A 72,089-nucleotide genomic window follows, 5' to 3' on the forward strand; every position below is an offset into this window, starting at 1 on the left:
TTATTTACAGTATTTATATTCCGCCCTTCTCACCCCGAAGGGGACTCAGGGCGGATTACAATGAACACATATATGGCAAACATTCAATGCCAACAGACAAACAACATTCAGTTTTAGACAGACACAGAGACATTTTAACATCTTTCCAGCTTCACGATTTCCGGCCACAGGGGGAGCTGTTGCTTCACCGTCCATTGGTGGCTGTTCTTCCTCATTCTTTTCCTCGTGAACAGTTTTATGGTGTTGTAGATTAGTTAAATTAGCCTCCCGCATAAAGCATACCTAATTTTTCCCTACTTGACAGATGCAACTGTCTTTCGGGGCTGCTAGGTCAACAGCAAGCCGGAGCTATTTTTTTTTTTAATGGTCGAAGGCTTAACCCGACCCGGGCTTCGAACTCATGACTTCTCGGTCAGTAGTGATTTATAGCAGCTGGTTACTAGCCAGCTGCGCCACAGCCCGGCCCCGACATGGCAGCTAAAAAAGCCAACAGGACTCTAATATCCAGACAGAGGGAAGTCTGGGTCCCATTCTCTTCTACTTTGGTCAGAACTTTTCACCTGGAAGGATAGCCTTGTGTTCAGCTCTTGTTAAGTCAAGCATCTGTGGACAATCTGGAAGGGCAACTGAAATAGCGAAATGCCAGAAAATAATGAATCCCTCTGAGGATTCATGGAGCGGGACAAGAGAAGGTGAAGAGAGGTAAAGGCAAAGGTTTGCCCCTGACACTAAGTCTAGTCGTGTCCTGCTCTGGGGGTTGGTGCTCATCTCCATTTCTAAGCCAAAGAGCTGGCATTGTCCGTAGACACCTCCAAGGTCATGTGGCCATAGGCATGACTGCATGGAGCACTGTTACCTTCCCGCCAATAGAAGCGGTATCCGTTGATCTACTCGCATTGGCATGTTTTTAAATTGCTAGGTTGGCAGAAGCTGGGGCTAACAGCAAGAGCTCACCCCACTCCCTGGATTCAAACCGCCAAACTTTCAGGTCAGCGAGTTCAGCAGCTCAGAGGTTTAACCTACTGCACCATGGGACATCAAAGGGTGTCCCATTAGGAAGATAGGAGCAGGTTTGTTTTCTGCGGCTGTGCACACACAATGGAGCCATGGGTTCCAAAGAGAATCCGCCTAAACATGAGGAAGGACTTTCTGATGGTCAGAGACATTCAACAGTGGAATCAGATGCTGCCTGGGAGTCTCCTTTCTTGGAAATTTCTCAACCAAAGCCAAACATCCATTGGTTGGAAGGCTAGGGTGGTGTCTTCCTGCCTGGGAGAATGGGGTTGGACTTGATGACCTTTGGGGTCCCCTCCAACTCTGTGATTCTGTACAGTTTTGGTCCTCCACTTGAAGATGACCCATAGGAACAGATCTGGCAACCCTAATCCTCAGTCTTGGATCCTTGATCTGCAAAGTATACAGATGTGTTGCTGCAAGATCACAAGTCTTTGGGTGGCTCAAGGGGCCACAATGACAGCCCAAAACTAATATGTTCTCCACTGAACCCCAGGTTTAGGTCTCAAAGAGTCTGAATTGTACCCCAATTTCCTTTTTTTTTCAAAATGCCCTCCCAATGCTTTGCCACAAGCCCCCAAAATGCCTGTCAATGCATGCATAGAAGCAATGTGTATGTATTGCACTTGTATTGCATGAAGCCCTTCTCCCAGAGTCGGGCCCTCTCCAAATCCCCTGAGAAGCCCCATTCATCCTGAAATGAACCCCAATTGAAATGTGGTGAATTTGGGGTGAAAACATTTCTCCCAAAGGCTCAAACCAACACTCAAAATGCATGCAAATGTATGCAAATAAGCCCTTTCCAAATCCCCTTAGAAACCTTCCTTTTCTCCTTGACTCTCCTCCAAATGGTAACAGACAGCAATCTGAAGTTGCCGTTTTTGGAGGGCAAATGGAAAAGAATGAATATATTTTGGGGCCTTTGGGTGAAAAATCACCCCTCTGTTTCAGAGCGGTGACCCACCCTCCTTAGGAATATGCATCTCTGTCAGTACAAATCCCCAATGACTTTGGTCCAAGTTCCTCCCAGAGAGTTATGGACAGGACTTTACTGGTGGAAGTGGGCAAATATTCTGCAAGTTGGAAGGAATGCGAAAGATGACCCGCGTCCCCCTCCCTGTTTTGCCCCCAATGACAGCAGAGCGCTAGTGAGCCAGAAGGAAAGCTTAATGAACTGCAAAGCGAGTCAAACAAAAATAATGTCCGTGTTTTAGGCAACCCTGGGGACTTGTTGAATGGAGCGGTAACACAATTTCCTCCAGAAATTTTGGCTCCAGGGCTCGAAATGCCCCGCCGTGACCTCCACGCTTAGTTAAGACGTCCAGAACAGTGCAAAACCCGCCAGACTTTAAGGGAGAGGCATTTGCCAAAAGTAGACATGGAGCATGGGCCTCGTATAGTGCAAATCTCCACTTCCAGGGGTATTATGGTGTTATGGGGACCCTTGTGCTGAACAACAATATTATGCAACAGAAATACACATCTTAATGCACCACTGAATGCACATGCATGTGTGCACATTTATTTATTTATTTATGTACAGCATTTATATTCCGCCCTTCTCACCCCGAAGGGGACTCAGGGCAGATCACATTGTACACATATAAGGCAAACGTTCAATGCCATATAACATAGAACAGAGACAGAGACAGACGCAGAGGCAATTTAAACCTTCTCCATTTCCCAGCTTCCTGAGGGTATGCTTGATTCCAGCCACAGGGGAAGCAGCTGCTTCATCATCCACTGCAACAGCAACTTCCTCATTCCAACAGCGGCTGGGTGATTTTTATGGTGTCGTAAATTAGCCTCCCCACATATAGGTGGTACCTAAATTTCCTACTTGATAGATGCACTTATCTTTCGGGTTGCTTAGGTCAGCAACAAACAGGGGCTATATTTTATTTTTTAATTGTCGGGTGCTCACCCCGACACGGGCTGGCCTCGAACTCATGACCTCTTGGTCAGAGTGATTTATTGCAGCTGGCTGCTAACCAGCCTGCGCCACAGCCCGGCCCCAATTGCACCATATGTGCAATGCCATTTCTGCAGACTTTAAGTGGTCATTCTGCAGCACTGGACCATGCGGCCTAGGAGTCGAGTGGAGTCTTCTTTTCTGGAGGTTTGGAACAGAGGCTGGGTGGGCATCTGTCAGGAGGGCTTGGATGGTGTCTTCTGGCAGAAGGGGATTGGACTGAATGGCCCTTGGCATCTCTTCCAACTCTATGATTGTATGCTCAGAAAAGAAGACCCCACAACATATCTGGGCAATTGGTTCCATTGCCCAACTTCTTCCCTGTCAAGAAGTACCATCTGTGGTTCAGATGAAATTGACCCTCCTGCCATTTCAGACAGTTAAACTTGATACGTCTTTACGAATACTAGAATCCTATGGTTGGAACTAGAATCCTATAGTCCAGCCTTGTTCTGCTCGGTGTGAGATTTCCAGGTGAAGCAACTGCAGACGCAGGGAACTGTCCAGCCTCATTTTGGAAACCTACAAAGAAGGAAAAGGAGAAGGAGGAGGAGAAGAAGGAGGAGAAGAAAGAGAGGAAGAGGAGGGAGGAGGAGGAGAAATGGAAAGAGGAGGAGGAGAAGGAGAAAGAGAAAGAGATACATTGCTAAGCCATCATCACAGTCAAGATGTTCCTGCTAATGTTTCATCTAAACCAGTGGTTCCCAACCTCTTTTTGACCAGGGACTACTTTGACCAGGGGCCACTCTCCAACATTAGTACCAAAAGGGTTACAAATCAGTTTTTGGTCAACTTTAGATTCGGTTTGGTTATTCAGGGTGCTGATTCAGAAAATTGCATTGGATAGACCATATCAGCTGTAGTTTCTGATACAGAACATATGCCATTCAGTAGTTGACATCTGCTTGGTTAGTTCTGCAGAAAGGAGAGGAAATAAAATAAATAAATGAAATAAAGAGGAAGGAGGTTTGTGGACCGGATTTTCATTCTCGTGGTCCACTGCTGTGATGCAGCCCACAAGTTGGGAACCACTGATCTAAACCCACCCTCCTGTAACTTCCAATCCTTACACCTCTACAATAGGATTGCCTTAGGGTTGTTGTAAGTCAGAAGGAACTTAAAGGTTTACAATAACAGCAAGACCAAAAACAAAAGTGTGTACCCATCCAGAATGCCTGCAGGATCATCTAACTGTGTTCTGTCATCTCTGTTGTAACTTACACTGTAGAATAAACGCAGTTTGATTCCACTTGAACTGCCCTGGTTCAATCAGATGGAAGCCTGGGAGTTGTAGTTTTGCAGGATATTGAATCTTCTCACCAAGCAGTGCTAGGGCATCACCAAATTACAAATTCAGTGATTCCATAGCATTGAGCCACACCAGTGGCAGTGAAGTCAAACTGCATTCATTCAGCAGTGCAGGTGCACCTGTTGGTATTATCTAGACTGTTTTGGAGCCAAATCAGTTTATTCTCAAAGAGCTATGGGAAAGTGTCACAGAGAGAACATATTTGGGATGACAATGGAATCAGGGAGTTTGAAAGGACCATCCTTCACATCAATCCTCCAAATAAAAGGAGCCCACCATCCCCCAGAGTTGTCCATCTCATGGTTGAACAGCTCTTGCAATCACAAAGTTCTGCCTAATATTTTGGTGGAATCTCTTGCTCTCGATGCTGACATATTCCAAAAGAACGAGAGGCAATGTGCCATGATTTTGCTCCTCCTGAATTTTTCAGCAGATTTTGATGCCATTGATCCTGTTATATTACTGTTCTATGGGATGGTAGCTGCAGAGGGATTGGCTGGGGACTTCTGGAAGAGCAATTTGGTTTTCTCAATGTTCAATGAGAAGCCGAACTTCTTGTATGCTTCTGTAAAGGTGTTGAGAGTGTGATGATGATTATCTGTTAGGAGGGCTTTGATTGTGTGGCTTCTGGAAGAAGGAGATTCAACGGCATGACCCTTGCCAACTCTATGAGTCCATGGTTCTATGGTTCTCCTGAAGGCACCTCTGGCAACAAGGAGGATCTTTGTATTCCTCATCATTTGAGATGTAGAGGCATCCTGTGGTCAGACTAGAGACAGAGAAAGAGAGAGAGAAGGCCTTCCTTTCATCCTCCCTGGGATGGTTTGCCCAGGAAGAAAGAGAAATCCAGAGGAGAGAAGAAAGGCATCTTGCCATTGGCGAGTGCGGAGTCCCATTTCTGCCGGGCGGCTTCTCTGGGGAGGAGATCAGAGGCAAGGCTGGCGGAGGAGGACGGGGAAGCCCACCACGGCTCATCTTCAGCAGATTCACAACACCCGCGGCCTCCTTCCTTCTCCTTGCAGTTCTGTCCGGGGAAATCTTGCCCTTGGAGAGGTTTCGCAAAGGGACGGGCTGTCTCTGCAAAGCAAGAGGGTCGGTCAGGGGAGGAGGCTCATCTGCAAAAGCAAAGGGCCTTTTTGGAGGCAAGGGCCAGACTGAGGCTTCCAAAGGATGCAGACAGCCCAGACAGTGTTTCTACTCATATTTGCAATAACAAGGCAATTGAATTGTTCATAGAATCATAGAATCATAGAATAGTAGAGTTGGAAGAGACCTCATGGGCCATCCAGTCCAACCCCCTGCTAAGAAGCAGGAAATCGCATTCAAAGCACCCCCGACAGATGGCCATCCAGCCTCTGTTTAAAAGCCTCCAAAGAAGGAGCCTCCACCACAGCCCGGGAGAGAGAGTTCCACTGCCGAAGGAGCCTCCACCACAGCTCTCACAGTGAGGAAGTTCTTCCTGATGTTCAGGTGGAATCTCCTTTCCTGTAGTTTGAAGCCATTGTTCCCTTGTGTCCTAGTCTGCAGGGCAGCAGAAAACAAGCTCCCTCCCTCCTCGCTATGACTTCCCTTCACGTATTTGTACATGGCGATCATGTCTCCTCTCAGCCTTCTCTTCTGCAGGCTAAACATGCCCAGCTCTTTAAGCCGCTCCTCATAGGGCTTGTTCTCCAGACCCTTGATCATTTTAGTTGCCCTCCTCTGGACACTTTCCAGCTTGTCAACATCTCCCTTCAACTGTGGTGCCCAAAATTGGACACAGTGTGATTCCAGGTGTGGTCTGACCAAGGCAGAATAGAATAAGGGGGAGCAGGACTTCCCTGGATCTAGACGCTATTCCCCTATTGATGCAGGACAGAATCCCGTTGGCTTTTTTAGCTGCTGCATCACATTGTTGGCTCATGTTTAACTTGTTGTCCACAAGGACTCCAAGGTCTTTTTCGCACACACTGCTGTTGTATATCATTTGATTAATATTACTACTTATTTTATATTATTGTTAATTATATGATTATAATATTTATATCCCACCGTTTTCTCAAGTCAGCTTATGAGTTTCCATATTGTTGATGGGAAGCTTCCCACTAGAGTGGAATTCATTTATCAGACAGGTGGCAAACTATTTAACCTCAGCAGACTGAAATCCCAAACCGAGGTCACAACAACATCTATTATAGAACTCCAATATGCCGATGATAACATAGTCTGTGCACATGCAGAAGAAGATCTACAAGCCACTCTAAACACCTTTGCAGAAGCATGTGAGAAGCTTGGCCTCTCATTGAACATGGAGAAAGCCAAAATGCATTTCCAGAAGTCGCCAGCCAAACCCTCTGCAAGGCCAGGAATACAGCTTAATGGTGTAATGTTAGAAAATGCTGACCATTTCCACTCCCTTGGCAGCCCCCTCTCCACAGATGTCCATGGCATTTCTGCTATGTCCAGGTGGCTGTTTCACTTGCATCACTGTCTGAGGGAGAAAAGGAAAGGCCCTGAGTAGGAGAAGCTCCCACTGTTAGCCCCAGCTTCTGCCAACTTAGCTGTTCGAAAACATGCAAATGTAAGTAGATCAATAGGTACTGCTCCAGCGGGAAGGTAACGGTGCTCCATGCAGTCATGCCTATGGCCACATGACCTAGGAGACAATGGATACAGATAATGCCAGCTCTTTGGCTTAGAAATGGAGATGAGCACCAGCCCAGAGTTGTACACGACTAGACTTAACTTCAGGGGAAAACCTTTATCTTTACCTTTATTTGTGTATTTATTTATTTGTGGCATTTGTGGCACTTATTTATTATCTCTTGACCCAGCTTCCTAGGAGTTTTGCTCTGTCTCTTGGCCTCAGGCTTTGAACAGAACAGAAGCCCCTCTTGTAATGGGTTTAAATAGATATATGGGATCAATTGGGTTTCCATTTCCCATAATTTTTGCCAAAAGAACTCATTCCACGTTCTTTGCACCCCAAGATGGAGGCCATTGTGAATCTGGGCAAACTCCCCTCCCAAGGAGCTGAAGGGGACGGCGCTCCCATCGCTCCCCATCCCAATGAGCTGTAACAAAGGCCTTTCCATCTCAACCAGAATAAGGAATGGAAGAACACAGTCAGAACGAGGGCGAGATTGGGCCCCGGCCACTCTCTAATGCCAAAAAGAAATATTTCATCAAAACGGGGAATCCGGTTTCCCGGCATCTGTGCTGCGGAGCCGCGGGATCATCTGGGATTTGTTTTTAATATCGCTTCTTGATTGCAGTTCTATCCTTCAAACATGTCTTGAAAAATTGAAAGCCTAACATTAAACATTTCCTGATGAATATATTAATTATTGTTCCCCCGAGGAAAGGCGTTCCTTCGTGGAGGAGGCGAGAGTGTCAACGTCGCACTTGCATTGGAGTCTTTGGCAACTTGGGGGGCATCCGCACTGGGGAACGAATGCGGTTTGGCACCCCTTTGACTGCCGTGGCTCAGAGCCATGGAGTGCTGGGAGTTGTAGTTCCTCGATGGCTTCATCCCGGCCTTCTCTGCCATAAACGGCTGGTGCCTTTCTAGGCTCCACTCCCTGTCGAGCTGCCAATGTCTCTCGATGTGATGGACATGTTTTCCTTCCATCTTCGCCTCCTGGATTTCCTGCAACAGACAATGACAAACGGAATGTGATTTCAGGGTTGTTGTATGTCTTTCGGGCTGTGTGGCCATGTTCCAGAAGCATTCTCTCCTGACGTTTCGCCCACATCTATGGCAGGCATCCTCAGAGGTTGTGAGGTATGGATAAACTAAGTCAGGAAAGGAAAGAATAAATATCTGTGTAGAGTCCAAGGTGTGGCAAGAGTTCTTTGTCACTGGGAGCCAGCATTAATGTTTCAGTTAATCACCCTAATTGGCACTGGAAATGTTTTGTCCCTTGCCTGGGGGCATCCTTTGTTCAGTCAAGTCCTCATTGTGTTGGTTCCCATCTACTGTTTTGATTTTGGAGTTTTGTAATACTGGTAGCCAGATTTTGTTCATTTTCATGGTTTCTTCCTTTCTGTTGAAGTTGTCCACATGCTTGTGGATTTCAATGGCTTCTCTGTGTAGTCTGACATGATAGTTGTTAGAATGGTCCAGCATTTTTGTGTTCTCAAATAGTATTCTGTGTCCAGGCTGGTTCATCAAATGCTCTGCTATGGCTGATTTCTCTGGTTGAATTAGTCTGCAGTGCCTTTCATGTTCTTTGACTCTTGTTTGGGCGCTGCGTTTGGTGGTCCCTATGTAGACTTGTCCACAGCTGCATGGTATCCGGTAGACTCCTGCAGAAGAGAGAGGATCCCTCTTGTCCTTCGCTGACCGTAGCATTTGTTGGATTTTCTTCGTGGGTCTGTAGATAGTTTGTAGGTTGTGCTTCTTCATCAGCTTCCCTATGCGGTCAGTAGTTCCCTTGATGTATGGTAAGAACACCTTTCCTCTGGGTGGATCTTTGTCTTGACTCTCATGGCTTGTTCTTGGCCTTGCAGCTCTTCTGATGTCTGTATGTGTAGGTTTTCTGTAAACTGTGTGGCCCAATTGTTGATTGGGTTTGCGGATGACCAGAACATCTACAATTGGGCCACACAGTTTACAGAAAACCTACACATACAGATAGATACCTTCATAAAAACTCCAACCATCACCCAAGTCAAAAAAGGAGCACAATCAAAGCCCAGACAGACCGTGCACAAAGAATCTGCGAACCTCACCTCCTCCAAGGTGAACTCAACCACCTAAACTGGGCTCTACAGGCCAATGGATACTCCACCACAGACATCAGAAGAGCTGCAAGGCCAAGAACAAGCCATGAGAGTCAAGACAAAGATCCACCCAGAGGAAAGGTGTTCTTACCATACATCAAGGGAACTACTGACCGCATAGGGAAGCTGATGAAGAAGCACAACCTACAAACTATCTACAGACCCACGAAGAAAATCCAACAAATGCTACGGTCAGCGAAGGACAAGAGGGATCCTCTCTCTTCTGCAGGAGTCTACCGGATACCATGCAGCTGTGGACAAGTCTACATAGGGACCACCAAACGCAGCGCCCAAACAAGAGTCAAAGAACATGAAAGGCACTGCAGACTAATTCAACCAGAGAAATCAGCCATAGCAGAGCATTTGATGAACCAGCCTGGACACAGAATACTATTTGAGAACACAAAAATGCTGGACCATTCTAACAACTATCATGTCAGACTACACAGAGAAGCCATTGAAATCCACAAGCATGTGGACAACTTCAACAGAAAGGAAGAAACCATGAAAATGAACAAAATCTGGCTACCAGTATTACAAAACTCCAAAATCAAAACAGTAGATGGGAACCAACACAATGAGGACTTGACTGAACAAAGGATGCCCCCAGGCAAGGGACAAAACATTTCCAGTGCCAATTAGGGTGATTAACTGAAACATTAATGCTGGCTCCCAGTGACAAAGAACTCTTGCCACACCTTGGACTCTACACAGATATTTATTCTTTCCTTTCCTGACTTAGTTTATCCATACCTCACAACCTCTGAGGATGCCTGCCATAGATGTGGGCGAAACGTCAGGAGAGAATGCTTCTGGAACATGGCCACACAGCCCGAAAGACATACAACAACCCTGTGATTCTGGCCATGAAAGCCTTCGACAACACATGGAATGTGATTTCTTCCGACCAAGAATATTAATTCCACATTTATTATTGTGCTGCCTGGAAGCCTCCCAACGCTCTGGAGATGATCCAGGAGGCACGTCAATGGGCCTGCACATCGACCGGCTTGCCTATGTCTTTTTTATTAATGTTGTAATATAAGTATCCTTGTACTATTTGTAAAGGCAGGGATTTTCCAAGACATGACTTATGTCACATATACATCCATTAAAACCCATTCCTCCTTCCCCTCTAAAAATCAATAATCATTAAAAAAATAGACTTCTCATTGTGTTGCTGTGAGTTTTCCGCTCTGTAGGACCATGTTCCAGGAGCATCCTCTCCTGACTCATAGCACGATTTTGTTTGTTTTCTTTTTCAAATGCAGCATTGACCAGACATGAATCAAGGAACACGAAAGGCACTGCAGACTCACTCAACCAGACAAGTCAGCCAGAGCAGAGCACCTGATGGACCAACCTGGACTCTGCAGATTATTTGAGGACACAGAAATGCTGGACCACGCTCACAACCACCATGTCAGGCTACACAGAACAGTCATGGAAACCCACATGAAGGACATGGGCAATTTCAACAGAAAGAAGGAAACCATGAAAATCTGGCTCCCAGTATTTAAAAAAACTCTAAAATCAGGACAGTAAATAAAGAGCAACACTCTGAAAACAGGGGAATTCCAGACATGAATCAATCAGGGCCAACTAACACCTCCCAACAAAGGATTCCCCCAGGCAGTAAACCGCCTGACCTTAAAGCTGAAAGGTTATTCAATGCTAATCAAGGTGGCCAATGGCAACATTCATATTTGCCTCCAACATACAAGAGTTCTTTCTTTCTCCCACCCTGGACATTATTCCACAGAGATATCAGTCCCACTTGCCAAGTTTCCAACAGACCTCACAACCTCTGAGGATGCCTGCCATACATTTGGGCAAATATCAGGAGAGAATGCTTCTGGAACATGGCCAGGCAGCCTGGAAAATTCACAGTGACCCAGTGATTCCGGCAATGAAAGCCTTCAACAACACATTGGACTTCTCATTGCCCACCTTAAAGGCAAAGGATGGAAATATCATTGCGATCCCGCTAACTTCTTACCTGAGACTTCTTTATTCCACCCTTTTGTCTCAGTATTTAATCTTCAAAAACCCAGGAGTATCTTTACATTTTACTTTTGTTTTTATAAACAAAACAATTGGTTCCCATTATTTTAATGCATTGCCAGTTGACTTTTCCTTTATCAGACTTGACAACTTCTCTATTCCCTCCAGTTCTACAACTTTCACAATCTGTTTTGCTTTTGAGGGGAGGTCTTTATTTTTCCTTCCAAAACCATGTGGTTTTCAGAGGCCGTTTGCAACGCGGGACTCACTCTGCACAAATCAATGGGAATGCCTGTTTATCTCTTGACTCACCCTTTTACCCTTCATTCAATGGGCCTGCTCCTGTGGGGACCCAAGGCTTGGCTGTGTCCCAAGTAAAGCAAATCAATACTTGGGCATTATATTCACATTACACAAGTAGGGCAAGATCATCAGTATTTCTAGATAGCAAAACCATTGTAGAGAACTCGGAGCCATTTCTATGTTCCTCACCTAGAAAGACATGATTATAACCAAAGGTGCATCTACACTTAGAATGAATGCAGTTTGGTACCACTTTAACTGCCTTGGCTCAATGCTATGCAATCCTGGGAGCGGTAGCTTGACCATGCCTTCCATCTGCATTCATTCTACAGTGCAGAGCCAATTATAAGTGATCAATTTTAGAAGCAAAACTATGGATTTGCAGGGTCTCTGGAGGAACCACCAGCAGCAGCAGAAAAAGAAGGGAAATCCTCTCCTTCTCAAGAAGATTAGGTTTTGGATTGCGCTTCATCTCTCCAGATGGAAACAGTTCCAAGCATCGCAATGCGATTTGCATGAATCCTCTCACGAGGGATGCCAAGTATCAGTGAGGCTCATAGGAAGTGAGCACCATAAAACTCCTTTTCATGTTGCTTTCAGGATCAGTTGGTGTTTGCGCACATCATCAGCCTGTCTTGACAACCCTGACGGATGCAGACAGAGGCTTAAAACAATCTAGAGAGTCCCAGAAAATGTGTAATTCCCCATTGGTTATTTGGAAGGGATGCTACCGTATGCCGACCGACATCCAGGCCGATCCTGTCTTCTCAAGGCAGAGCGACCTGGAGGGAAATCTCACCCCAGAGCCTGAGAGTTGCATTCGTCTTGCCCACAAAGAGAAGCTAATCCCTGCAAATGGGTTCCTTGCTCTGCTGTGTGTTTGGCCCAGTGGCAACACTTTGGTAGATCTTCATTCACATGCTTGCATTTTGACTGGAGGGATGCAGCTTCGTGTCCCTGGGTGATTTATTAGTGGTCAATGCACTCCTTGATTCCTTGGAATAGCAGGCAATACTGGATAATGAGAGAGACTGTTGAAACCCCACAATTGTTTTAAGTTGGGTAGTGAAGGGTCTGTGGTCGAAGCTTGGTCTAGATCAGTGGTTCCCAACTTTTATTTGACCAGAGACCACTTTGACCAGGGACCACTCTCCAACATGAGTACCAAAAGGGTTACGAATCAGTTTTGGGTCAACTTTAGATTTGGTTTGGTTATTTGGGGTGCTGATTCAGAAAATGGCATTGGATAGACCACATCAGAACATATGCCACCCAGTAGTCACCATCTGCTCGGCCACAGAAAACCATATATCATAATCTAGAGCTGATGTGGTCTATCCAATGCCATTTTCTGAATCAGCACCCCAAATAACCCCAGGAACAGGCCGAAAAGCAAAGACACCAAGATAAAAAAAATTGGTTGGGCTGTGTTATTATTTATAGTAGTAACGGTGTGGCTGTGGACCATATTTTAGTTCTTGTGGACCACCGATGGTCCACAGACCACAGGTTGGGAACCATTGGTCTAGATCCATTAAGCCACATAGAAGTCTTTGTGGAGCAACACTTACACACACACACATTACAAACATACTTTGATTATTATATAGATAGATTTGCATATTTAACAGAAAGAACAGAATCAGTTATGCATATATGTCCATGAACATATACATTCTTGAACAATGTTTCCGTACATTTTTATTGTGTGAGGACCCATCCTGTTGTAATGAGTTCCTGTCCTTTGAGTTGAAGGCAATCATATTCATTTAACCTTCCTTCCCAGGGAAATATTTTCCCATGCTTCCTTCTAGCGTAGCAGTTATGATGAAAAAGTTCCATGCAAAGCTTGTGGCACATAAAGATTACATTGCGAAGCCTTCTCTGAAACCTTTCATTTGGCAAAGCTGGGGAAATGAAAGGCTGGGGATAGTTGAGAAAGAGGCCCTCCCCGTCTCTCCAGCCTTTCATCCATGTCTCAGCTGGGATTGCTGGATCTTCTCCAGGCTTTTGCCTGATGTTTCCTGAAGGTACAGGTCCCCATCCTAAAGAGCTTCAGCACATTGGGCCGCTCCACTAAAGTTCAGACTAAATTCCAGAGCAGAGCCACCATATCCACTCTAGAGTAATGAATGCAGCTTGACATCGCTTTGACCGCCATTACTCAGTGTTATAGAATAATGGGAGTTGTAGTTTTGTGAAGCAAGAAGGACAAAGATGTTGGGAAAGTACAATTCCCAGAATTTCATAGCATTGAGCCATGGCACCAGGAGTGGTCAAGCTGTGTTGTTTCCACATTGGAGATGCTTCCAAGACACTGGTGATCTTCTCTCTAATCTCAGGAAATGCTCTCCTTGCCGTGGCTTCCTTGCTCTCCCTTTGTCCTCCTTCTGGTCCCTGGACCACTTCATGGCCCTTTTGAATTGATCTCCTGGACTCTCAGGTCGGCCTCAGTTGTCCTGCCCTGACCTTCATCTTCTTCTCCTTGACTTCTACTCTCTGGAGCCGGAAAGAAGGCCTTGAATCCAGATGAGGGAGTCCGTTCATCATCCTCATTGCTCTCGCCTGGCATTTGTCCCCTTGTTAATCAATATTTCACTGCAGAGAATAGTTAGCAGAGGTGCATTTCCAAGGAGAGGCCCATAAATCCATCAGAGCTGCCCGTCTTTAGGAAAAAAGAGTATTTCAAGGTCTGGCTGACATTTTGTGCTGTCTCCATGCCACGCGGGATGAATAACAGATGCTGCCAGCCACCAGTTCCAGAGACCGAGGAGTTCAAGTGTGTCACCTTCTCCTATCCTGGCATCTCCCTTGGCTTCCTTTTGGGGAGGAACTCATGACCGCCCCACCTGCAAAGACTTGAGCAAATAATAATAGAATCCTAGGGTTGGAAGAGATCCCCAAGGGATCTCCAGTACAACCCAAACCTGCAGGGAAACACCATCCAATCCTTCCTGACAATGGCCATCCAGCCTATGTTTAGAAACCTCAAGAGAAGGAGACTCCACCACAATTCTTGGCAGCATAGTCCACTGTTCAGCAGTTCCCACCATTGGGAAGTTCCTCATAATGTTAACATGGATTTTTTTTCTTGCAATTTGAATCCATGTCTCTGTTGTGTCCTAGTTTCCAGAGCAACAGAAAACAAGCTGAATCTCCTCTCAATGTGACCCCCTTTCCAATATTTAAACATGGGTTATCAAAACACAACTACTAGTGTTTGGTCTTTTATGCTTTAACTTTTATTATGCATGTTTTTATCCACTGTAAACTGCCTTGGGCCCTTAAGTGGGGAAAGGTGGGATATAAATTTCTTAAATAAATAAACAAACAAAATTAGACCCCCCCCCCCCAAAAAAAAATTAATTATGAGAGGTGGGTCTATTACATACTGTATGCTTGCATTAACTTTTCTATTTTGCCCTATAGTAACCTCCCATGAATTTTGATATAATGAATGAAGTCTCCCCATGCCTTGGACTTCAGGAAATGATTCCCAAATTACCATAATCCTCTCACAATGAACTGGGAGGCTTGGGGAGACACACAATGGACTTGTGTCAGAGCCCCTGGACCCTTTTCCTGTTGTCTGGTGTGATCTGGGCTATCTATGGGAATGTTTCCTCTGCTATGCCCCCCAAACCAGACATACCCGGATGGCACCCATTGAGACAGTAATCACCTGAAGCACCCATTTATCTGGACCAACACCATTGTAACAGACAAAGCTGAAATATAAACCTATTATCGTTTGCCCCACCACATTACTTCCTGATTGTGTCCCTCTCATGGATGGAGAAGGCACAATCTTCAAAATAATTCAATAACAGTTTATTAAACTTTTCCACCACAATGCAAACCAACCAACAATGATCTCAGACAGCACTGTGGACCAAGCAGTCAACAGATCCTAGTTGTACACCTTCTGAACCAATCAGGAGCTGACGTGAAAGTCTCAATAGCTGTCAAATACATTAAATGTGCTCTGTTCTTACAACTGCAGTATTTCAGTTGTTTGGAGCTCTGGCTCCACTGACATGCTCTCTAGCCATTGAGAATAAACCTTTTGATTTTGCTTTCAGTCCCTCTGTGATTCAGTTGTCTTCCTGAAATGCTAGATACTCCGGGCTCCAAACCCATGGTTCTTTGGAAGCTGAAATTCACATAACACAAGGCTCTCACGTCCCCGTCTCTCAGCCTTCTTTTCTCCAAGCTAAACATTCCCACCTCTCTAACCTGCTCTTGAGAGAGATTCCTGATTTCCAGACTTTGGACCATCTGGCTATCTTTTCTCTGGACCCCTTCCAGCTGATCAATATCCTTATCCATATATTGAGCGTGGCCCAGGCTTGTTATTCCAGGTGACCAAAGTATCCCAGGGCTACCAAGGCGAACGCCTGTATCGGAGGCCTCTTGCTTTATGATCCATTTTGTGGATGGCAAGGGAAGGATGTTGCCTGTCACCAATCCCTCTCTGGACCATCATTCATCCAGCCTCATAAACGGAAAGACATCGGAGCCCGAACGCCTGGGAGATGCTGATTACAACCCGGTTAAAAGCCGACGGATGCCTGGCATGCCAATGAGGCTGTTTGCAAATTCAGGAAGGATGGTCTGGACCTGTTTGTTCAAACACAAATGACCTCCTATATATACAATTGAAAATGAATCAGTTCAGTCAATAATATATCTGGCAAATTAATATACTGTTTAAATTCACAGTAATATCAAACACCATCAAATGGATTGTCCCATATACATAGAAATGCAGTCGGCGTTAAATTCACAGTAATAACAAGCAGCCTCAAATGGATAGACCAATATACATTGAAGTGCAATCGGCGTTGTATATTCTATTGCCGAGAAGAGTAAGTTCGCCACGACCGGTTTCGGCCCTGCATCAGGCCTTCCTCTGGTGGTCTGAAAATAGTTACGTACACTAACATAAGTAACAAAATATATCCATAAAACATCATCCATTGCCTAATACTAACATGGTTCCAAACTTAACACTTGTTCTCTTTAGAGATACATGTCATTTACATTATGAAATGTATATCAAAGACACCAATAGTTACATACACAAAATATAAGTAACTACCTATCCATTGAATAATAACTATAAACAACATTACAATATACTTACATAGTTCCAAATTTAACACTTGTTCTCCTTAGAGATACCTGTTTTTTACAGTGGAATCTAGGTCAAAGGAACAAGGAGTGGCCATAAGCATTAAAGAGTTACAAACATCCAAAAATTTGTTTTTAAACAAATTGTATATTTCTAAAACAGTATATACTCACGGGATACTCTGCTGTGTGTTAGGTTCTAATTGCGAGTATGAAAAGCATCAAGGGGTTGCCTCAATTTAAAGGGGAAGATGTTAAAGAAACAGAAAGGTTTATATGAAGATATAGAAGAAATACCACCAGATGGTGCTATGAGTACCCTTATTGTATTGGGTGTATTCAATTAGGGATTTATAGTATGCTAAGGTTCTATATATAACAACTGTATGAATTTTGTTCATTTAAGCCCTGTGGATGTTCTGTCCGTAATCTGAAAATCCAATATGTTTCCCTTTGCAAAAGTTTATTATTGAAGTCCATATGTTTGGATTGTGATACTACTTCTAGTATGTGGTATTTGAATGATTCAGGACTATGCTGTAGATCACAGAAATGTTTGTACAGTATGGATTCTCTGACATGATTTCGTATTTTGCTCCTGTGCTCTATAATTCTGCTCTTAACTTCTCGACGAGTCTGCCCCACATATGATAAATTACAATCACAAATTATCATGTAAATAACCCCTTTGGTTGTACAGGTGGCAAAATGGGGAAATTTAAATTCGAATGATAGATGTTGGTGTGTCAAGATTTTGGTCTCTATCAATTGGCTGCATACTGAACAATGATGGCAGCGATAGTTGCCCACCAGATTAGATTTTACAGTCCGGGGCCTATTGGTTATGTTTGAATGTACCAATATATCCCCAATATTCCTTGTTCTTTTATATGCTACCAAAGGGGGTCTATCACATCCAGGGATGTCTCTTATTAAGTTCCAGTACTTTTTAACAGTTTTGATGGCTAGATTGGACAAACTTGTAAGTGTGAGTGGCCATATCAATCTGTCTACTCCTGGTCTAATTTTGTCCTCTAGGAGTTTAGATCTAGGAATACTGGCAACCTTCGAGTAGGCTGATTGTATTATGGACTCTGGGTAACCTCGATTTCTGAACCTGCTTTTTGTCTCTTCCATTTCCTGATTGAAGTCCTGTAGGGTAGAGGAGTTGCGTTTAATCCTGAGCATCTGTGTAAAGGGTAAATTATTTTTTAATGCCCAATGATGGTAACTGTTGTAATGTAACAAGGAGTTTCTATCAGTGGTTTTTCGGTGGTTACTCACTTTCAATCGATCATTTTCCTTTGTAACCACGACATCTAGAAAAATCAAGGATGTAGAACTGATGTTTCCTGTAAATTTAATTTTGAGGTGAATTGTATTGATCCAGGATAATAACGTTACTGCCTCCTGATGTGAATTAACAATGATAAAGATATCATCAATAAATCTACAATATTTGATAATGCCGTCCGCTACAGGGTTCTTTGTGTGATTCAAGATAGTTTCATTCTCCAAATTATCCATGAATAAATTGGCTATCGCTGGCGCGACAGGACTGCCCATGGCTACACCTTGTATTTGGAAATAGTATTTTTCATCAAATTTGAAGTAATTTTTTTCAAGAATAATATCAAGAAGATCCAACAAAAAAAAGGTGGGAGGGTGGTGATTAGGCCTCCTGTTCAAGGTTGATTCACATATATATCGTGCCTCCTCTAACGGAATATTGGTATACAGTGATATTACATCTACAGACATCAGGACTGCATCTGTTGGGATCACCAAGGATTCAATAATGTTAATAAAATGTTTTGTATCTCTAACATAGGAAGAAGTCTGTTTCACAAAAGGTTGTAAATAGTGGTCCACAAATTTAGCTAGTGGTTCTAAGACTGAGCCCGATCCGGATACAATAGGACGGCCAGGTACCGGTCTGATGTTTTTATGTATTTTGGGTAGAGTATATAGTACAGGGATTCTGGGCCATGGTGTATGTAGAAATTTATATACATCCTCTGATATATATCCAAGTGCCAGCCCTTCCAATGTCACCGTTCTTATAATTGACTGGATATGGTGTGTAGGGTCCCGTTCTATATTGAGATAATGTTCTCTTACAGATAATTGTCTATGGATCTCATCCATATAATCAGTGCGGTTCATTAATACTATGGCTCCACCTTTATCAGCTGGCTTCCAAACCAGATCTTTGTCATTAGCTAAATTGTGAAGGATGTGCCATTCCTTACTGGAAAAATTTGTACTGTATGATCTTTTGTGCTTTATAATTGTACAACATAATTCTTCAGATACTGTCTTCTCAAAAACTCTGAGGCCAATATGGTCAGTCGTAGGAAAAAAATTACTCCGTGGTTTGAAAGTGGAGGTAATAGGGTTTATTTTGGTTCCAAAATGATGTCTTAATCTAATGGTGCGAAATAACCTAGCTAATTCTATTCGCATCCTAAATGGATTATACTTAGGTTTAGGGACAAATGATAGACCTTTGTTGACAACCTCCCTCTCTTGAGGGGTTAGAACTCTTCTAGATAAATTCACGACTAGGTCTTCCGTTTGGCATTTGGAGCCTCTTGAAAAAAACGATTGGGTCTATTCCTAGTACGCCCCGTACGTCTGGGTACCCGAATGTTATCACTCCTAGTAGAGGCCATGCTACGTCCTGAACTGTCTGACATGGATTCTGTGTCTTCTCCAGAAGTATATTCACTAAACCTTACTTGTTTTTTAGAATATTGGCGTTTAGAGTATAGCCACTGGTAAACTCTGTTATTGTTGTAATCATTTTCATCCCGCTCAAACTTTTTAAGTTTGAAAGATCTAAGTTGTTGGGAAAATTCTTTAAGTTTACATGTGAGGGTGTCCAAATCAGTTTTAAACTGGTCCTCAGAGTTGAGTCTCTCCAATATAACCTGAGTTTGGGTTCTTACATTGGCAATTTCATCATTGGAGCGTGCAATAAGTAAGAGCATCAAATCCTGCGAGCACTTATTGAGAATTGCCACCCATTTTTGATTAAAGGATTCATCATCATGAAACATTCCTGGGGGTTCCTGGACCTGTTTGTGCCAGGATGAAGTGGACAAATGTGCTCCATCCTGCACTCCACCCTCCAACATCTTTGCTAATTGGTTTATTTCCCTGCTTTATGGTTGGGTTTCTTTGTCGTATTTTTATGTATTTATTAGAATCTTTGATCTAGCAGGGCATTGTGGTTTGCACACCGAACAATGACTTTGGCAACTAGGATTCAAATCCTTGCTTGGTTATAGAAACGCAATGGGTGAGTTATGGCAAGTCACACTCTCTCAGACTCAGAAGAAGGGAACAAGTTATTCTTTCTAAGAAGCCCCTGTGATTGATTCACCTTGGGATCCCCAGCTCAGGCTTTGTTGCATGGCTCACTGCAGAGAGGCTACTACAACTTGGCCCCCAAAGCCTCTGCCCTCCTGCATTGTCCTTCCATTGCTCATGATTGCTGGACAGAAGAAATGAAGGAGAAGAGGAGAATGGGTGGGCATGAAGAGCCCTTGTAAAGAGTTTCTTCATCAGAGCTGAAGAATGAGTGCCGTTTGGCATCTCTTCCAATGGTATGGCTCAATGCCATGGATTCTTGGAAGCTGCAGTTTGATAAGGAACTAGTGCCTTGCCAAACTACAACTCCATAACCCCATAGCATTGAGCCATGGCAGTGCAAGTGGGGTCAAACTGCATTCACTCCACAGTAGAGAAGTATCCAGGTCCTTTCGGGTAGCTGTCATTCAGAGCAGATGATTCCAGAGAACCAGGAAGTCATTTCAGAACCGGTCGGCCTGAAATGACTTCCTAACTGAAGGGAATGTTCTCCGTGAGAAACTGACATCCCAACAAATTAATTATTGCTTGGATACAATAATCAAGAGACTCAGCAGCAGGCTGCTCCAAAAGCAGGCTAAGGAGTTTGCTGTGACAGAAGAAAGGATGCATTTGAGAGGGAACTAATTAACCTGCGCAGAGAGAAAGGAACCCAGCCAGGAGGATAAAGAGAGGAGCGCAAGGGAGGTGTTCGGTGACATGTTTCCCCAACAAGGGGAACAAACCCCACGGAGGAAGGAAGGCAAAGACTCTCACCGGCAGCATTAAATCCGCTTAGCTCCCTGCCTAGTGTGTGATGCAGCAGCATAAAAGGACAACACAATTCAATCAATCAACAGGCCCACCAAGACAAGCCCCAAGCCTATATGTGATGAGACACTTAACTGAATTTGACATGAACCCTGGAGACCAGATTATATCCTGTACATTGGAGTAATGTTGTTATGTGATTTTAGTTCTGCTAAAATCGTGGGTTCGGAGCCCGGAGTGCCTAACTTCCCAGAAGGTTGAATGAGACACAGACGGGTAGAAGGCAAAAGCAGAGGTTTATTTTCAATGGCCATAAAGGATGTCAGTGGAGAAAGTACCCCAAAGAACTGACATACTGCAACAGCAGATACAGAGCATTTCTATTTCATTTGACAGCTATTCAAGAAACCCGCAATGGCTCCTCACTAGTTTAGAAACTACTAGCTGTGCCCGGCCACGCGTTGCTGTGGCAAAGTGGTGGTGGTATTGGTTAAAAATTGTTGTGTAATTTTTATTTGACGTTATTTGTATTTTTTAATTAATTTTATTCTAAGTTATCTTTTTATTTATTATATTTTATTATTTTTTGTATAATTTTTAGTTATTTTTTAGTGTTTTTTATTATTTGTATTGGGTTGCTAGGAGACCAAGTTGGAGGAGCTTAGCCTTCTAACTGGCAGCAATTGGATAAAAGCAATTATTCCTCTCTCTCTAATTAGGACTTTATTTTTCTTTTCTTTTTGTTGTATCAACCTAGAGCCGTGGATGATGGGTTGTGTCGTCAAGTTTCGAGGTTGGGGGGGGGGCTGTAGTTTTGTTGTTTTGTGGGTCGCCATGATGCCATCACTCTTTTATGTCAGAACCCTGCTACTAGAGCCTGGATGTGGCTCTGAGTTTCAGGGTCACTGACATTGATAAGACACCTGCGGCTCAGGACTCGGAGAAGAAACGGCTGCTGGACTTGGCGGGGAATTTGCGCGGGGTTTTGCTGAGCGGGAAGAGACTTTTCAAATGAGGGGGAGGGTATATAAAGGATGGTTGGCCGGAGCCTCCCATTCTTGGCTTTTTTGATGTTCATGTTTCCTACAGTAAAAGTTTCTGGTGATATCACAGAGAGTCTCGCGTGTTCATTCAGGAGCGGCTGTGGTGAGCTGACACTAAGCCAAGAATATAGACACCATCCCGCTGTAGCGGTGAGGTGTAACATGCAAGTGGAGGATGAAGAGCTCTTGGGCGCAGGAGGAGGAAGGTCGGAAAGGGCCACTCCCGAGCCGGACGCTGAGTTCCACCAGCTGGCGGCCCTGGCGTCATCCACCGCTTATGCCCAGCCAAATGGGGTAACCCAGAGGCGTGGAGTGGTGCGGGGAGACAGCACCGGAGGAGAGGAAGGTTCACCTTCCCCAGGCCCACAAAGGATGGTGTTTCTGGAGGAGAGGATGTCGGCGATGGAGACCACCCTGGCAGTGATGTCGAGGGCGATGGAGCGCCTGGCGTTTTTGGCGGAGCCAGAGAGAGGAAGGGAACTTCGGGCTGGCTCAATGTGGGACGTGAGCGTGGGAAGCAGCCAGGGCTTTGCAGACCTCCCAGCACCGAAGGGAAGGGAAATGCGAAAGGAGCCCGGCGCCCGGCCCAAGACCCAAACAAGCCTGACGCGGGTGGAGGAGAGTGACGACGAAGGGGAAAAACCTCCGAGAATCCCAGCTACGCTCCCAGCTGAGACCCTGGTGCCCCTGGCGAATGCCGGGCGTGGCACAGGGCCAAGAGAAGCAGCAGCGGGGCCCACTGGTCCGCAAGGGGGCTTGCGACGGGCGGAGAATTGGGGATTGCCACCACAGGGACCCCTACCGAGACGAGAGGAACTAAGGATCGAGTTTGGGGGAGAGTCCTCTGAACTGGATTTTTTCCTGACCACGGTGAGGGGCTATATGGAGGACAATGCTCACACTTTTAGAACGGAATCCAGCCGGATACGGGCCATTGGTGCAGTGTTGAAGAGGGGAGCGGCCAGCTGGTACGTTCAGCTGCACGCGCGGCGCGACCCATGTCTGGGGTCACTCCGACGCTTTATGGGGGCCCTGGAGACCCGTTTCCGAGATCCACTGGAGCAGATCCGGGCGAGGGAGAAGTTGAAGACCGTCTCCCAGGGGCAGAGGTCGGTATCTGAGTATGCGGAGGAGTTCCAATGCCTCGCCGAAAAGGTGCCGGAATGGTCTGCAGTAACAAAGATAGAACTCTTCAAAGAGGGTCTCAGGCGGGAGATCCTCTCCTGGGCGGTGCATCGTGATGAGCCTGACACACTGCGCGGATGGATTCAGCTGGCGGGGCGCGTCGAGACATCGCTGGCCCAGGCGAGGAGGCACCGAGGAGGGCTACAGCAGCGGCCGCAGATGAAAGAGGGGAGCCGGAAGGAGGGATCAACCCCAGCCGGGAGGAGAACGGAGCCGACAGGGAACGTGAGCGCCAGCAGGAGTGGCTGCTTCGTGTGCGGCCGGTTGGGCCACAGGGCTGCCGAGTGCTGGCAGAGAAAAGGGGAAGGCGGAGGCCAGCCCAAACCAAGAGCCGTGGCAGGAAAACGCGCCGAGGAAGAACCACCGATGAGGCATCACTCGGGGGGGTTGGTAAGTCAGGACAAAGCTATGATAGTGGTCCCCATTCAGCTTGAAAATGGCAGCAAACAAGCAACCTGCAAAGCATTTGTGGATTGTGGATGTTCCAGGAACATCATCTCCCCTGAATTAGCCGAGGGATTGGGATGCGAAAGAACGAACCTAGAATCCCCAATAGCTTTTTCGCAGTTGGACGGATCCACAGCATCGGGATCGTTAGCTAAGTACAGTGCCGAAGATGTAAAGTGTAAGATAGGGAGTTGGGAAGGAAAGGTGTCATTTGTGATATCACAAATAGCCAGCTATAATGTTATACTAGGCATGCCGTGGCTGGGGCAGGCCAACCCGCAAATCAACTGGGAGGATAAGAGCATGATCTTCAGGATGAATTTGGAAGAAGGGAGCCAGGAAGTTGAGAGGGAGCCAGGGAAAAGGGGGGAGGAAGACTCTATCAGAATAGCAGAACTGGCAGATAAATTACCCCCAGAGTATCGGGATTTTGTGGACGTGTTTGATGAGAAGGAAGCAGACAATTTCCCACCGAAGCGGAGAGTTGAAGTGAAAATAGAGCTAGTCCCAGGAGCAGAGCTTCCCAAGGCAAAAATATACCCGATGTCAGCTAGGGAAAAGGAGGAACTGAGAAAATACATTGATAAAAACCTAGCAAGGGGTTTCATAGAGCCTTCAAATTCCCCTCTAGGGGCGCCTGTGTTGTTCAGGCGGAAAAAGGACCAAACGCTGAGGCTCTGCATTGACTACAGGGGCCTAAATGCAATCAGTACTGTAAATAAATACCCCCTACCCTTAGTGAAGGACTTGATCGCCCAGTTATCGGAAGGACAGATATTCACTAAATTGGACTTAATTGAGGCCTACCATAAATTGCAGATCAAACCAGAGGACAGGTGGAAGACGGCCTTCTCCTGCGCATTCGGATTATTCAATTATCGTGTGCTCCCCTTCGGTTTGTGCGGGGGAGGGGCCGCGTTCATGCAATTAATCAACGAAGTATTGCATCCATTGTTGTACAAGGGAGTCTTTATTTTTTTAGATGACATATTGATAATGTCTCGAACTAAGGAGCAACACGTAGAACTAGTCAGGGAAGTCCTACAAAAGTTGAGGGAAGCGAAACTGTATGCGAAGCTTGCCAAGTGCGAGTTCAATAAAGACCAGATAGACTTTCTGGGGTATAGGATTTCCTCCCAGGGAGTGGCGATGGACCCTGCGAAGGTGGAAGACGTGAGGGGGTGGGAAGCCCCCAAAACACGGAAGCAGCTGCAATCCTTCCTAGGGTTCGCAAACTTCTATAGAACATTTATCAAGGACTTTGCGCGCCTCACTTTGCCATTAACGGATTTGTTAAAAACTAAAGGCAGGGGAGAAACAGCCAAAGTGAAGGCCCCAGGGGCCAAACTGACATGGACAATAGAATGCCAGGAAGCTTTCGAAGCCCTTAAAAAGCGTTTTACTGAGGAACCTGTCCTACAGCACCCTGATATGTCTAAGGCCTTTGTACTACATTGCGATGCGTCAGACCGGGCATATGGGGCAGTTCTGCTGCAGAAAGACGAGGGGGGGAACCTGAAGCCATGTGGCTATCTGTCAAAAAAGTTTAGCGATACAGAAAAAAACTGGCCGATTTGGGAGAGAGAAGCCTTAGCGATTCTAAAAGCACTAGAGTGCTGGAGACACTTTCTGGAAGGAAGTGGAACACCGTTTGAGGTGTGGACTGATCATAGAAATTTACAGTATCTAAGATCCCCTCGTAAACTATCAGCGAAGCAAATTAGATGGGCCCAATATTTCAGCCGTTTTGATTTCAGACTCAGATTCTTCCAGGGGAAACATAACATACTCGCTGACGCTCTCTCTCGGATGCCTCAGCATGGGGGAGGAATTCAGGAATCTGAAGGGAGCCTGTTCCTAGATAAGCAGTGGGGCCTGGCAGTACTAACTCGAGCACAAGCGGCCAAAGAAAACAAACGTACTGCCATTTCCACGGGGGGAGGAGAAATATGGGAGGAAGAGTTGAAGCGAGCGTATGGAATGGACAAATGGTTACAAACTAACAAAGAAAAGGGAGAATTGTGTGGGGATTTGGTGTTTGTAAATAAGAAATTGTATATTCCTGAATGTTTAAGACGAGAAATGTTAAGGAAGTGCCACGATAACAAGGGTGCGGGTCATCTAGGCCCCACCAGGACTATTAAACTGTTGGCCAAACAATGCTGGTGGCCCGGAATGAGGAAAGACGCCAGGGGGTACGTCACGCAGTGTGAATTATGTGCAGAGGGAAAAACACCACCGGGGAAGCCCCAGGGGCTATTGCAGAAGGTGGTGGAGCCCATGAGGCCATGGGAATGCGTGGCCATGGATTTTGTAGGCGAACTACCCCCCAGCAGAGGCCACAGATACATTTGGACAATATTGGACCTATTCTCAAAACTTTGTGGCCCTGCCAAAACTCCCCTCAGCTGAAAAACTTGCTGATTTGTATGTGAAGCATGTATATCGCCTACATGGGTGTCCCGACAAAATAATTAGCGACCGGGGAGTCCAATTTACTGCAAAATTTTGGGGAAAATTCTTACAGCTGTTAGGAGCAGAAAGGAACCTGAGCTCGGCTTTTCATCCCGCAACCAACGGGGGAGTCGAACGCACCCAACAAACACTGTGCCAATTCTTGAGGATGTACACCAATTATAGACAGGATGATTGGGCGGACCTTCTTCCGTTTGCTGAGATGGCTTTTAACGGGGCCGTACATTCGGCCACAGGTCGTGCCCCATTCGAAATAGTATACGGACAGGAGGTGGCACCTTTCCCCAGGCTACCCGAGTGGAAGGAAGGAGAGGGCCAGACCGACAAGGAATGGCCGGCCAAAATTAAGCAAGGGTGGCAGACCGTGGTGGAGGCATTGCGGGAAACACAAAAGAAGTACAAGCTCTTTGCAGATCGTAGGCGCCGAGAGGGGGACAAATTGGGCGAAGGGGATCTGGTTTGGCTGAGCACAAAAAACCTGAAATTGGGGTTCCCATCTAAAAAATTGGCTCCACGCTATATAGGGCCGTTCAGGGTAGCAAAAAGAATAAACGAAGTGACCTATGAGCTGAGGCTACCCAAGGACCTAGGAAAGGTACACCCGGTATTCCATTGCAGCCTGTTAAAAAAGTATAAAGGAACTCTGGACAGCGGAGAACAATAGTTGTGTGTAATCTTTTCCTTCCAGGACGAAGGGGAGGAGGACGCCATGTCAGAACCCTGCTACTAGAGCCTGGATGTGGCTCTGAGTTTCAGGGTCACTGACATTGATAAGACACCTGCGGCTCAGGACTCGGAGAAGAAACGGCTGCTGGACTTGGCGGGGAATTTGCGCGGGGTTTTGCTGAGCGGGAAGAGACTTTTCAAATGAGGGGGAGGGTATATAAAGGATGGTTGGCCGGAGCCTCCCATTCTTGGCTTTTTTGATGTTCATGTTTCCTACAGTAAAAGTTTCTGGTGATATCACAGAGAGTCTCGCGTGTTCATTCAGGAGCGGCTGTGGTGAGCTGACACTTTTATATATATAGATTCAGCTAGGATCCACTCTCTGAGTGGCTCCGGACTCTGTCCAACATCATCAATAGATGGCTCTTTGTGTGTCAATAAACTGTCATTGGAGCATTTGAAACATCAGTCCATTTATTGATCCTCAAAAGAGAGGGGCAGAATTGAGAAGGAATGAGGTGTGTCTGGTGATGATGGGCTGGGATGGGTCCCCATATCTTCAGCTTTGGTGTGGATAATGAGGTTAGGTTTGAAAAACAAGTGGGTGCTCCAAGGTGTTTTTCGAGTCAATGGGTCTCTCCATAGGGGATACAGAAACCTGGGAAAAGGCGCGTTCTCAGGCTAGCCCAGATTATAACTAGTAAACAGACAAAGGGGACCTACAGATTCTGATGCAAATTCATTGTGCCCCCCCCCCCCCCCGCATTCCTATAGTCCATTGTGTGAGGATTAGGCTCGTTTCCTCTGGGTGAGGGTGAGTGAGGTACAATTCTGAGAAATTTCCAGGAAACCTCATAGAAAGGTTACTGTAAAAGAATCAGAGATGACCTTGTGGGTAGCTAGCTATATTTCCCAATGGAACTGCCTCTCATCATTCATACATTTCAATAGCAATAGTGCTTTGTGATGGTTATGCTGATTTGAAGGCTTTGTTCATTTTATAGATTGTGTTTTGTGTTCATTTTTTTAAATAGACATTGTTAAAAAGACATGCCTACTGTGTTTTGATCTGCAATTCCTCTTTAGAGCAGATCCCATATTGTTTCTGCCTTCGGTGCCAAATGTCTTGTTCGGAAAACATCTCCTCCATTAACTATGGAACATTTAGATGAAATTCTCTTCCTGGATGCTTGGGATGATTAATCTACAATCTAGAATGAATGCAGTGTGACACCACCTTAATTGGTTTTTTTAATCCTGTCAGAAGCAACTTGAAAACATACTGCAAGTTGCTTCTGGTGTGAGAGGATTGGCTGTCTACAGAGACGTTGCCCAGGGGACATAGCCTGGATGTGTTAGCTGGGAGGCTTATCTCATGTCCCCACAAGCTAGAGCTGACAGATGGGAGCTCACCCCATCTCACAGAATCGAACCGGCAACCTTCAGGTCAGCAACCCAACCTTCAGGTCAGCAGTCCAGCCGGCACAAAGGTTTAACCCTCTGTGCCACCGTAGCTGACTTTAACTGCTCAATGCTATGGGATCCTGGGAGTTGTAGTTTTACATGGCCTTTAGCCTTCTCTGCCAAAGAGTGCTGGGGCCTCACCAAACTACAACTCCCAGGATCCCATAGCATTGTGCTGTGGCAATCTGCATTAACTCTGAAAGAAATTTCCTGCTTATTTGTCTCATCGGTAGCTGCCCTGACTATAGCCTCTGGGACTAGAAATAATGGACAAATGCTGGTGTAATTTCTCCTGCTGCGCCAGAAGAATTCTTATCTACGTACAGCACACATCATTGGTACAACACATGCTCATAACATACAACGCACACCATTTCATTGGATTTACAAATTCCTTTTGGATGCCCTTGGACAGAATGGCTCTCACCCAGTCTCTACCTGCATTATTGATAATGTGAGGAGGTGCATTTCATAAATATTTCCTCATGTCTGTTCTCTGCATTGTATTTTTGGAAAGGTGACAAAGGAATCAGAGTCAAAGAATCATAGATTGGAAGAGACCCCCAAGGCCGCCCAGTGCAGCCCAGTTCTGCCAGGCAGGAGGACACCATCAAAGCCCTCCAGACTGATGGCCACCCAGCCTCTGCTTAAAGACCTCTGGAGAAGGAGACTCCCCTGGGTTCCCAGGAAGAAGCAGATCCCTCTTCTGACAGCTCTTACTGTCAAGAGGTTCTTCCTAATGTTCAGGTGGAAGCTCTTTTTCTGCCATTTGACTCCATGGCTCCATTGTGTCCACAGAGAGCAAGCTTGCCCTCATCTCAGTCTGATCTCCTTTCCAAACCATGGCTCTCGTGCTTCCTTCTCTCTGCTTTCTCATCTTCTAGCTAAACGTCCCCAGCTTCCTCATCCATTCCTCAGAGGGATTCATATTCTTCCTGATCTTTGACCACTTTGGAGACATCCAGAGAATAAGACCCAACTCTTCTCTATAGCCATGGTTTCTCTCACAGTCTTTCTTACGTTAAATCACAGAATCATCAAGTTGGAAGGGAACTTGGGTCACTGCTTCTTGAACTGGAGATCCAAACCCCTTGGCTTGATATTGGGTAAAGGTTTTCCCCTGACGTTAAGTCCAGTCGTGACCGACTCTGGGGGGTTGGAGCTCATCTCCATTTCTAAGCCGAAGAGCCGGCATTGTCCGTAGACACCTCCAAGGTCATGTGGCTGGCATGACTGCATGGAGTGCCGTTACCTTCCCGCCGGAGCGGTACCTATCGATCTACTCACATTGGCATGTTTTCGAACTGCTAGGTTGGCAGGAGCTCGGGCTAATAGCAGGCGCTCATTCCGCTCCCAGGATTTGAACCTGGGACCTTTCGGTCTGCAAGTTCAGCAGCTCAGTGCTTTAACACACTGCGCCACCACCAGGGGCTTGACATTGGGATCCCGAAAAAGCTTCCTGAACGCCACCTAGTGGCTGTTTTAGACAATGACACAATGTTTTACAGAGGACTCTGAAGAAGATAACTCAGCTGTACTGCATAACAAGGAAAATCAGCCTATCTTTATCAGTAAATCAGCTTGGTTATCAGTAAATGTTTGATTTGAATACCTGTTTGATATACCCTGTATACCTGGAGTCATGTACCAGCAGTGCAGTGGAATTCAAAGAGGCACGAATGGAGGGTAAAAGGGAGAAATGTGACAAGAGGAAGAATGTGTGTGAAGCCAACCCTGACCAGGACTGCCTTCTGTCTGGAAACTGATGTCTTCACTGCGGCAGAACATCTAGCTCAAAAATAGGACTCCACGGTCACCTACGTAACTGTTGCACCCCTAGGCTGCATTGGCAACTTGAGCCCAGAATATAAGCAATCAAGCTGTTTATTAAAGATTATAAGTAAGCACAAGCAAATAAGTTCAGAGTCAATAAAATGGGTTAAATCCACAAGAGCAGTGTACTTGAAAGTCTTTAAGCAAGAGTCCAAGAAAGTTACTCATATGTTACAGTCCAAACTAGAATCATAGAATCATAGAATCATAGAATAGTAGAGTTGGAAGAGACCACATGGGCCATCCAGTCCAACCCCCCGCTAAGAAGCAGGAAATCGCATTCAAAGCACCCCCGACGGATGGCCACCCAGCCTCTGCTTAAAAGCTTCCAAAGAAGGAACCTCCACCACACTCCCTCCGGGGCAGAGAGTTCCACTGCCAAACAGCCCTTCTCACAGTGAGGAAGTTCTTCCTGATGTTCAGGTGGAATCTCCTTTCCTGTAGTTTGAAGCCATTGTTCCATTGCGTCCTAGTCTGCAGGGCAGCAGAAAGGAAGCTCCCTCCCTCCTCCCTAGGACTTCCCCTCATGTATTTGTACATGGCTATCATGTCTCCTCTCAGCCTTCTCTTCTGCAGGCTAAACATGCCCAGCTCTTTAAGCCGCTCCTCATAGAGCTTGTTCTCCAGACCCTTAATCATTTTGAACGTAGTCCCATGAGCAGTATCAAGAATAGTCCAGACAGGATTCAATTCCAAGGCATGAAACAATTTGGAAATCACAGGAAGCAAGGCTAGAATTCAGGATCACACTCCAATATAATCCAAAGTATTGGAAATCCACACGGCAAAGTCACAGGAGTATTCAACTGGATTCAAAGGCAGAACAAGGGAGAAACTTGAATCAAAATCCACGGCTGTAAGGCATACAAGAACATGGAGCAAAGATCTTTTTCTCTTGAATTGCAAAGTTGACACCTTTGCCATGCAGAGAAAGGACCAGGCATTTAAGGAAAACCCAAGGTCTTCCTTCCATGGGAAAACTGTTTCTCTCATGAGAAAACTACTCATTAGCGTGCTTCAAAAGCAGTCGTTTACTCCTTCGTAAACATTCGCACTCCCTTCTTCTGTGAGTGAATGCCTCCCTTCTGTCAAATACACCATTCTCCTCCAAACTAGAATGCCCATCTGGCAGCTGGTGAACTGGCCTTGACAGTGGGGAAGAATGCTGTTCAGAATGCCTGCTTGCAGCCATTCTGTCTCTGGTCCCAGAATCCACTGGAACAGACTCTGGCAAAGCTGGTTGTATTTCAGGCCCAAAACCAGAGTCCCCTGGCAAAGCAGGTGCAGGAACAATTACTGGCCGAACGGGCCCAATTTCAGGCTGAGGCTGAACTATAACAGTACCCACCATCAAGACACTACACCTGGAGGGCCACCATACTCGGACAATGAGGGATCGCCTAAGTAAGTAACCTGGAGTCACGTAACTATTTCTTGGCTGTGAAGGGGTTGCAAGTGATCTAGACAATACACTCCTATTGATGCAGCTTGGAACCACATTGGTGTTTTCGCCGCCGAATCACACTGTGGAAGCCTTTCTAGGTGAGGAGCATACAATGGACTCCCTTAGGATCTTGTGAATAACTGTTATCTCAATGCAACGTGCAGAGGATACAGGGGCAATGCCAACGTGAATTTGGCCCGCCCTTTTCTCTCCCTTCTCCCTCAGATCTTCAATTAGGGGCTGCTCACTGCCCCAAATTTTGGGGCACAGATCTGATCAGAAAGGCTTGCTGAGTGAACATGCAATTAGATTAAAGCTTCCTTCTCTTTGCAAAGACTTATCTGGATGACAGGTAGCTTCCATGGAGCTCCATCATTAGATGCAGCTGAGTGACCCTGAGGCCTGCTTCCCGGGCGCCCGGCTTCCACTGCTTGAGGATCGTTTGCAGAACACATTAAATTGCAAAGCAAAACAATGCTTTCCAGGAAGCAACGGGCTGCATAGGTGTCTGGGGAACAGAGAGAAAGCGGGTGCCTCTGACACCTCCAACAAAGGAAGGAAATCCTCTCTCCATCCGTCAAAAGAACACGTTGGCTTCTCACTGACTTTTCCCTTTGTACCTTCGTGCAATCGGCAAGGCACAGAGGCCCCTTTGGCAATAAATAATGTATGCTCCTCTTGGCTTCTTCCTAAATCACAGTAGTGCTGTGCATTTGTATGGAATTGCTGTTTATTTTGTATAGTTTCATTCATTTTGTTTCAGTATTGTATTTGTACCCGTTTCCGAAAACGGGTTGCCTATACGAATAGAATTTTCATCTCACTTACGAAAAAATGAAAATTTTCAGACTATTGGTGGCAATGGGAGGGCTTCTGAGGTCCCCCCCCCCCCCCTCACACACACACACTCGGTTTTTGGCTAGAGGGGTAAATATTGCCACACACGGAGGGCATTTCGATCTTTTTGGCCCACTAATTTTTAAAACATTTATTTCTTCCCCAAAGTACTATTGTTATTATTAGTATTAGTATTATTATTATTAACACCCATAGGCATACATCAGCTGTCATGGGGAAGCAGCCTTCTCTCAGACTCAGCTTAGGGTCTCAGAGTTGTTGTAGTTATTGTTGTTGTTGTTACTGCTGCTGCTGCTGTTGCTGTTGTTGTTGTTATTATTATTATTATTATTGGGTTGTCGTCATCTTCATCATCATCATCATCATCATCATCATCATCATCATCATCATCATCGGGTCGTTGTGTGTTTTCCGGGCTGTATGGCCATGTTCCAGAAGTATTATCTCCTGAAGTTTTGCCCATGTCTATGGCAGGCATCCTCAGAGGTTGTGAGGTATGCCTGCCATACCTCTGAGGATGCCTGCCATAGATGTGGGCAAAACGTCAGGAGAGAATACTTCTTCAACATGGCCATGCAGCCCAGAAAACATACAACAACCCTGTGATCCCGGCCATGAAAGCCTTCTACAACACATTATTATTATTATTATTATTATTATTATTATTATTATTATCATCATCACCTATTTGGCACACATCAAATGTCATGGAGAAGCAAACCTCTCTCAGACCCAGCTTAGGGTCCCAGAGTAACTATTGTTATTAATATTATTATTAATACCCATTGGCACATATCAGCTGTCATGGGGAAGCGTTCCTCTCCCAGACTCAGCTTAGGGTCCCAGAGTAACTATTGTTATTAATATTATTATTAATACCCATTGGCACATATCAGCTGTCATGGGGAAGCGTTCCTCTCTCAGACTCAGCTTAGGGTCCAAGAGTAACTATTGTTATTAATATTATTATTAATACCCATTGGCACATATCAGCTGTCATGGGGAAGCGTTCCTCTCCCAGACTCAGCTTAGGGTCCAAGAGTAACTATTGTTATTAATATTATTATTAATACCCATTGGCACATATCAGCTGTCATGGGGAAGCGTTCCTCTCCCAGACTCAGCTTCGGGTCCCAGAGTAACTATTGTTATTAATATTATTATTAATACCCATTGGCACATATCAGCTGTCATGGGGAAGCGTTCCTCTCCCAGACTCAGCTTAGGGTCCCAGAGTAACTATTGTTATTAATATTATTATTAATACCCATTGGCACATATCAGCTGTCATGGGGAAGCGTTCCTCTCCCAGACTCAGCTTAGGGTCCAAGAGTAACTATTGTTATTAATATTAATATTATTATTAACACCCTTTGGCACACATCAGCTGTCATGGGGAAGCGTTCCTCTCTCAGACCCAGCTTAGGGTCCAAGAGTAACTATTGTTATTAATATTAATATTATTATTAACACCCTTTGGCACACATCAGCTGTCATGGGGAAGCGTTCCTCTCTCAGACCCAGCTTAGGGTCCAAGAGTAACTATTGTTATTAATATTAATATTATTATTAACACCCTTTGGCACACATCAGCTGTCATGGGGAAGCGTTCCTCTCTCAGACCCAGCTTAGGGTCCAAGAGTAACTATTGTTATTAATATTAATATTATTATTAACACCCTTTGGCACACATCAGCTGTCATGGGGAAGCAGCCCTCTGTCAGTACCTGCATATTGTTTCACAGCCTGAAATGAAAGGAAAATGAAAGCAAGCAGGGTGACCGTGTAGCTTTCTCTTTTGTGCCACCTTTTGTTTCATCAGAAAATGGCATCTTTCCTTTTGTGCATCCGAATGGACGGTACTAAGCGAACAGACGAATGAAACAGGTGAAACAAATACCATGCACATCACTAAATTTCAGGGTTTGGTCCAAACGGATCAGGCAGTGTTTTCTCCCCTTCCCTCCCTCTGCCCCAGTTGTGGGGCTTCCCTGGGCACCAGGCTGCATCTCTTTGGCATGGACTGACCCAGTTTATGTATCTGCATTTCTCCCTCCAAGAGGTTCAAGGCAGCTTGCCAAATTGGAAGAGGAAGTTGGCATAAAGGTCACTAACAAAAGCAAACATATATGTGCACAATTAAAGAGCAATGCTACTAAAAGTAGGCTGTTGATAACAATGTGTGTTTGTGTTCTAGTCTCTGGAGCAGCCGAAAACGAGCGTGCTCTGCCTTCTCCGTGGCACCCTTTCAAATGTTTAAAATGTTCAAAATTGAATATCAAAGGGCAAGGGGAATGGGGCAAAAGAGGCTCCGGGGCCTGTTGCCATTGCCTCCTTTTGCCAATGCAGCCTCCGGCGCCTGGTCTTTCCTGGGAGTCTCTCTTCCGAGGATTAACCAGGCCTGACCCGGCTTAGCCTTGCGAAGATCAAGAGTCTTCAGGGCGATTCAGCTCAAATATTTGAAGACAGCGGCGCTGCCACCTCACCTCTCAAGCCTCTTTTCTCCAAACTAAACACAAAGGGATCCCTGTGTTTACCCTTCAAAGCAAACAGAGGCAGGGGCTTCCCCAGAAGGAAGGTTTCGCCTGCATTTCAGAAAAAGGGAAGAAAGGGAAACACACGGTTTGCAGGAAGCGAAGCGGATGGGGAAGCGGAACAACAACAGAGAAGCAAGCTGCCTCCCCCGGCACCTCCTTGGGCTTCCCTCCCTGCCTTCATCTGCCCTTCCAAAACCTCCCCAACACTAGCAAGAAAGCACTTTATTTGTGTGTGTTTGGAGAGTGGGGGTTCTGTTAAAAATGGAATCAAAAATGGGGGGAAAAGAAGCAAGGACAACAAATGACACAACTCCGAGCAACAAGCAGCTGAGAAGGAGGAAAGAAAGGCATTCCCTTTCATAAGCTTTTTAAAGCTTACTTTTTTCATGTTAGGAGCGACCTGAGAAACTGCAAGTCACTTCTGCTGTGAGATAATAGGCTGTCTGCAAGGACGTTGCCCAAGGGACATTGCCTGGATGTTTTGATGTTTTCACCATCCTTGTGGGAGGCTTCTCTCATGTCCCTGCATGCATGGGGAGCTGGAGCTGACAGAGGGAGCTCATCCGCGCTCTCCTGCAGTTGGATTTGAACTGGCAACCTTCAGGTCAGCAACCCAAACTTCAAGTCATCAGTCCTGCCAGCAGAAGGGTTTAATCCACTGCGCCACTAGGGGCTCCTTAAAGCTTACTGATTTGGTGGAATCGTTGCAGCCGATTACGCTCAGCTCGGAAAAAGCAGCATGGCTATTTAACCGGGGAGCCTGATTTGTGGGGAGGAGTGTCCTGATGGGCTTTTCTTGGGGAATGGCTGGACATTTCAGCCTGGTGTCCTTGGCAAACTACAGGTCCCTAATTACAAATCCTCTTTTATTAGGGTAAGGTAGTAGTGCTCAGTAACATTTCTGTCTGGTAGAAGATGGTGGACCAAATGGCCTTTGTGGGGGATCCCTTGCAACATTATGACCCTATGATGCAATGCACAGAGCTTTGCTTTTGAAGGCTCAAATCTAAGTCTGGAAAAGGCACCATCTCATCATCTCTTGGCAGTCAAGTTAAAACCAAGAAAACAACTGCTATATTTAGTTTCTGCATAATTTATATATATATTGCACTCATTTCTCAAATCTAGAATGTATAAGCTATATCTTTACTTTTCCTTACACTTAAATGTTATTTTTCCCCTTTCTGTTCAAACTGCATAAATTTGGGCACAGAGCTATTACACATAGGCCCCAGGCAAAGGCAGCCACCCCAATGGACCATCCTTTGTTTACCTGGAAAGGCCTGTTTGTCAGGGACAAAGGCCTGGAATGTACTCATTTTATTATTTTTCAAACTTGACATCTGTTTAATATAGAACTGGGTTAAACTACTCTTCCAGGCTGGACCGAGGCCAGATGGCTCTAAAGCCTCCACTCTGGACCATTCCTAGCATGGATCCTGGCCAGTCTCTTTCTCTGGCCAACCAGCAAAAGGAGGGAGGATTCAAAATTCAAACAAGAGACCTGGTTGTGTAAAACTCTTTTGCAGAGCACATGCTTGTAATTTTGGAGCAGAAAGCTCACAAGCATCACATCTTGAGAGATGGAAATAAAACAACTCATTTTATTAATACAATAGAATCACTCTACATACCTCAACAATGTACATGTCCTTGGATCAGAACTATTATTCAGGATCTATTTGATTCCAGAGAATCAAAAATACCACCCACACACTTTTTAGTGGACTTATTGGACATTGTTCTTGATAATAATTATTTTAGATTTGATTCTACATATTATTTACAAATTTGGGGGACAGCTATGGGGAGTTCGCTTGCGCCATCTGCGGCCAATCTTTTTGTATCTCATTTGGAAACAATATTCATATTCAATAAGATCCATAACCCATACCTAACAGATATGTTATATTATGGGAGATTTTTAGATGACATATTCACAATATTTAATTCTTACGAGAAAGCACAGTCATTTAGTGACTGGATCAATACCATCCATCCAAATATGAAATTTACAAGTACTATAAGTTCAACCAATATTAACTTTCTGGATGTGGTAGTTCACAAGGATGGAAATGGCTTATATGTAACTAACTAACTATACTAAACCAACAGACAAAAATTCAATCCTACATTTCAAAAGTTTCCATCACCATTCTCTAAAATCAAACTTACCATATTCCCAATTGCTTCGACTAAAACGTAATAACAGTAAACCAAAAGATTTTTTGACAGCAGCACACACCTTTAAGAACAAACTTAAGATAAGAGGATACCCAGAAAAAATTCTCAATACAGCATTAGAAAAAACAAACCAAGTTAACAGGGACACATTGCTTAAATACCAATCTAAAACACAATCCAACAGAATTATTTGCCCCCTCACCTTAACCACACAGACATCAAATATACAAAAAATAATCTTTAAACACTGGCATTTACTACAGGACATCCCTGGTTGTCAATCTAAACCAATCATAGCACATAAAAGATCTAGAAATTTCAGGGATATTTTGATCCACTCAGATATTAGAAAATCCAGTATAGTTCCACGAAACCCAACCACCGGCAACTTTAAATGTGGTCATTGTGATTGCTGTAAGTTTACAAACAATGTCAAAGAATTCATACATCCCACATTAAATATGAAAATTAAATTAAAAAACTATACCACCTGTTCATCTAAGAATGTGATCTATGTACTCTCATGTCCTTGTAATAAATTATATGTTGACATGACAACCAGAGCCATAAGGATTAGAATACAGGAACACAGATCAAGAATTAGAAAAGGAAACACAGAATCCACACTATACTTACACTTTAAAGACAACACTCATTCCTGTAACGACCTTAAGTACCTTGCCTTAGAAAAACTACAGACTCCAATTAACACTGACATCAAGAAGTTACTCCTCTGCAGGGAGGCTTTTTGGATCCACAAATTGAAGACCTTAACCCCACAAGGCCTAAACGATAGGCTAGATCTCACCTGCTTCTTATAATGGGATAAAAAAATACTTAAGTCTTTACAGAACTACTGCTGAATGCTCGCAACCTGAGGTAGAATACTACATGTAAGGAACCTCCAAGGACATGTAAGTTCTTTTTGCTGTGAATCCTGATATTTATATACTATATTAGATATTATTGGGGTGTATTATACATGTCTATTTTTAGTATGGTTTGTATTATTTCTAGTATGGTTTGTATTATTTTGACTCAATTTACATTTAATTCTATGAAAAGAAATAAGACAGCAGAGCAGCAAACAGAGGGAACTCCAGGATTACCTGAAGAAGGTCTACCTGAAGAAGGTCACCGAAACTGGATGCATACCCGGGAGACCAGTCGTTACTATTGACATGGAACTTTGTTGCTATTGATATGGAACTTTGATTTACTATTGACATGGAACTTTGATTTACTTTGAATGATCGAATTTGAAGAAGAGTACTACAAACCTTGAGAACACTATCAAGATTGTATTTGTTAAAATTGGACATTGAAATATGTACTTATCTGTACAGTTGGAATATATAAATTGATATTACAGTCATAATATATGTGATTATATCACTTGAGGAAATATAGAACTATAACTTACTTTAAAGTACAATATATACCATACTTTTCCTTTTTTCCTTTTTACTATTAGCATTCCTTGCCAGGCAGAATCCTCAAAGTATTGGGGTCAAGATTCCATGTTATGGTTGAGCCTTCTGGCTCCGGTACTGGGAGACGGGGTCGTAAGACTCCTCGAGAGTCAGACTCTTTTGAGGAGCGAGAAAGGAAACGGCTGCGGGACTTATTTGCAGAACCAACAGACGAAGACTCATTTGAGGGTTTTACCGAGGGAATGGAGGAAGAGATGGTTAGCTCAGAGGAGGATGACATGGAATGGACTCGTGTGAGGGAGGATTTGGGTGTCACCGGCAATGATAGCATGGGAGGCGATTGGCGAGTTGCAGGATCAGACCCATGGACGGGCTGGAGGGATGGAACGGGATCCACAGCTGGGGATGCTGTGGGGCGTAGTCAAAGGTGTTTTAGCTCTGATGAGGATGATGATGATGAGGCACCTGGAATTAGGATAGCAGCTGACAGCGATGAGGAATTATGAGCTGGGATAAAATGGGGTTTAGGATCAATGGCTAATTGCGTTGGGCAAGGTAATCTGGACGAACGCTTGGGCTCTTGTTGGGGAACTTCCTGAAGACGGGTGTGATTCGTTGCTGGATACTTAAGTTTACCAAGGACACTGGGCATAGACGGCGGGAGGAACTGTATGGGGTTTTTCTGTGCAACTTGTGTTTAATTTTGATAGCTTGGACCTCCGCCGTCTTTTTGACGGACATTAATTACCTACTCTGGATTGACACTGGACTGACTGACTACGACCTTGGACTATCCCTTCTGTGGCTATCGGTGGAACTCGTGGAACTCTAGATGCCCGCACTTGGCTTTCGACCTCGGACCGGACTGGGACCCCGCTGACCGCCGTGATCCTGATTGATGTGCCTGGACCCGGATTTCGCTCGTTGCACGGAGGAGTAACAGCCTGAGTTACTCATCTTGTAGCTTTTGGGTAGCAGAAAGGAATCTGCTGCCAGCTTTTGGTGTTCATGTTGACCTTTGTTTACCAACTTTTGTTTGTTTAAATTGCCAGGCTGAAGTAAGCACTTTTGAGTTAGTCCGGATTAAACTCCTGTTTAATCCAGTTTATTCCTTCGAACCGTTTTAATTCAAACGGAGCTGTTTCTGTTATTCTTCACACTGAAGACAAGTGTTTGCCTAGTCCTTTGTTTTCTACGGGCATTTTTTTAGTTCTGTAACTTTAATAAACTGTGTTGTACTCTATTTGGTGGTGTTCTGTCTATGACATTCCATATCAGGAAGACACCATCTGACTACTCCCAACAAATGGCCGTTTGCCCTCTGTCCCAAAACTTCCCGAGAAGGAGTCTCCACTAGATTCTGAGAAAGCAGCAGATGTATTTGGACAGCAAGAGTTCAGGGAATGCACAGACTCAACTTCTGAAGCGCATTTTTTGAGACGCACAAGAGAAGGTTCTTTGTTGTTCTCCCTCAAAATCCACCATCAAAGCAGCATTTTGTAAACTCTACACAACTCTGTGAGTCCAAAGTTGATCCACAGCCCCCCCCCCCCCTTAGAGTCCAGATGAAGCCAACGAGGACACCCACACTTGGGGACATAATTAGTTCTGCAATTCAGGAACAGCAGTGCAGCTATGGCAGACAGTGGTATGTTCTCCTCTTCCTTGTTTAAGGCAGAAGACATGTGTGGGGTCCTGTCCTAGGACTTTTACAGCTATTCAGCATCTTGATCCATGACTTGGACAATGAAGGAATAAAGAGAAGGCAGGATGATCATGTTTGCAGATGGGTCCAACCTGGGAGGGAATGCTAATGCCCCAGAGGACAGGATGCAAAATAATAAGTTGGAGAGCTGGTCAAAAGTAATGAAAGGGGTTTTAGCCCTGGGATTCTAAGATTTGTGAAGCTCACTTTCTGAGAAGTACAGAAAACATGTTGTTCTCCATAAAAATCCACTAACAAGGCAGCATTTCATGAACTCCGCACAGCTCTGCGATCCCAAAGTTGGTCCATGGTCCCCTTTGGAGCCAAATGAAGCCAATGGGGACCCCCACATTTGGGAACAACAATTATACTTTTTTCATGTCAGGAGCAACTTGAGAAACTGCAAGTCACTTCTGGTCTGAGAGAATTGGCCGTCTGCAAGGATGTTGCCCACGAGTCGTTGCCCGGATGTTTTGATGTCTTACCATCCTTGTGGGAGGCTTCTCTCATGTCTCTTCCACACTCAGCATCTCAACCTTCAAGTCAGCAGTCCTGTCAGCACAAGGGTTTGACCCATTGCACCACCAGGACTTGGACAGTGAGGGAATAAAGAGAAGGCAGGCTGATCATGTTTGCAGATGGGGCCAACCTGGGAGGGAATGCTAATGCCCCAGAGGACAGGATCCAAAATAATTAAGTTGGGGAGCTGGCCAACAGTAATGAAAGGGGTTTTAGATCTGGGATTCTAGGATTCTGTAGCCATTCTTCTTACAGTGCCTTGGGATCTGCTGCCAGAGGTCAAGAAGGGCTCGGTCTGGATTGGAAGCCTTCCTTCTGGACAACAGCGGATAAAGACAGCCAGTGGAAGATGGACAGGGAACATGGCCAACGTCTCCGTCCACCTGTCCTGGTGAGTTGTGATTTACAACATTAGCAGGGAAAGTTAATGGAGCAGATGAAAGGGGCCAGGGACATATCCGTGCAAACACCTCTCCTTCCGCAGCCACCGGTGATAATCATGACAGCTCTATTAGAGAAATGCCAAGGACGCATCCGAATATGAAGGCACAACACAGGGAAAGAGAGAGAGAGAGAGCCAACTTGGTGGGAAATGCATAATTGGTTTCATTGATTGCTCTGTAACTGGAACTTCACTCATCAGGGTAGAATATCCTCTTCAACCGGTGTTTCGAGGACTTTACGATCCTCTGCCAGAAATTGAAGGATTTTATTAACTTGACCTGTTGACGGCTATTCCATACATGCGCTTGTTCTTGTCTCTCGCTGCGCCATGGCTAATTGGGTTCCCTCGAGGGAGCAATAAATGGGGCTTTAAAGAAGGAAGGAGGCATCGGAAGGAGGCCAGCAAGGCTCCAGGGAAGACCAGCCGTCCCGACACACTTGAAGACATACAAAGGGTGCGTCTACACTGAAGGATGTGTGCGGTTTGACACTGCAGTCAGCCATGGCTCAATGCTTCGGGATCCTGAGAGGAGTAGTTTGGTGAAGCTGCAGCACTCTTGGGACAAGAAGGCTACAGACCTTGCAAAACTACAACTCCCATCGCATTGAGACATGTACAGCCATGAAGTGGTGTCAAACTGCACTAATGCCATAGCGCAGATGCACCAGGACAAAGAAAAAGACCTTGCAAAACTACAACTCCCAGGAGTCCACAGCCTTGAGCCATGGCAGCTGAAGTGGTGTCAAACCTCATCAATGCCGTAGTGTAGATGCACCAGGAGAAAGCTAAAGACCTTGCGAAACTGAAACTCTCAGGAATTCACAGCCTTGAGCCATGGCAGCTGAAGTGGTGTCAAACTGCATCAATGTCATAGCACAAATGCACCAGGAGAAAGAAAAAGACCTTGCAAGACTACAACTCCCAGGAGTCTACATATAGCCTTGATCTTTGCTGATATATTTGATATTGCTGAAGTGGTGTCAAACTATGTTTGTGTATTTATTTCTCTGCAAACCAAGCACCTGAGTATATTTCTACCATCAAAGAGCTGATCCTTCCAGCCTTTAAGTCTTTGAGGAGCGGTGCCTCCGGAGCCCCTCTTTTCCGCATCAGTCTGTCTAGACCTGGAGATCTCCTCCCTCCCTCTGGGGCTCTTAACCACTTCCAACTGCCTTTTTCATCACTTACAGCTTTATTGCTCGTTTTATTCACATTTCCGTCCATTGCATTCAGCGCAGAGTCGAGAGATTTCCTGCTGTGGTGCAGAGGTTGGAGCGCTGGATGCATCAACACCAGGCATGGGCAAACTTGGGCCCTCCAGGTGTTTTGGACTTCAACTCCCACCATTCCTAACAGCCTTCCGGCTGTTAGGAATGGTGGGAGTTGAAGTCCAAAACACCTGGAGGATCGAAGTTTGCCCATGCCTGGTCTACAGTGTGGAATGAATGCAGTTTGGCACCACTTTAACTTCCCTGGCTCAATGCTATGGGATCCTTGGAGTTGTAGTGCAGCACTCTTGGCCCAAGAAGGCTGAAGACCTTATAAAACTACAACTCCCTGAATTCCATAGGACGGAGCCATGGCAGCTAAGGTGCCAAACTGTATCCATTCTAAAGTGTAGACGCACCCCATGAAAAGCCCATGATAGGTTTGCTTTATGGCTTGAAGGCACACAACAACGGCAACAACAGCGACATAGGTGCCCTTGCAGCACAATGTTTGTTGTGTATCAAGTGTGCCTTTCAGAGACCGGATAACACCCATCTTTCCAGTACAATGCTGGCTTCCCAGTTGTTTCTGAGCCCAGTCCAAGGCCTATAAATGGATTAGGTCCAGGACTCCTAGAAGACCAGCGTCCAAGAGGATCATAATCAGAGGTCCCATTAATTGCTCAGCAAATCCAGACAGAAAGGACTTCAATATTTGGGTGCCTACTTTTGTTTTTTCTCCCCTTGGTCTCCACTTCTTCTGAGAGTGCTTCAAAGGGTCTTTCATCTCTCATGCGTGGCCTCCAGGGAGCTACAAGACCAAGAGGTGACAAATACGTCCCATCAACGAAGACATTTCTGTATTTGCTTTTCCTTCCCTGAATGCTAAGGCTGGGTGCATTTACACTGTAGAATGAATGCACTTGGTTTCACTGCCAAGGATTCTGGGAGTTGTAGTTTGGTGGGACACCAGCACGCTTTGGCAGAGAAGGCAAAAGACCTTGCAAAACTAGGAGTCCGGTGCAGTTTCTTTCCTTCTCTGGAGGATTTCAAGGAGAAGCTGGATGGCCATCTGCTGGGAGGGCTTAGATTGCGCCTTCCTTCCTGGCAGAAGGGGTTGGACTAGATATCCCCGAGGGGTCCCTTTCAAATCTATGATTCTGTGATTCTAAATCCCATCAGGGCTTCTACTTTTTCTACTGAGCGTTAGCCTTCAGCCTTAGGAAGTATCAAGCAGCCTTGACTTTCTCTGAGTACGTGCAGAGTTCAAAGGGGGAAATGAAAGAGAATTATAGAGATGGATTATGAAACCGACTCCACTTTTGGAAGGGGGCTTCCCTGTTTGGGTCTGTGTGGTCAATCAAATGGAACGAGTCAGGTTGTCCATCCACCTCCCAAATACACTTCAGCTGTAGATTCAGAATGTGGTTTAACTGCATTGGACTGGATTATATGCGTCTACTAGACATGTCCAAAAAATCGTTTTGAATCGTATATCGGAATTATTTCGGATTGTTCTCGCTTTTTGATACGTGTTCCGAGACATTGTCTCACAGCGCAACCAGCAATGTAATTCGAACCATTGTTGGCCCATTCTCTAATTGTCTCTTAATGTTTCGTTAATTCCCCCCCCCCCAATTTTTTTAAAAAATATATATTTAAAAAAATTACATTTTTTTTTGTTTCTGCAACCTACCTTGAATGAGAGCTTAGCGCAGCCTAACATGGCTGCCGCTCCCCGGCCAATCAGAAGCTTCCACGATGGACACAAAGGTGGGGGCTAACGTCCTCTGCGTCCACATGGAAGATTGCCATACAAGCCCGGTGTGTAGCGATTGCGCATGCGCGTCCGCCATTTTAGAAACATTTAGAATCGTTACGAATTTTCGGAAATATCCAAATTTTTTGGGTGAAAAAATTGGAAATACTTTCTATATCGAAGCGCCAGCGCCCCCTACTTTAGAAACGAGAATTGAAACATTTTTTTATCGATAGGACATGCCTAGCGTCTACACCAGGCACGGGCAAACTTGGGTCCTCCAGGTGTTTTGGACTTCAACTCCCATCATTCCTAGCAGCCGGTAGGCTGCTAGGAATGGTGGGAGTTGAAGTCCAAAACACCTGGAGGACCCAAGTTTGCCCATGCCTGGTCTACACTGCCATGCAATGCAGTCCAATCCAGCTAAACTGCATTATGACACTCCATTCTAAGGCAATGCGGATGGGGCCTTTGTTCCAGATCACCTTGGAGAGCAGAGGGAGAGAATTGCTATCTGTAGCTATTCAGAAGAAAGAAATAGGATCAATGGATGCCATTCCTTGATTGCAAAAGACGAGGGATTCTCCAATACTTCCTCATGAATATGCATAGGCTGCAGAACTGATTGTCTCTCCATCTCCTTCCTTTCCTCCCTTTGAAAAGCAGATTACAGAAACTGCCTTCTTAAGGTGGGGTGTGATCTTCCCATTCTCCCTCCGGCTCCCTGGGAGGAAAGATGCCCAAAGTCAATAGAAACTGGAATATATACTAGGGTTGAATGAAAAGTAATGCCTCCACCTTCGTAACTCCTCAACAGATGGCAGTGCTGGTATGCAGCAGGTCCTTACTTGTTCGGCAAACTCTCCTCTACAGTTCCATTTGGGGGAAAGCCTTAGCATTGAACGGTTGCGTTGTTAAAGTGCAAAGTATGGAACCCTGTGCAGACGGTCAGTCAATGCGACCTAAGCAATGTGCAGTCACTGAATTCTTGACAGCAGATGTTCCCACCTCAACATCTTTAAACTTACTCACCCAATGATGCACAGGACTCACATCAACACAAGTGCCATAAACAGCTTGCGTTCTCTGAGGAATCTCCTTTGGGGTGATTCTTCTGCTGTCAAGAATTCAATGACTGCACGCTGCTTAAGTCGCATTGACCGACCATCTGTGCAGGGTTCCATACTTTGCACTTTAACAACACAACCGTTCAATGCTAAGGCTTCCCTCCAAATGGAACTATAGAGGAGAGTCTACTGAACAAGCCAGGACCTGCCGCAGACCAGGACTGCCATCTGTTGAGTTACGAAGGTGGAGGCATTACTTTTCATTCAACCCTCGTGTGTGTGTGTATTCCACTAATGACAGAGGTGGAAGCAACACCAAGGGACATCCAGTCCAACCCTCTTCTTCCAGACAGGAAGGTATTTTTATATTGCTCTTGAAAGATGTCCATCCAATTCCTGTTTAATGACTCCAATGAAGGAGGGATGTCAAGATGCCCGTAACAGCCTTGAGAATGGCTGTTCCGTTCACCCTGCCATGTTGGGAGAGGAGGGAGTTTGGGAACAAGATGAATAATGTTGTATAGATAAGAGCATCTGGCTGTGTTTTGGGAATCGAAACTGTGGTTTGGTGTTTTGAGAATTGAAAGAAGAAATTGTGAGAACATGTTGTTGAAGGCTTTCATGGCCGGGATCACAGGGTTGTTGTGTGTTTTCTGGGCTTTCTGGCCATGTTCCAGAAGCATTCTCTCCTGACGTTTCACCTACATCTATGGCAGGCAACCTCACAACCTCTGCAAAGAGATGGAGTAGCCAAATGAGACTTGAACAGAAAGCGGACCACTTGGCATTGCTCTTGGAAATGGATCGGTGGTTATTGGAGCTCTGGAAACACTATGTTTCCCAGGACTTGGCCCCAGTTTGTGGGAGCAACCAGAGCCGAGGATGGAGCTGAGCCATCAAAACCAATCAAGCTGTCAATTAACCGAGGAATCAAGGGACATGATGGAACTTCTTTTTGGAACTTGACCCGTTGACCTGAGTCTCCCTGCCAACATTAAGTTAATCTTTGAATTGAGTCATTAATGAAGGGATTAATTAGTCAAACGAGACACCATGCCAAAGACCAGGCAGATTTTACTTCTTCTACTTAATTTTGATAACTTAATTGGCTTTAATTAGCAAGTGCCTCCAAAGCATGACATTCCATCAGATCTCAGAAGCTCAGCAGGGCCATCCCTAGCGAGTCCTTGGGTGGAAGACCATCAAGGGATCTTGTGTTTCAGAGGAAGGAGCTTCCAAAATCACCTGAAAGCATCTAAGGTTGAATTGCATTGAACTGCATTATGTGAGTCTACACCAGGCATGGGCCACCTTGGGCCCTCCCTCCAGATGTTTTGGACTCCAACTCCCACCATTCCTCACAGCCTCAGGCCCCTTCGCTTAAGCGGCTGAGGGGGAAAAGGAAGGGCCTGAGGCTGTGAGGAATGGTGGGAGTTGGAGTCCAAAACATCTGGAGGGAAGGACCAAGGTGGCCCATGTCTGGTCTACACTAACTATATAATGCAGTTTCCAATTGCATTATATGGAAGATGGGGGCCTACGAAACAACAGAGACACTTTCCCTGGGATTGTGGAATTCCTTGTTTGACGGTCTTGTTGATCCTGACTTGCTTTTTGGACTCTGTCTTTTGGTGATTCATAAGATTCATAGAGGACCATAGAATCATAGTTGGAAGAAACCACAAGGGCCATCCAATCCAACCCAACCCAGGAGGACACAATCCAAGCCCTCCCAACAGATGGCCATCCAGTTTCTACTTAAAAAACCCCACAAGGAAAGAGACTCCACTGGACTCTGTCTAACTGTGTCCCACTGTCTAACCGCTTTGACCATCAGGAAGTTCCTCCACATGTTGAGGATGACCCCGGTCTGCTTGACCCCTTTGGTCCTTAAACCAAGCCCTCACTTTCCTGAGTGTTTGGCCCCAGAAACATAGAGTTATCTGGCCATGGTAACTGCCCCCCACTCCCCTAAGATTTATAGTTTACAAAGGGCTCAGAAATGAAAATATGACTTTACTCTTTGAAAAACAGCCTTGTGGAGGTTCAAAACATCAGAAGATCAAGACCGAACCAGCAATAGCTGTTGTTGTTGTTTATTTGTTCAGTGGCCTCCAACTCTTAGTGACCTCCTGGACCATCCCAGATCAGAGCTTCCTGTCGGCCGTGGCCACCTGCAGCTCCTGTCACTCAGTCTTCCTTATGGTCCAGCTCTCACATCCATAGGTTACTATGGTATGAGGAATACCTTATGGGGACCTTCATTGCCAGTGGCATGTTTCTACTCTTCACTATTTTATTGAGCTTGGTCATTGCTCTCCCCCCTAAACACCTTCTGATTTCCTGGCTTCAGGCTGCATCTGCAGTCATCTTTGCCCCTAGAAATACAAAGTCTGTCCCTGCCTCCACGTTTTCTCCCTCTATTTGCCAGTTATCAGTCAGTCTGGTTGCCATCATCTTGGTTTTCTTGATGTTGAATTGCAACCCAGCTTTTGCCCTTTCTTTTTCCACCTTGGTGATAAGGCTCCTCAGCTCCTCCTCACTTTCAACCATCAGAGTGGTATCATCTGCATATCTCAGGTTCTTTCCTGAAAGAAACAATGTTCTTTCCTGCAATTGTAACTCCAGCCTTGGATTCATCAAGCCCTGCACATATGTCACATGATGTGTTCTGCATACAAGTTCTGCATAGAGAGAGGAGGAGTAGACAGCCCTGCCGTACTCCTTTCCCAGTCTTGAACCAGCCTGTTGTTCCGTGGTCTGTTCTGACTGTTGCGACTTGGCCATTATGCAGATTCCTCAAGAGACATACAAGGTTGCTAGGTCTCCCTATATCACCAAGAACTTGCCAAAATTTATTACTATGGCAACAGCTATAAATGCCTAAAGTCTATCATATCCAACCCCGTAATAAATTGTATCTATTCTTCATGACTTTTTATATTTTTATATCTTTCTACATACTGTCTCAATTTCATATATGTATGTATGTAATAAAAACTTCTTTACCAAAATATAGCCAGAAAAGCCCAGAGACATCCACCCCTCCATGGAGAGATTTCCTGGACATGAAGGGTGGGCAAACTGCATCAAAGTAGACCTACTGAACCAAGAGGTTTCCCCTGCTTTAACTCCCTGCCCAGTGCTGGATTCACTGGGGTTGCTCCGCTTGGCCTTGCAAACCCTGGTTGGCACCTGGTGTCTTTTTCTGCAGGAAGATTGGTCCTGACTTTTGCTTCTCAGCTGCTTGTAGGGAGCTGGATTCTTGGAGTTGAATAAAGCCCTTTCTTTGGAAAAGAAAACTCGGTGTTAATGCAAATCAACAGGCTAAATGGCCCACGGGTCCTCAGGAGGATCGGGAAGCCATCTGTGATGACTTCCTTGCAGCTACTTGTGCACCTGCTTCTTTCTTTATTGCTTCCTCTGACGATCGGAGGTTGGTTTGCTGGGGGCACCAGAGACCCGTTTGGATGAGAAGTCACTTTTCCTTCTGCAAGGCAAGGCTTTTCCTCTTTGCTGGCGGAAGAAAGAAAGTAGCAATGCTTCAAAGCCCGGCCGCGACAAAAGCCGGACTTGTATTACGAGCGGGAACTCAGCTGGTTGGGCTGCAGATGAAATGCCCAAAGAAGAGCTCGGCCATCTGCCTTCCCCAGAGGAGCCAGAAATTGGGATGAAGGCAAGCAGAGACACGCCAGGTGTGACATTGCAGCAGGGCAAAAGCAGGGCACAGAAATGTCTTTGCAAACCTTCATCAAGCTCTGGCTGGTTATCTTTTGCTTTCAAAAAGTCCCAGCAGCTCCCTATGGGATCAGTCGTTGGCATTCTTATCAGGTCAATCCACTCATTTCAGGCAAAGGATGAAAGGGATGAGGCTCATCAGGCTGGATCCGAGAGGTATGGAGGTGGAAGGGCCACCAAAAGTCCAACACGGTAAAGCCAAGGCAGGTGTCCTTGTTGTGGTTAACTAGGACCGCCGTGGAAAAGGATCCGTGCCGGGTGAGCGTATGCTAAACCAGAATAGGGCAGGACAGAGAAACCAACCCACCAAGTTGAAGACAAGCCACAGAGGTTTATTTGAGTCCCCTTCGGGGGAGATGGAGGCGGGATATAAATAAACTTATTATTATTATTATTATTATTATTATTATTATTATTATTATTATTATTATTATTATGATGATGACACAGCAAACAAGATAGATATGCTGGATTTCATATCACAAAATCACAAGTCGAACACTTCCCAAGTGTCTAGGACTGTGTGATGTATTTTCGGATGATGCGCACAGATCCCAGTAGGGTGGCCTTTTGCAGTTGGCAGATCGTAATTTTGTCAATGTCTATTGTTTCCAAATGCCAGCTGAGATCTTTTGGCACGGCACCCAATGTGCCCATCACCACCAGGACCACCTGCACTGGTTTCTGCCAGAGTCTTTGAAGTTCAATCGTGAGGTCCTGATAGCGGCTGAGTTTTTCCTATTATTTTTCGTCACCTGGGATGGCAACATCAATGATCCAACCCTTTTTCTTTTCCACAACTGTGATGTCTGGTGTGTTGTGTTCCAGAACTTTGTCAGTCTGGATTCGGAAGTCCCACAGTATCTTTGCGTGCTCATTTTCCAATATTTTTGCAGGTTTGTGATATTATTATTATTATTATTATTATTATTATTATTATTCGATAGAGTTACGAGTTGGGTCGATACAGGGAATGCCGTGGATGTAGCCTACCTGGATTTCAGTAAGGCCTTCGACAAAGTCCCCCACGACCTTCTGGCAAACAAACTAGTAAAATGTGGGCTAGACAAAACTACGGTTAGGTGGATCTGCAATTGGCTAAGCGAACGAACCCAAAGGGTGCTCACCAATGTGTCGTCTTCATCATGGAAAGAAGTGACGAGTGGAGTGCCGCAGGGCTCCGTCCTGGGCCCGGTTCTGTTCAACATCTTTATCAACGACTTAGACGAAGGGTTAGAAGGCACGATCATCAAGTTTGCAGACGACACCAAACTGGGAGGGAGAGCCAACACTCCAGAAGACAGGAGCAGAATTCAAAACGATCTTGACAGACTAGAGAGATGGGCCGAAACTAACAAAATGAAGTTCAACAGGGACAAATGCAAGATACTTCACTTCGGCAGAAAAAATGGAAATCAAAGATTCCACCTGGCTAGACAGCAGTACATGTGAAAAAGATCTTGGAGTCCTCGTGGGGAGGAAGGGGAACATGAGCCAACAATGTGATGCGGCAGCTAAAAAAGCCAACGGGATTCTGTCCTGCATCAATAGGGGAATAGCGTCTAGATCCAGGGAAGTCCTGCTCCCCCTTATTCTATTCTGCCTTGGTCAGACCACACCTGGAATACTGTGTCCAATTTTGGGCACCACAGTTGAAGGGAGATGTTGACAAGCTGGAAAGCGTCCAGAGGAGGGAGACTAAAATGATTAAGGGTCTGGAGAACAAGCCCTATGAGGAGCGGCTTAAAGAGCTGGGCATGTTTAGCCTGCAGAAGAGAAGGCTGAGAGGAGACATGATAGCCATGTACAAATACGTGAAGGGAAGTCCTAGGGAGGAGGGAGCAAGCTTGTTTTCTGCTGCCCTGCAGACTAGGACACAATGGAACAATGGCTTCAAACTACAGGAAAGGAGATTCCACCTGAACATCAGGAAGAACTTCCTCACTGTGAGAAGGGCTGTTCGGCAGTGGAACTCTCTTCCCTGGAGGGAGTGTGGTGGAGGCTCCTTCCTTGGAGGCTTTTAAGCAGAGGCTGGATGGCCATCTGTCGGGGGTGCTTTGAATGCGATTTCCTGCTTCTTAGCAGGGGGTTGGACAAGATGGCCCATGAGGTCTCTTCCAACTCTACTATTCTATGATTCTATGATTCTATGATTATTATTATTATTATGACACAGCAAACAAGATAGATATGCTGGATTTCATATCACAAAATCACAAGTTGAACATTTCCCAAGTGTGATTAGGACTGTGTGATGATGATGATGATGATGGTGATGATGATGATGATGATGATTCAATTGGCCAAAAGGGATGCAAGTACAGCAATTTGCTTCAAAGGTGAAAGCATAAACATAGAGAGAAAGACAAGATATGGAGATGGGCTTCTGGTGAGCTCAAATGTCCAGTTTTGTGCCAAAGAAAGGAGCCTTAGAAAACAACGGTGCAAGACTCAAGGGGAAAAGGTGCTGATCTGGGTAATCAGAGGCTTGGCTGTCAATAAACAGGATTAACACATGCACATACTCCCAGTCTCTGTTTCTGTGGGCAGGAATCTCTCAGCTTCAAGTAAACTATACAGCTAGACAAATAGGTTTGGGTTTATCTAAACTGGCAGGAAATCACCTATCTCTGCATACACACAAACAACAGGCCTGGTGATGATTGTGTCTTAAAATCCAGGGTTTTGCAAGGCAAAATGACTAATGGAGGCCTCCTTGGATCCATCACTGGATGCTCCTTTCTCTGCCTTCCAACACTTTCACCTTGATATCAAACATTTTCCTCGCTGTTATGAGAAGCAGGTGTCCTTCACTCCCAAATGGGCTAGCTCCTTTTTTTCGTCTTTCACCTCTGTTACAGCCATCAGAATGAAGGAAGATGAGTCATGGTAGATTGAGAGCTACACGGCAAAGACACAACACTGTGCCACATGGTTGCAATGCACAAGTCACCTCTGCAGGCACGCTGTTCATAATGCAGACCCAGTGGTCCAACGGCACTGCCTGGGCAATGCTGCTTTGACAGCCTTTATCTCACTACAGGCTTCTGCACCAACAAAAAGTGTGTCTCCGCTGTAGAAGGAACCCAGTTTGATACTACTTTAACTGCCATGGCTCGATGCTATGCAATCCTGAGAGCTGTACTTTGGTGAGGTCCCAGCACTCATGGGCAGAAAAGGCGAGAGATCTTGTGAAACTATAACACCCAAGACTCCATGGTAGTGAAAGCGGGGTCAAGTTACATTCTGCAGGTGCGCTCCCAAAGAAACAGCAATGGTCAAGCACTTCTGATGGGAAACAGCCACATGGGAAGAAACCTCAGGCAATGTGTACTATCATGAAATCATGGAGAGTGGTTGAAATAACTGCAAAGGTTCATGCAGGGATTGTTTGAGATGGAGAGAGGGCTGAACAAGGCAAGGATCCAACTGCTGGGTATGACCCTTCTGTGCACCTTCTGTGCATGAGATGGATTGGCCATCAAGAAGGTCTTCTAGTGTCCCGGTGGGATCTCTTTTCCTCTTCCTTTTGTCTTTTCCTCTTTCCTCCCACGTTTCCTGTTCTTTCTTTTCCTCACTCGTCTATGCTTTCTGTTGGGAATCTATTGAGCAGTTAGACTCAAAATAACCCTCTTTTGGGGTGATTCCTCAAAAATACAGCAGAGTGGCAGAACACTTCATAAACAGCAGAAACTTACGTGTGGTGAACTGGGAGAGGCCTTTGTTCCTCAGGATGGCAAAGGATTGCAAAAGTTTCAATAAAAGTTCAAAATCATTTATGAAGGTAAAAGAAATCCATTGTAGATAGAAAAGGTTCTTGGGGCTAACTAGCTCTCTAGGCTAGCCACTAAGGAAGGTAAGAAGGTAAAAATAACAAAATATCTAAATAGCTACATTTTGCCAGGAGAGAGGGCAAATGTGGCCTTCTCAGGTTGAAGACAAAGGAGGAAGAGAGACAAAATGGGGCTGACTGAATGGTCGAAGCCTTGGGGCAATTAACATTCCAATAGCTAGAGAAAGTTACCTCATCCCTAAAGGTTCAGGTTACTACAACAACAAGGTGAGGAAGTAAATGTAAATGGGAAAACAAGAGAGGGAAAACAGCAAAGGCCTATCTAGGCATGCATGGGAATACATAGAGGGTTCCCTCAGTCTAATCCTATCCTCTACCTAACTACTTGTGCAGTCCAGGATGATATCCAACACTTTCTCCTCTTTTACTTTCTCCCTCCTCCTCCTCCCCCTCTCCCTCCCTCCCTCCCTTCCTTCCTTCTCCTCTTCCCCATTTTCTTGCAAACCAGCCTCCCAGTGTGCCTTTCTGCTCCCATTATGAGGAATATCCTTTGATTGGAGACCAGAATTCACCCAATTCGAAGAAGAGAACTTGCCATCTCTAACTTTTAAGAAAAATATTCCATCTTCCCTCTGTCGCCGGCTGTAATGGCAGCTCATTATCCCTGGCAAATACGACGTGGGCTTTGCCTGGCCTAGGAACGTGGGATCCCACTCTTAAGAGATAAAACGCAATCGAGGGGAATAAGAAGCACACATCCAGCAAATTAATGGGTCTGTCAGGAGAAAATTGGAGGCAAACAGCAATGAGGAAATAATCCCAAGCAAATTGAGAGCCGCAAAAACGCCTCTCTTCTCTGAGAAGACGCCTGGCACTTGCCTCCAGGATGAAAGCAAGCTGCGATTCCTCAACAGGCAGAAGTCTTCCTGGAGCTACGCTTGAGGAGAAAGACGCAAGGTCTTCCTTCCCACACAGCCCTCCATGGCTCTTGCTGGGTCTGATGCTCTTGGGGAACCAACACTCACACATGCATGCTAAATAACTTGCCTGTATGCCCTGTCTTTGCTCTCTTCCTTCTGGTCAGTTTTATGATACACACCCCCCCCCCCCAATTAATTTTTGCATGGATCTTCTAGAAACCTAGTTTGTTACATAGGCAATGCCTTTTAGGTTAAGAAGTCAAAAAAGACCCATCTCCTCCTTTGTTCCCCAGTCTCTGTGTTGCCTGTTGTTGGTGTCTCATCCAGTCCATTTCCCGTTGTTGGTTATCTAGTCTGCGTGGAGCATGGCCTTGCTTCTTGGGCCTATGTGGACGTTGTGGAATCCACTTTTCACTCTCTTTTCTTTTGGATTAATTCTTTAATATACTGCAACCAAGTTACCCGTACCTGTGTGATGCCTTTTGCACTAGCGATCATGAGTAAACTGTTTTTTTAGACATGTGCATGGATCCGTTTTTAGCTGGCCCCTTCGGCCATTTGTCTTGTCTGTTTTTATACGAGTGCTTGAAACAGTAAGGGCCCCCCGGTACAAAAACCCGCCTGACGCGAAAGCAAGTGGGAGCTGATCTCGGCCCCTCCTCCCCTATTTGGCATCACAGTTGAACCTTTTTGATTCTCCTTTATTTTTCTGATTCTTTTCATTTAGTGGGACTGACTGGGAGTTGGGGAGGGACCTGAGGGACTGAATTATAGTTTATAATACAGGAACGTAAGGAATAAACAAATAAGGACTATTTTACAACAATGTACCAAACATTATATTCATGCTTGAATGTTTTGCCAAAGTAACTGATAAGTACAATCATAAACGGTGGTCAACACTTTAACTGGATTCAGTATTGTCCCATGAAAGTAAAAAGTCTTAGGAATGCATAATCTGGAAAACAAAGCAACTGATAAGTACTTCTATAAACTGTGGTCAACACTTCAAATAAATTCAGTCTTGTCCCATGCAAGTAAACAGTTTTAGGGATGCCTAATCAGGAAAACAAAACAACAAGGATTCCCAGGTGTTTATAATCCTTGTTTCAGGATAAATATCCCTTCTTCAGGTTTCTTCTGAGGGTTTCTTCATATGTTCATAATGGAATCTTCCGAAGCTTTACAACTAAATTGTAAAGAGACAACATAATAGATATGCTGTTGCCAGCACCCAGTAACAATAAACAATTCATAATTATTTTATAAACCATTAAACAAGGAAAAAAAACCCACTTACTTCCACTTTAGGAATATAATGTTTGGTACATTGTTGTAAAATAGTCCTTATTTGTTTATTCCTTACGTTCCTGTATTATAAACTATAATCAGTTTGTAACTACTATTCTATTCTGTAATACTAGAGTAACAGGACAACCTTATATTTACACTTAATTCATAGATTTCTGTGTACGTTAGTGAGGGCCAGAGTTATGCCATGAGCTCAAGCAGGGAGGCCTTTGGATGTCTTTTGAGGGTCCCCCTTGGCTCACAATCCTACCTCAGAATTCAACCCTGTCAGTCCTGACTTGTTGTTTCAACTATCACAGACTCATGGAAAGGACCCCCAGGGGCCATCTAGTCCAATCCCTTTTCTGACATACAGGAAAAGCACAACCAAAGCACCCCTGACAGATGCCCATCCAGCCTTCGTTTAAAAGCCTCCAAAGAAGGAAAGAGACTGCAATGGACTCCAAGGCAGAAACATATTCCACTGCCAATGAGCACTTATAAATACATAGATGGATGGATGTCTGAATCATAAAAGTTGGAAGGGTTCCCAAGGGCCATCCAACTCCCACCATGTTGATAAACCATGTTGGTGGCCTTGGTGGATGACCTCCGCAGGGAGCTGGACAGGGGGAGTGTGACCCTGCTGGTTCTCCTGGATATCTCAGCGGCTTTCGATACCATCGACCATGGTATCCTTCTGGGGAGGCTCTCCGGGATGGGGCTTGGTGGCACGGTTCTGCAGTGGCTCCGGTCCTTCCTGGAGGGTCGTTCCCAGATGGTGAAGCTGGGGGATACCTGCTCGGACCCCTGGCCATTGACCTGTGGGGTCCTGCAAGGGTCTATTTTATCCCCCATGCTATTCAACATCTACATGAAACCGTTGGGAGAGGTCATCCGGAGTTTTGGAGGGTGTTGCCATCTCTACGCAGATGACACGCAAATCCACTACTCATTTCCATCTAACTCCAAGGAAGCCCCTCGGATTCTGAACCAGTGCCTGGCCGCTGTGGCGGACTGGATGAGGAGGAACAAGCTGAGGATCAATCCTGATAAGACAGAGGCCCTCCTGGTCAGTCGCCCGTCTGATCGGGGTATTGGGTGGCAACCTGTCCTGGACGGGGTTGCACTCCCCCTGAAACCACAGGTCCGCAGTTTGGGGGTCCTCCTGGACTCAGCGTTGACGCTTGAGGCTCAGGTGTCGGCGGTGGCCGGGAGGGCCTTCGCACAACTCAAACTTGTGTGCCAACTGCGACCATACCTCGTGAAGTCTGACTTGACCACGGTGGTGCATGCCTTAGTTACCTCTAGACTGGACTACTGTAATGCGCTCTACGTGGGGCTTCCCTTGAAGACGGCCCGGAAACTACAATTGGTCCAGCGCTCGGCGGCCAGATTAATAACAGGGGCGAGCTACAGGGAACGATCTACTCCCCTGTTCAAAGAGCTCCACTGGCTGCCGTTCACTTTCCGGTCCCAATTCAAGGTGCAGACCATCATCTATAAAGCCCTAAACGGTTTGGGACCCACCTACCTTAGGGACCGTATCTCCTACCATAAACCTGCCCGATCCCTTCGTTCATCCGGGGAGGCCCTTCTTTCGCCACTGCCTCTGTCCCAGGCCCGTCTTGTGGGAACGAGGGAGAGGGCTTTTCTGCTGTGGCCCCCCGACTGTGGAATTCACTGCCCACTGAGATTAGGCAAGCCCCCACCTTGTTAGCCTTTAAGAAAGATCTAAAAACATGGCTTTTCCGATGTGCCTTTGGGGAGTAAATGTAATAATCACTCTGGCTATTCCCCTTGGATTTTATCCTTTAGACTGCTTCACCATTTTATATCCCTGTTTCCCTTATTCCTATGTCTCTCTCTCTCCCGAGTTTTTAATTAAGTGTTCATGTGGCCTGCCCTGGTTTTCATTGTTTTCTCCGATTTGTGTTGTAATATATATACGATGATTTTGCACTGTTATATTGTGTTATGATTTGCTGTTTATTTTGTTATATTGTATGGTGTCTGGGCATGGCCCCATGTAAGCCGCCCCGAGTCCCCATTGGGGAGATGGTGGCGGGGTATAAATAAAGTTTTATTATTATTATTATTATTATTATTATTATTATTATTATTAATCCAAGCCTTCCCAATAGATGGCCATCCAACATCTGTTTAAAAACCTCCAAAGGAGGAGACTCCTCTGGTCTCTATGGTGGGACAGCTCTTACCCTCAGGAGGTTCTTCTTAAGGTTTAGCTGGATATTGTTTCCTTGAAGAATGAGCCCATTGCTCCATTGTGTCCCAGTCTCTGGAGCAGGAGGAACAAACAGGGTCCTTGAGGGTGCCAGCTTCATCATTTTGGACCTGGCATTTGGTCCATAGCTAGATACGTCTCTGATCGCGTCTGCTATGCACGGAAAAGGGCATGGCCTCAGAGAGCGTGCATGGCTCAGCACAACATGCATCTGCACATGCATATTCATGCGATACTTGATGGAGGCCCATATGCGGCAAGCCCAAGATGGACAGATGTTCCTCTGCAAAGCGCTGGCTAAGCTCATTCCAGCAAAGATATTGACAGGTGGCCGGGAGAGGCTCTCAGGTGTGCACGAACAGACCTTGCACTCCGTCCAGCACTGGCTGGAGCCTGGATGCAGGCGCTTCACCGGACACCCCTGACCCTTTGCCTGGTCAGTGGCTTGTTTAACAGCAAAGGCAATATCCCTGCACAGAGAATATGTCACAGAATGGCCACAAGTGCCTCTCTGCTGGTTTCAGTGAATCAACCACTGTTTGCACGAGGTCTTGATGAATGAGGCTGAAACAACGGAAGGCAAACGCTCGCAATAGGTTTTCATGGCCATTCATCCTTCATCCCCAAATTTAAAAAAGCAGACCCTTGTTGGATAGTTGACCTGGACCCCCTCACCACCACCACCACCACCACCATTTGTGTCTGCAGTGCATTTGCATTGGAATATATGCCTGGAAGCAAGCAGGGAAGCATTTGCAAGGCATCCACTATCCACCGAGAGCATTTTGGACATTTTCAGCCCTTTGAAGGCACTGCTTTTGGCCTCGGAGAAGCCAGGAAGCTGGCTCTAGAGGGCTGCGTGTTTGTGTATTTGTGTGTTTGTGTAGGAAAGGATGGAGAGAGACAGGGAGGGACTTGGCTCTTCCAGCTCTGCCGGTAGCCCCGATGGATCATTTGCATCCATTATTTATTATTCATGTATTTGCAATAACATTTACATCCCCGCCACACTCCATAAAGCAGAGCCAAGCCAGCTTGCAGCGGAAATAAAGCGAAATAACAGTATTTATAAACAATAAAAGAGCAGATAACTCAGGCAATAATGATAATCACAAAGCGGGCGAGCCAGAGCCGTGGCAGGATCCAGCCGGGCAGGCCCTTAACTAACTCCAGAGCCCCCCCCCCAAAAAAAAATGGCTCACTTGAGGATATTCATCATGAGAATGGCTCCTCCGCTCATTCCCGGGAATGAGACAAATAGCGGGTGCATCTGCACTGCAGGATTAATGCAGTTTGGCTCCTCTCTCGCTGCCATGGCTCCATGCTATGAATCCCAGGAGCTGTAGCTTAGTCAGAAGTCATCAGCAAAAGAACTAGAAACCCTGTGAAACTACAGCTCCCAGGAACCCATAGAATGGCAGTTCAAGAGGTATCAATCTGCATTTGTTCTACACTGTAGATGTACCTCTTGTGTCACTCTTTGTCTATGAAGCACTCATTGTGTCATGAAGACTTTTACAACAAAAGTTAAAACATCCTGCTCAGACTGAACAGAATATCCCACTTCTGACACCAAAAATGTTATGAATAACTTTTCAATAACTTTAAAGCATAGGTTCTTTTTATTGCAGTTTCAGTCTGAGAGGTATAGCAGAACTTTTACAGGACAACAAAGAACAACATTTAGACATACAAACATACAGATTCTATGCAACTACATTGGATTCACAAACAACCTACAGTTACATTGGCTAAGAAACAAACAATGGGGGGGGGGTTACATTTTCATTCATCATTCACACACAACATGCATCCATCTTCATGCACACAAATATTACCATATTCTGTCTCCCTCCTTGGAGAAGCATCTGCTTGGGCCAGACCCAGCTTCCACTGCTGCCTGCCAAGACATAGTTCCAAAACGCCAAAACTTCAAAAAGACCATGACTTCAAAATGCACTCCTTCCTCTTTCCCTGAGAAAAGGAGGCCCCAAATAGTGAACAGAATCCTGCTTTCCCAGAGCAGATCTGCCACTCCCAAGGACACCATCTCCACTGAGCATGGCGGGTGAACAGCGTCGCTGTCTGTCACACCTTCTGGACTCTCATAAGGTCACTTATATAGCAATATTTTGCTGATGATGTTGTCCCAAAGTTGTAAATGAATCATAGACATCTTCTATCATGGAATATCCTCAGTTTCCTGGACCAGATGTTGATTCCTCTTGATTGGTGTTAGCAAACACAAGCAGCTCTGCCCCAAAAGTTCATCAAGTTAGCAAATGTTGACAGATGTTAACAGATGTAAACATTTCTCTTATCAGTCACAGTTCTTATCACAGTTTGCCGGGCAGGTCAACTATTTCAGGTCTCATTAGCAGGTTTTAATTACAATTCCTGAGCAGGAAGTTAATGGTTTGCAGGCCTTAGTCTACAGACTGGTGTCTTCAAATTTCTAGCTCTCTTTCACTCTTCCATTCATACCACATATCATATAGGCATATTTTGGTCACAATTGGATTCATTGGGCCTCATCCTGGCTAGCTTTCAATGCAAACCTAGGACTTTCAGCCCAAACAGTTGCAATTCCTCACTGAAATAGTGATGTTCAAGTCAAAAGGGGGTGTTGGTTTTCCTAACACTCTTCATGTGAGGTTAAAGTGGAGCCATAGAGCTATAAATGTTTACTGTGGGTGAGCCATTCATTGCACCAAATTTATTTATGTATTTATTGTGTCAGAAGTGAATTCAGGAAACAGTTACAATAATGTATTTAAAAACACACACAAACAAAGTTTTCAAAAAACTTGGCATGATACTAGATTTCCTTTGACTAGAAGGTGGCCACTTGGAGTGCCTCTGGTGTGGCTGTGAGAAGGTCCTCCCTTGCGCATGTGGCAGGGCCCAGGGTGCATTGTAGCAAGTGGTCTGCGGTTTGCTCCTCTCCACACTCGCATGTCATGGACTCCACTTTGTGGCCCATTTCTGAAGGTTAGTTCTGCATCTTGCGATGCCAGGGCGCAGTCTGTTCACCGCCTTCCAAGTCGCCCAGTCTTCCATGTGCCCAGGAGGGAGCCTCTCATCCGGCATCAGCCACTGACTGAGGTTCCGGGTTTTAGCCTGCCACTTTTGGGCTCTCGCTTGCTGAGGTGTTCCTTCAAGTATCTCTCTAGATCTTAGGAAGCTGTTTCTTGATTTCAGGCATTGGCGTGCTGGCTGATATCCAAACAGAGCTTAAGCTGGAGATGTCAATGCCTTGGTCCTTTCATTGCTGGCTGCTACTTCGCGATGGATATCAGGTGATGCAATATGTCAGGGGATGATGGGGTGCAGAGTGAATTCCAAAATTCATCATCCCGGTCTCACCTCCTTCGCCAGACTGTATTCCCATGCTGAGAAACAGCACTGGTCAAACAAACACTCCAGCAGACGAAGTCCAACTGTTGATTAACTTTATTTACATGTCTATTTACAGTTTGCATTTCTCGGCTTCAGAGCATAGCATTCATAGTCCATCTTCAGCGAATGCTCAAGCTGAACACCACCGATAAGATAAACAACATTCCTCAGTCCGGAGGAAGTCCCAACCCTCAAAGGCAGGAAATCAAGCCTGATAGGTCATAGCAATGACAACAGGCTGTCAGTCAAAACTAGCCTGCTGTTAACTATTTCATTACTGAAAATACACACTCTAGCTCATCAGCAGTAAACACTTGATTTACATTTCATACAAATACAACCATACTCCAACACAATACCAGTTAAACAGTATAAACCCCATTGTTATTCTGAATCCAGTTTCAATTTGGGGGTATGGATGAAAAGATGAAAGCCAAGGGCTTTCCAAAGGGAGGAAGGGGTTGCAGTGGAACGTTCGCAGTGGTTTGCAAAGGTCAGAAGAGTCTTGGGGTTGCATTCCAGCCTCCTGTCCACTCCGTATTTGCAGAACGGTGTCTTACTGGCAGCATCCGCTGAAGACACCACCCTCAAACTCATCCGATTCCATTTTAATTTAGTAAAGTAAACGCCTTCAATAATTCACCAGGCTGGTTCCGCTGCTGGAAAGCTGTTTTGCACCACTTAGAAATTCAGCAAAATTGTCCTTGCTCCATCTCATCCTGAAGAAGCTCCTTTCCCTGGGATTCAGATGGACTCCAAGGGCCATCTTAAGCAGCTGAGGGGGGAAAGGAAGGGGTCTGGGGTTGTTGAAAGGGGGCTCCAAAGGCCATCTAGTCCAGCCCCATTGTGCCATGTGCAGTTACAGCACTCCCAAAAGATGCCCAACCAATCTATATATATAAAAGAGTGATGGAATCCCGGCGACCAACAAAACAACAAAACTAAACACCCCACAACCTCCAAAATTGACAGCACAACCACTCATCCACGCCTCTAGGTTGATACAACAAAAAGAAAAGAAAAATAAAGTCCTAATTACAGGGAGAGGAATAATTGTTTTTATCCAATTGCTGTCAGTTAGAAGGCTAAGTTCCGCCCACTTATTTATTTATTTATTTATTTACAGTATTTATATTCTGCCCTTCTCACCCCGAAGGGGACTCAGGGCGGATTACAATGAACACATATATGGCAAACATTCAATGCCAACAGACAAACAACATTCAGTTTTAGACAGACACAGAGGCATTTTAACATCTTTCCAGCTTCACGATTCCGGCCACAGGGGGAGCTGTTGCTTCACCGTCCATAGGTGGCTGTTCTTCCTCATTCTTTTCCTCGTGAGCAGTTTTATGGTATTGTAGATTAGTTAAATTAGCCTCCCGCATAAAGCGTACCTAAATTTTCCCTACTTGACAGATGCAACTGTCTTTCGGGGCTGCTAGGTCAACAGCAAGCCGGGGCTATTTTTTTTTTTAATGGTCGGAGGCTTAACCCGACCCGGGCTTCGAACTCATGATCTCTCGGTCAGTAGTGATTTATAGCAGCTGGTTACTAGCCAGCTGCGCCACAGCCCGGCCCCTTGGTCTCCCGGCCCCACTTGGTCTCCTAGCAACCCAATCAGCCCAGGGGACAGGCAGAGTTAGGTCTCACTTAGGCCTCTTCCACACTGCCTATAAAATACAGATTATCAGATTTGAACTGGATTATATGGCAGTATAGACTCAAGGCCCTTCCACACAGCTATATAATCCATTTATAATCTCATATTATCTGCTTTGAACTGGATTATCTTGACTCCACACTACCATAGAATCCACTTCAGTGCACATTTTATCCAGCTGTGTACAAGGGGCCTCATATAATCCAGTTCTAAGCACATAATATAAGATTATAAATATACAGTATTTACTTATCCAACATAAACAGGCCGGCAGAATGTCAAAAACATGCAAATGAGAGTAGATGAATAGGTACTGCTCCGGCGGGAAGGTAACGGTACTCCATGTAGTCATCCCACATGACCTTGGAGGAGTCTACGGACAACGCCGGCTCTTCGGCTTAGAAATGGAGATGGGGAAATCTTTACCCTTTACCTTAACTACCACCAATTCCTCGATACTTTATTTCTCATACCACCATACTTCGCCACAGCAATGCGTGGCCGGGCACAGCTAGTGGATGCATAAAGTCCTCCTGAGGAGAGTCCACTGCTTCCCCCTTTTTGCCTCTCTGCTGCCCTTCCTCACCTGTTCACTGCAGTCATCAGATACGTCACCTACTATATCTTCTCTCGTTTGTTCTTTCAAAGCGGCTGAGGCTCACCTTGCTTGTGGCCCTGGAATCACTGAGTCTATGGGATGCCCTTTTCCCTTCTTCTCCGCTCCTCCTCCTCCTCCACATACCTTTATCTGCCTCTCTTTCTCCCAGAAGGATCGACTTAATTCTGTTATTGAAAGAAACTAAAACAGTTTCAACAGATTAAAAGCATATTAAAGAATTTAGGAAGTGGAAACACAAGGTGAAAACCTTAAAAAACCTATTTGGGGTTAATCCGTTGGGCCCCAAAGGCCTCCCTCCCAAGCCTTTCTTCCTGCTTCCTATCGGCTTTGTGTTATTAATTTCCCAGAAGAAGCTCCTGGGGTTCCCAGGAAGGATTTGTATTGGCAGCTCACTTTAAAGGAACATTGCAAGGTAGCTCACTTTAAAGGTGCATGGCAAGGCACACAGGCAAATGCCGTCTATTTCATGGAAAATTCAGCCAGCACAATATTCCCTTCCTGGGGGGTTTCAAGCCTTCTCCTGTCAACAAGCACAGGAGAACTTGGCTTCTTCATGACTTCTGATGGGACGGATTTAATGGGGATTTCTAGGTCTGCTCAGGTGGGCCTTTGTATACCTATCAAGAAGGATATGGACAAGACTGAACATGAAATGGAGCCCCTGATGGTGTAGTGGACTAAAGCCTTGTGCCAGGTTCGAATCCCACCCGGGGAGAGTGCAGATGAGCTCCCTCTATCAGCTCCAGCTCCATGCGGGGACATGAGAGAAGCCTCCCACAAGGATGGTAAAAACATCAAAACATCCGGGCGTCACCTGGGCAACGTCCTTGCAGACAGCCAATTCTCTCACTCCAGAAGCAACTCAAGTTGCTCCTGAAATGAAAAAAAAAAACAAAACCATGAATGTGTTGTCGAAACCATGAAATTCAACAGGAGGGATGCACTGCACTCCAATTAGACAGAAAAAAATGAAATGCACAGATGTATGCTTAAGAGACACCTGTCTCCACATCAATCCATGTGAAAGTGGTCCAGGAGTCTTAGGAAAGCCCAAGATGATCACGAGACCATAGTGTGATGCGGCTGCTAAGAAACCCAATGAAATTCTGGGCTGCATCAATTTAAGGATAATATCCAGATCGAGGAAAGTAGTGGCCTCACTTCCTTCTGCTTTGGCCAGACCTTCTCACCTGGAATTACAGCCCTGTGTTCCGTTCTGGGCAAAGCCGTTCAAGAAGGACATGGACCGGTGGAAGGTCTCCAGAGAACGACAGTCAAAATGATCAAAGGCCTTGAAGCCATAAATTCCTCTGAGGATCTGGGACGTTTAGCTTGGAGAAAAGAAGGCTGAGAGAACGGGACTTGGTAGCCATGGTTAAATATCTGAAGGGATGTCCTAAGGAGGCAAGGCTTGCTTCCTGCTGCTCCAGAAACTTGGACACAATGGAGCCAAGGATTGAAATTGCAGGAGAAAAGATCCCACCTAATCATTTGGTAGACCTTTCTGATGGCAAGACTTATGAGAAGTCCAGTGTTAGCAAGGAGGCTGCAACAGGTAAGAGTCATCGTTGGATGATATAGAGCCCAAGCCCTTCAGCTACTCAGGAGGCCACAACGAGACCCTCCTGGGAGAAGCCCACCCAACTTCTGCATGGGGGGGGGGGGGGCTCCAGAGGAGGACTCTCTCGGCCTCTCTCAAAGAGGTTTTGCATTTCAAAAAGTCCTTCCTAATGTTTAGGTGAGAAAAGCCCATCTTTAGCACTCAAACGCCTTCTATTGCAAGCAGTCTCTTAAGCAGAGGAAGACATGAAGCTCTCCCTCTGTGGACGTAAACAAATACAGGACTTGCAGGAAGGGGACTCCCCTCCAGGCGCTCATCCCATCCCGGAACTGCCAGCCCTGATCCATCCCGGTCCCTCATCATCAGATCACAACCCCATACAATCCCATCTTCCACCTCTGTCTGCATCAGAATGCATTTTTGGTTGGTTTTAAAAGCAGACATTATCATCATGATTTTACAACTAACATATATTATACTAGCTGTGCCCGGCCACGCGTTGCTGTGGCAAAGTGGTGGTGGTATTGGTTAAAAATTGTTGTGTAATTTTTATTTGACGTTATTTGTATTTTAAAATTATTTTTATTGTAAGTTATCTTTTTATTTATTCTATTTTATTATTTTCCTGTATCAAAACTACGGTTAGGTGGATCTGTAATTGGCTAAGCGAACGAACCCAAAGGGTGCTCACCAATGCGTCGTCTTCATCATGGAAAGAAGTGACAAGTGGAGTGCCGCAGGGCTCCGTCCTGGGCCCGGTTCTGTTCAACATCTTTATTAACGACTTAGACGAAGGGTTAGAAGGCACGATCATCAAGTTTGCAGATGACACCAAACTCGGAGGGATAGCTAACACTCCAGAAGACAGGAGCAGAATTCAAAACGATCTTGACAGACTAGAGAGATGGGCCGAAACTAACAAAATGAAGTTCAACAGGGACAAATGCAAGATACTTCACTTCGGCAGAAAAAAAGGAAATCAAAGATACAGAATGGGGGACGATGCCTGGCTTGACAGCAGTGTGTGCAAAAAAGACCTTGGAGTCCTTGTGGGGAGGAAGGGGAACATGAGCCAACAATGTGATGCGGCAGCTAAAAAAGCCAACGGGATTCTGGTCTGCATCAATAGGGGAATAGCGTCTAGATCCAGGGAAGTCCTGCTCCCCCTTATTCTATTCTGCCTTGGTCAGACCACACCTGGAATACTGTGTCCAGTTTTGGGCACCGCAGATGAAGGGAGATGCTGACAAGCTGGAAAGCGTCCAGAGGAGGGCGACTAAAATGATGAAGGGTCTGGAGAACAAGCCCTATGAGGAGAGGCTTAAAGAGCTGGGCATGTTTAGCCTGCAGAAGAGAAGGCTGAGAGGAGACATGATAGCCATGTACAAATATGTGAAGGGAAGTCATAGGGAGGAGGGAGCAAGCTTGTTTTCTGCTGCCCTGCAGACTAGGACACGGAACAATGGCTTCAAACTACAGGAAAGGAGATTCCACCTGAACATCAGGAAGAACTTCCTCACTGTGAGGGCTGTTCGGCAGTGGAACTCTCTCCCCCGGAATGTGGTGGAGGCTCCTTCTTTGGAGGCTTTTAAGCAGAGGCTGGATGGCCATCTGTCGGGGGTGCTTTGAATGCGATTTCCTGCTTCTTAGCGGGGGGTTGGACTAGATGGCCCTTGAGGTCTCTTCCAACTCTACTATTCTATGATTCTATGATTCTATGATTCTATTTTTAATTATTTTCTGTTATTATAGTATTTTATTGTATTAATTTTTTTGTGTTTTTAATTATTTTTTAGTGTTTTATTTTTATTTTTTATTAGGTTGCTAGGAGACCAAGTTGGAGGAGCTTAGCCTTCTAACTGGCAGCAATTGGATAAAAGCAATTATTCCTCTCTCTCTAATTAGTACTTTATTTTTCTTTTGTTTTTGTTGTATCAACCTAGAGGCGTGGATGATGGGTTGTGTTGTCAAATTTCGAGGTTGGGGGGCCTGTAGTTTTGTTGTTTTGTGGGTCGCCGTGATGCCATCACTCTTATATATATAGATACCCAGCGTTGTCTGAGTTTGGATTTTCTTTGTGGCTCGCTCTTTTTTTTTTTCTTTCTTTCTTTCTTTCTTTCTTTCTTTCTTTCTTTCTTTCTTTCTTTCTTTCTTTCTTTCTTTCCCTCCTCATTCACCTTGTCCCTCTTTTTCTTTTCTCTTCTTTTCCTTCCTTCCTTCCTCCCTTTCTTTCCCTCATACACTTTTCACCTCTTCTCTCTTTCTCTTCCTTTCCTTTCCTTCCTTCTCTCTCTTTTTTGTCCCTTTCCTGTCTTCCTTTCTCTTTCCTTCCATCTCTTTCTCTCCCTTCTCTCTACATACTGCCCTCCTGTGGATGCATCTGAGCACTGCATGCATATACATCTACAGGCAAATAGCTACTGGCTAATCCTTTCCATCTATATACTGCCCTCTTGTGGCTGTACCTGAGCATTGCATACCTAGGGGCAGTAGTTTATCCCGTCTATCTCTATACAGCCCTCTTCCAGTTGCATCTGAACACTGCCTAGGGCCAGTCGTTAATCCTTTCTAGCTCTATACTGCCTTCTTGTGGCTGTACCGGAGCATTGCATACTAGAGGACAGTAGCTAATCCTATCTATCTCTATACTGCCCTCTCGTGGTTGCATCTGAACACTACATACATACATACATACATACCTAGAGGCCAGTAGCATATCCTTTCTATCTCAATATTGCCCTCTTCTGGTTGCATCTGGACACTACACACATACATCCCTAGAGACCAGCAGCTGATCCTTTCTATCTATAGATTATCCTCTACTGGTTGCATTTGAGTGTTGCATACATGCATCCCTAGAGGCTAGCAGCTAATCCTTTCTGTACTCATACATCCAAATAGGTCAGCAGCTAATTCTTTCTATGTATATGATACCATTAAAAACTTTTCTGGTGCCCTCTCCTCAAACAGGATGGATTTTGCAGTTGAAAGCCCTTGATTATTTTAAGTTGGGTAATGAAGGGTTTCTGTGCCAGGTTTGGTCCAGATGCATCAATCTACATACAATCCTCCATGGAACAAACTAACCAACCAACCTACATCCATATGAGTTGTATGCAGAGGGATTGATAAAGTAGGGTTGCATTTCAAAGTTTCATATTTTCCAGTGGGTGCATATAATAATAATAATAATAATAATAATAATAATAATAATAATAACAACAACAACTTTATTTTTATACCCCGCCCCATCTCCCCAAAGAGACTCGGGGTGGCTTACATGGGGCCTTGCCCGATAAAACAATCAAAATGAAGGTATGGTTTTATTTACATTTGGGGAGGAGGGTTGCCAATCCAAACCTCATTGCACCGACTACTAGAAGCAAGAGATATGCAACTCAAGGGCCTGCACCACTGAGCATCGTTCTCCAGGAAGGCGTAATCCCATTTGCAATGCCTAAAGTGCCTCAACAATTAGCCATTGAGCAGTAATTATACCTAAAAGAATAAATGGTGCCTGCAGATCTCCAGCTAAAAATAATAATTGCTGCCTTAATGACTAATAACCTGATCCTATGCCCAATTACTCAGAGGGAGCGCTCCCTGGCTCCGGTCCTATTATTCCTCCCAACCGGAGTGCCTTCTGCAATGAGGCGCATTCTCCGTCGCCCATCGGTGTACATCAATCACACCTAGTTCTGCAAAATGGAGTTCTTTAACAAGGCCGAACTGCAAAATGATCACATCAAGGCACAAGTGATGCTCAGGTTCGGTGAGGCAGGATTTCCGTGCAAAAGGGGAAAAATGCAAAATTTTCCAAATCTTGCCCAGAGATTCCATAAGATTTGCAACTCGGTTGCGCCCGGGAGCATGAACTGAGTAAGGACTGCGATCCCATTGATGTGACTGAGGTTAAAGTTCATGTTCTGGGACTGTCCTCTTCTCACTCCTCTCCTTCATCACCTTCTTCTTCTGGTTTTGTTTTTTCTCTTTCGAGCCTGCAATTGAGTTGATAGAGCAACAGAGTGAAAAGTATCTGTAATGCAGTTGCTGGAGAAGAATAGCAATTGGGAGTCATTCTCTTGCGATGGATGCAAAGGGAACGAATGGAGAGGCAGAGAAAGTGCAGACTGCAGGCCATTGGCAGCACTCCAAAGGTTTATTTTAAATTTTAGCAATATAAGAAGTAGAGCTGTGCAAAAATTTCGTTAGTCCTTATAAGTCATATTTGTTAAATTTGTATGCACAAGGCAGTATCTGACATGTGCCCAATACTTAAGAATCATGATTCCCCTTTTTGGAAACATGATTTTTGGGTCTGATTGTGATGCTACAGGTGAGCGCTTCCCATATTTACCTTTCTTCTTCATCGGCCTTTATGGCAAAAGAGGCATTTTTACAATATTCTTGCTCACTTTTGAGATGAAAAGGAAAAGCGTCTTCTGGAGAGAGAGGCGGTGACCCCAAGGAAGGCCCACTGGGGGCCAAGGAGGAGCCCTGGCCCCCCACCCCTGCCAAAGCCTTGCATTGTCTCTCCAGAAGATGCCATGACTGGCTCCCCAAAATGGAAATCTCTCGCATTTCAACATTTGGCTATTTAGACATTTGGATATGGATGGTGTCAGGGTGAATTTGAGTGGCTAGGCAGAATTGTGCACAGAGGTGGGAAGTGAAAGCCAGCTGGTGAGTAGATACAAACAGAATAGACCTAAAATAGGGATTTTCCAATGCTGTCCCTCCAGGCGTTTTGGACTTTGCTCCCAAAAGTCCCAGCCAGGATGGACAAGGCCTAGGATTCTGGGAGATGAAGCCTCAAACATCAAAGTTGGAGAACAGCTGCCCCTGAGCAACACCAGCAAAACGAGTTCTAAAACCTCAAGCAGAAGGTGAATGGCTGGACTCCTAGAATGGCCTGCAGTTGGAAGGGGCCACAAAGGCTATCTAGTCAGACCCTTGTCATTCAGGAAGGCACAAGTAAAGCACCCCTGAGAGGTGGCCATTCAATCCCTGTATGAAGGCCTCCATTGATGGAGAGCTCGCCGTCCTCTGAAGGACTGCAAATTCCCTCTGGAGCAGGCTGGGCATTGCTACCCCACATGGCCTTTGTGGTGACCTTTGGCAGGATGATCCAGGAGACTGGAGGACAATGGATATTGCCTAATTTTGGACAGTGATGGTTTTCCTGTGGAATTCATGATCCAGCCTGGTTTTGTTTTTGCTTCTAAAAATGTTTGGATCAATATATAGATAGGTCAAACTTGGCTATTGTTGCTGAGAGGGAGGAGTCATTGTGGAATTGTACATCTGCAGATGCAAAAATGCACATTGACGATGATGATGGCTCTGAGCAAGAAAGGTTCTCTCTGGCCGGTTGATGACCCCTGGTCTGGCCTCTGACCACCGGGTCTCCTGACCAATGCTCTGCCAGGCATCTTGTACTATTTTGGCTTCACTGCCCAACGGTTGCCACATGGCAACTTCCAGTGGAGATTCAGGAATGTGCCACCAAAATATATTTGGCACTGAAACCCAGAGTGTGGCTGTAAACATTATTCCTTGCAATAAAAGGGCATGTCTGCTTGTCTGTGCCACAATGCATTGCTCCAGGAGCCTCAAAACCATACTGAGTTCTTTGACTTGACTTTTGGAGATGTATCCACACTGAAGAAGGAATGGATGCAGTTTGAGACCACTTTAACTGTCATGGCTCTATGCCTCATAATCCTGGGGTTATGCTTGCCTTCCTCCGTCACAGAGTGCATGGAGGTTTCTCAGCAGAAACTGGGTGACCATCTATTGAGAGTGCTTAAACTGGGTCTTCCTGCCTGGCAGAAGGGGGTTGGACTGGAGGTCTTTTGGGGGCCCTTCCAATTCTAGGACTCTAAGAGGCTCCTCTGCACCAGATGCCAGTCCCCAGCTGCTTCTTTGGGGAATCTGGACATGCATAGAAATGCCAACAGGATTCTAATGAATTGCATTTTGGATTGGCTTGGAAGTGTGTAAAAGGTGCACAGTGCAAAGAAATAATAGAAATCTAGAAGGCTGAGAGAGCGGGATGTGAGAGCCAGGTGTAAATACTGGAAAGGATATCACATTGGATGGCAATGGGACAAGCTTGGCAACAAGAGCTGTTCAGAAGTGGAATCCAGTCCTGCCTTCTCTGGAGACTTTTCAGCAGAGGGTGAGTGGCCTGGCCTGTGCCTTCCTGCCTGGTGGATAGAAAGAAGGGGGCTGGACAGGATGTCCTCTGGGGTACCTTCCGGCTTGAGATTCTCTGATCCTGGGCCATATTCCCCACGGGGCTTGCAAAAGGGCAGGAAGATGGGAAAGGGTTCCCTGAGGCCGAGAAGGCTCCAGAGATGAAAAGGAGGCAGGTGAGGAAGCAGGAGCGCCCGTGAGTCCCTTTGTGGCCATTCGATATGGATTCCGTCAGGCTGAGCACACGCCTGCCAGCAAAGAAAGAGAATATTAAAACAGAGCGCATTGATTTCTGTTCCCTTCATGTTCCTTGTCCATCAGGCTTCTTCCATTGGGAGCTGGAGAGGAGCAACTCATAGAATCATAGAATCATAGAATAGTAGAGTTGGAAGAGACCACATGGGCCATCTAGTCCAACCCCCTGCTAAGAAGCAGGAAATCGCATTCAAAGCACCCCCGACAGATGGCCATCCAGCCTCTGCTTAAAAGCCTCCAAGGAAGGAGCCTCCACCACGGCCCCGGGGAGAGAGTTCCACTGTCGAACAGCCCTTCTCACAGTGAGGAAGTTCTTCCTGATGTTCAGGTGGAATCTCCTTTCCTGTTGCTTGAAGCCATTGTTCCCTTGTGTCCTAGTCTGCAGGGCAGCAGAAAGGAAGCTCCCTCCCTCCTCCCTAGGACTTCCCTTCACGTATTTGTACCTGGCTCTCATGTCTCCTCTCAGCCTTCTCTTCTGCAGGCTAAACATGCCCAGCTCTTTAAGCCGCTCCTCATAGGGCTTGTTCTCCAGACCCTTAATCATTTTAGTCGCCCTCCTCTGGACGCTTTCCAGCTTGTCAACATCTCCCTTCAACTGTGGTGCCCAAAATTGGACACAGTGTGATTCCAGGTGTGGTCTGACCAAGGCAGAATAGAATAAGGGGGAGCAGGACTTCCCTGGACCTAGACGCTATTCCCCTCTTGATGCAGGACAGAATCCTGTTGGCTTTTTTAGCAGCCGCATCACATTGTTGGCTCATGTTTAACTTGTTGTCCACGAGGACTCCAAGGTCTTTTTCGCACACACTGCTGTCAAGCCAGGTGTCCCCCATTCTGTATCTTTGATTTCCATTTTTTCTGCCGAAGTGAAGTATCTTGCATTTGTCCCTGTTGAACTTCATTTTGTTAGTTTCGGCCCATCTCTCTAGTCTGTCAAGATCGTTTTGAATTCTGCTCCTGTCTTCTGGAGTGTTAGCTATCCCTCCCAGTTTGGTGTCGTCTGCAAACTTGATGATCGTGCCTTCTAACCCTTCGTCTAAGTCGTTAATAAAGATGTTGAACAGAACCGGGCCCAGGACGGAGCCCTGCGGCACTCCACTCGTCACTTCTTTCCATGATGAAGACGACGCATTGGTGAGCACCCTTTGGGTTCGTTCGCTTAGCCAATTACAGATCCACCTAACCGTAGTTTTGTCTAGCCCACATTTTACTAGTTTGTTTGCCAGAAGGTCGTGGGGGACTTTGTCGAAGGCCTTACTGAAATCCAGGTAGGCTACATCCACAGCATTCCCTGTATCGACCCAACTCGTAACTCTATCGAAAAAAGAGATCAGATTAGTCTGGCATTACTTGTTTTTGGTAAATCCGTGTTGACTATTAGCAATGACCGCATTTGTTTCTAAGTGTTCGCAGACCACTTCCTTAATGATCTTTTCCAGAATTTTGCTTCACATCTCCTGCCAGGGAAGCCCTGGGTTCAGATGCAAGCGGCTCTTTTGCCCACATTGTTTC

General features: G+C 45.5%; 1 long non-coding RNA gene across 1 annotated transcript; it reads right to left on the minus strand.

Moving 5' to 3' along the window:
- Positions 1-7,030: 7,030 nt before the first annotated feature.
- On the minus strand, positions 7,031-37,622 carry LOC134295638 (uncharacterized). Its single transcript, XR_010002265.1, has 2 exons — positions 37,397-37,622; positions 7,031-7,923 (listed from the first exon to the last, which is right to left on the minus strand). It is a non-coding gene; the product is annotated as an uncharacterized LOC134295638 (long non-coding RNA).
- Between the last annotated feature and the right edge of the window lie 34,467 nt (positions 37,623-72,089).

The sequence above is a fragment of the Anolis carolinensis genome, chromosome 1 (assembly GCF_035594765.1).
Source record: "Anolis carolinensis isolate JA03-04 chromosome 1, rAnoCar3.1.pri, whole genome shotgun sequence".
In the NCBI taxonomy this organism is placed as follows: Eukaryota; Metazoa; Chordata; class Lepidosauria; order Squamata; family Dactyloidae; genus Anolis; species Anolis carolinensis.